Genomic DNA, 72,089 nt, shown 5'->3' with positions numbered 1-72,089 from the left:
CCCTTTTCTAGTTCCTTCAAGAACAACCCTTCCTGTTTTATCATTTATGATGTTGCATGAATCAGAGGTAAAACTTACAGAGTTTCCTTTATCACAAAATTGTGATATGCTCAGCAAATTGTGCATCAAACCCTCGACCAAAAGTACATTTTCTATTGAATGAGAACTGGACCTTCCTACTTTTCCTTTAGCAATTACTTCACCCTTTTTGTTGTCTCCAAAGGTCACAGTTCCTCCTGGATAGGCCTCTAGTGAGAGAAACTTTGATTTATCTCCTGTCATATGCTTTGAACAACCACTGTCGAGGTACCACGTGTTGTTCCCCCTCACTAGGACCTGCAAAAGAACTTATTGGTTAGATTCAGGAACCCGGGTTTCCTTGGGTTCCTTGGACGTTGAAGCATTATCAGATTTCTTTACCCAAATTTGCCTAACATTCTTGCTAACAGACTGTTCCTTCTTGCTGCAAGTGGCAACAAGATGACCTGTCTTACCACAGAAGGTACATACTTTATAACTAGGCAGGTCTACGTATTTTTTCTTGCCCTTATGCTTAGACCGTATGAATCCTAGACCTTCAGTTCTTTTGGTTTGAGCATTCTCAATCCACTTAGGAATTCCAAACTGACTAATGTTTCTTTCTTTTCGAAGCTCAAGTTCCTTCTCCAGTTTTGCCTTTTCTATTCTTAACTTATCAAAATTATATTTTAATTTTTCAAAATCCTCATTAAATTTTGGCAAGGATTCAGAGGAGGAACTTGGAGACACTTCAGCATTAGCAAGTTTGTATTGAGTCAATTCTATATTAACCATGATATTTTCCAACTTGAGTTTCTCATTCATTTCTTTTAAGAGAAGATTCTTGTCAAAGAGTTCAAAAAATCTACTCTGAACATCAGTTCGTTGATTTTCAATCCACGTACTGTGTTCCTTGCAGACTTTGAGAGCTCTTTGACATTCACCTAGACGTATACTAGTGTGAGTCCAGTCGTCTTCTAATTCAAACACTAAATCAATGAGAGCATCTTTAGTATACGTCTTAATTATATTAGGATCAAGGAATACCTCTTTAGCAAGCTCATCATTGTAAGCCTTGTCATCACGTTTGGCCATCAAACACAGATGAGATGTTTCTTCTTCAGGTTGTTCCTCTTCATCCTCACTTTCAGAATCTCCCCATGCAGCTATCATAGCCTTTCTAATGTCTGTTTTGTTGAAAGGAGTTTTGTTGTAGTTGCTCTTAGCTTGTTCCTTTGCCTTCCCTTTACTTTTCTCTGTTTCCCAAAGTGGACACTCTCGAATGAAGTGTTCCAGTGATCCACATTTGTGACAACCAGAGTCAGCCTTTGAAGTGGAGGGTTTCTTGGTGAAGTTCCTTGACCTGTTGTTTCTGTTGAACATTCTTTTGAACCTTCTCACTAGCATAGCAGCCTCTTCCTCATCTACCTCAGATTCTTCTTGATCTCCAGCTTTGAGAGCCAAGCCTTTTCCTCGGTTTCCTTCACTGTTGCTTGTTCCCAGGTGCAACTCATGAGTCATGAGGGAACCAGCAAGTTGCTCAATGTTGAACTTTGTGAAGTCCTTTGTTTCTTGTAAGGCTGTTACCTTGGCTCTCCATCTCTCATCTTGAGGGAGGCTTCTTAGAACTTTTCTGACCTGCTCATCAATAGGGATTTGCTTTCCAAGAGAAACAAGCTCATTTATAATGTTAGTAAATCTAGTTAACATTTCCTGAATTGATTCTTTTGGTTGCATTTCAAACCGTTCATATTTTGACATAAGCAGATCAATTTTAGAGCGTTTTACTTCGTTAGTTCCTTCATGAGTTACTTGAAGTAAATCCCAAATTTCTTTAGCATTTTTATAACCCATAACACGATTGTGTTCATGGGGTCCAAGACCACAATGAAGTAATTTAACAGCAAGTGCATTAATTTCCATTTTTTCAAAATCTTCCTTATCAAACTCAGACATAGGTTTAGGTACTACCTCATTTACACTGTTGGTTTTGGTAATTTCAAAATCACCAACTTCGATAACTCTCCAAACTTGGTAGTTGTCAGCTTTGATAAAGATTTCCATCCTGTTCTTCCAATAGGTGTATAATTTCCCATTGAACATAGGAGGACGCTGCGTAGAGTAGCCTTCTTCCAGTTTCTCGTGATTGTTCATCTTGATTCCAGGAACTTAACTCGTCAGGGTTTCCTGATTTCTTCGAGGAACCTGGCTCTGATACCAATTGTTGACTCGAATGAACAATACAAGAGGGGGGGTGAATTGTATTGAGGAGGAACTGGGGTAATTTTTGCAGAATTCTAGAAGAAACTTAAACAAAAACTTTAAAGTGCAAGAGAGATTTTACGTGGAAAACTTCTTGGCCCTAATCAAGAAGAAAAACCACGACCACAAGGGATTTTGAACTCAATTCTTAATAATAATAGGGCAAACAACCTATTACAAATTAAGATTCTAAACTCAAGTTCCTCTACGAACTTAAGTTCCCCCTCAACTGATCCCTCAATCAGTTGAGCTCTCAAATCTCTCTTTCTCCTTGCTTCACTCAAAGCAATCTACACACTCTAGAGTTTACCCAAACTCTTCCCCAATACAACTCGAATTAAAACTCTAAGATGCTAAGTACAAAGACACTCAAGGACTTAAGTGGATTTTTGACTCTTTTAGAAAAGCTAAGAATTGTAATGCTCAAGTGTACTCTTCAAAACAGAAAACTAATCCTATTTATACTAGAGGAGATCAGTTGAAAAACTCCCACGTCTGCCTTGACTCCCACTTCACCACAACTCCCATGAAACTAGGGAATGCAGTTCGTGGAGGCTTGGGCAACAAGCTGAAGTATACTCGAGGAAGTAGTTTACTGTTTCCTTAATTTTCTCAACCTCCTTGACCAAGTAAAAGATCCGTTTAAAAAGAGTTTTCAAAGGAGATATTACCGAGTCAGATTTTTCAAAATATTTGGATAGAATTTAAACAAGAAAATCTTTTAAGAAAATAAAATAGTTTTTAAAAGATAATTTTCCGAAAATAAAATAGAATCTTTTTAAACAAGGTAAATAAAATCTTTATAAACTGAAATTAAATCCACTTAAAATCCTATCAAAAATCAAAGTACTTAACAAATATACAAGAAGCCTAAAATAAGTAATAAAGATACAATAGACTTCTAGGAACTTAGAACTCAGTGAAGCTTCGACTCTGTAGCTTCAGTTCCTCACTCAAGGAACTTCAGTTCCTCACTCAAGGAACTAGGTTTCTGATTGTCTTCTATGCCCGTCCATAGCTCAATCTTAAGACTTGTTCCATGCTCCATTCTGACTCTAGAACTTCGTTGCCAATAAGAACCTGTCAAACACATCAAAGCTAATAGACAAAGGTTAAAGCCCTTATGGGTTTGCTTAGGTTCCTTGAGTCATCATCAAAACTTAAGATCAACATCTACGACCCTCCAAAAGCCGGACAAAGCAACTTTCGTCCCAAAGGACTGGTGTCGACACGAGTCCCTCAGCGCACGAATGAAGTTAGCATAGGCCAAGCTGGCCCAGTCATAAGTACCGATCCGGTGTAGATCGTGGACAACAGGAAGGTAGTAAAGCAGCGCCCTACTACCCTTGTCAGGGGAGAACGTCCCTGACAACAAAATAAGCGCAAAGATGCGCACCCGCTGCTCTCGGGTGGTCGCACCATCATCGAAAGCCGCTGCCAGAGTCGAGCGGCGAATCCCTCTAGCACTGAACTGAGACGACTCGACCTCAGCTCGGGCCTGAATGGTAATCGGCCCCAACAGCTCCTCGACCTTGAGAGAAAAGAGGTTGATCCCACTGTCGAACGGTAGTGGCACGGAGCTGAACTCCAGTCCTGTGATGAGACTAAAGTCGGTAGGAGTGACCATCATCTCACCCCATAAAGTGAAAAGTGTTGGTGGTGTCCCAGAAGAACTCCACCAGAGCACGCACTACGTGGTGACCCCCGCTGGAGGCAACCATCGCCTCGGAGGTCTCAAACAACGCAGCAAGACTGCAAGACTCCCATAGGAGTCTCGTCTCAACGTCCTTGGCGATGTACATCTTGTACAGGTCGCCTTAACCGTCACAGCCCGAGCCATGACAACGCGTCCTCCCAACGGTGATGCCTTGACTCACCCTCTCAGAAATGTGGTGGACGGGGGAAAAGAACAAGGTCCGCTTATCCCACTCGGGGAGTCGACCAAGCGAAGTGGACGGCGCGGCGTCGTCCTCCACGGGCTCATGCTCCCGTCGAGTGTCTCAGGACCGTGAACTAGAGCCTCGCTGTCTAGCCATGCTACATTATGCATAATTATCATAAATTAAGATTCTATAGTGTTAGTAGAGACGAACACTACAAGAGGGGGGGTGAATTGTAGGTGAGTTCCTAGTGACTACTTTTTCAAATATAAAACAGAATAAAATAGGAACTTGCAATACACACAGGATTTTACAAGGAAACCTTCTAGTGCCCAACTAGAAGTAAAACCTCGACCCTACCTTAGGGATTTCGAACACAAACAGTTTCACTATAATAGGGCAAACACCAAGTTACAACCTATTATAATCAAACCTCTACTCACAAGTTCCTGAACGAACTTGCTACAGAATAGGATTCTATTCTACCCAGTCTAAGTCCCACACTCAGACTTTCTCTCGTACTCCCTAAGCACAGATCTTCTCAACTTCTCAACAGAAGCTCTCTCACTGTATGCAATGATAACAAAAACACTCTCACCCAAATAACCCGAACCAATTACAAGTAAAGACACCTAGTATATGATCGGCAAGCTATGCATGAAACCCGAAACTAGTATGACAAGATGATAAGCTTGGCAAACTTACACAATTAAAGCTCTGTAAATTCTTCACGCATAAAACTCACAAAAAACCTAAACTCCTTTTTTTTCCTCTACTATTTATACAAGCATTACTTGTATAGCAAGTAGGTTTTCTTAAAGATAAATAAGTTAAACTTAACTTATCTTTATACACGGTTTTTATGTAAATCATTTAGAAGAAAATCTTTTCCGAAAAATAAGATAGAAAGATTTAGTTAAAAAGCATAATATCTTTTTAACAAACTGATTTTAAGAAATAAACATTTAAAGAAAATCTTTTTCGAATTCTATCTTTTATCTCTTCCGATTTTAATTTATTTGCCAAGCTAACTTGTCACGCTTCTAATAGACTTCATGCATATCCTGCTTAACATATTTAACAATGAATCTAGAAGATAAAATCTTTAACTAAATCATTGATGCGCCGCACTCCTGTACTGGTAGGTTTACTTGGGCTCCACGCTTACTAAGTTCCTCCAAAGATCTTAGCCAACCATCTTCAAGTTCCTGTAAAGGAACGTTCCTGTTAAGGAACTCAGTTCCTGTGAGGGAACACTTCTTCTGTTTCGAATAACCTTCTTGAATAAAGAACTTCTTCAAGTCTTCTTAGTTTCAGTTACTTCTTTCATCTCCAAGATCAATTTCACCTAAACTAAACAAACACTTGAAAAACCTTTATTAAATGAGTTTGCTGTAGTTTAAGTTCCTCATCATCAAAACCTTTAAACATCAACAATTTCCCCCTTTTTGATGATGACAAACTTAAGCAAACTCTAGAGAAAGTTAAAACAAAATAGAAGGACGTATTTTTGTATTTTTGATTTATAAACAAAAAGTAAACACACAACTGAATTAAAAACATAAATTAAAATAAAAAATAGACATAAATAACTAAGACAGAAAGTAAACTAATCTATCAGCATCATATCAGAAGAACGTTCTGATACTTATCAGTTGGAACCCAGAACAACTTCAGCCTCCATGTTTGCTTCTTCTTTTCTCCCTTTTGGCATTATCAAAAAGTCCTGCTTTTTCAAGTTTATTAAGAAACTACCCACAGCCCCACAAGCAATTCATCGAGTGTGGGAAACTAAAGGCAGCGCTGCTAACTTCCCTTAGGAAAGTTCCACTATTCTGTTTAAGCATTCATAACATACTAAAGCACACATGTATAGACAGTTCCAAAAGCATTCATTGAAATCAAAAGATTTATCATCCGGCTAGATAAAAATTATTACAAACCAAAGAATAAGTTCAAGCATTTTTTTTAAAAAAAAAAACATAAACTAAAATTGTTCATGACTGCTAAAGGACGTTAAGGTAGGCTAGTTTTAGGAAGATTTAGAGGGAAATGGCTAAGTCTGCAAGAGGTCCTGAATCTGTTTGCTGTCTTCTTTTTGTTGTGCAATAAGAGCTGCCATCCTTTGCTCAAGACTCTGTAGCTTCTGTTGGAACTACTCCTTCTGTTCCTTCAGAGCCTTGTCCTGTGCCTGCACAAGTTTCTTCTGATCTTTTAGTGCCTTGCCCTGCTCCTGCACCATTATCTCCAGCTTCTGAAGCTGAACCTTTCCAGCTGATTCCTTGGCTTGAATTTCAACCCTCTCCATTCTATCCGTCAGTTCAGCCACTTGCCCCTCAAGTACTTTCTCATCAGTTTCCAGCTCCAAAGGTTTCTCCATGCTAGTCTGAAGCAAAGCATTTTCAGATAGCCTCCTGCTTTTTCTTACAGGTTTGTCACTCATTTCCTTCTGTTTTCTCTTCCCTGTAGACCTTTCTGCCTTCTCTTCTTCCTTCTCTAACTTCTGAATCTTTCCTTGAACCACCTCTAAGCTAAGACCAGCTAGAGTATCAGCGTTAATCACATTCTCTGGCTTCTCATCTAAGCCCCCATACTTTCCTTTCAACTGCACTCCAAGACTTTCAAACACAGTGGACAAAATAGCACCATATCCTACTTTTGTTCCACTTGGAACACAGTGTGCCAAGTGCTGATACATAAGAGAGGGAAAATTAACTTTAATTCTCCTTGACAGACAGAAAATCACAGCCATGTCCATTAAACATGCTTCACCATTTTTTGCAGTCCTTGGCAAGATGGTTTTCTTAACAAGGTTAAACAATAGCTTATTTAAAGGACTCAGATCATTATGACTCATAGTGTTCTTCCCCCTTTTTCCTCCAAGGGCTTCAACTATGTCACCACTTAAGTAATTCCCAACCTTAACACTTGTCTTACCCTTACTGTAAGTCTCATACCTTTCCATAGAGGTTTTCAGAATTTTACTAAGTGTTTCCACATCTAATTCAATATTTATACCACCCACCTTACTGGTAATTATACCCAATTTTGCTTGAAAATTTTGACAGAACTCAGTCATAGAAATCAGATACATGAAATTATCAAAAACTTTAACCAACAGATACTCCCATCCTTGGAACTTAATCAAATCAACAAATTCTAGAAACCTAGCACTTCTACACCAATCTAAATCAATACGATGACCAACAACATACCTTCCTGCTTCTGATTCAAGCTCAGCTTGATCAATTTCTTCTTCGTCCTCTGATTTCTCCTTTTCAGAACCCTCCTCCTCCAATTTGCGAGCAAACTCCTCAACTTCCTCAATGTGATCCTCCAGAGTCTTTTCCTGACCTTTCTTTTCCTTTCATTCTTTCAATTTGTCAAGTACCGTCTTGGTGATGTTCTCCAGCTGTTCAGGGTTAGGGTTTTGCATAGTGGATGAAGGCGGGTTTATGATTTGAGTTTCAGTGCAAGAAACAATCGGAAGTGATGAAACTTATTCTTGTTCAGAGGGATGGTTGTTGTGTGAATTTTCAGATGAACTGAGGGATGTGATTATGGCCATGGTTTTCTTCTTTAAGAGGTTTTAGAAGAGTGTAGAAAATTTTCACAGTGGAGTAAATTTGATTTGACAGTGTGATGATGTAAGGTGGTTGTGAGTGCCTTTTATATTTAATGAAGCGGTGTAAGGAATTTTAAGGGGTTTACTGAGCAGTCATTAATTGAACAAATTCAATTAATTTTCCAAAAATAAAATACGCAGGATGAATTTACCAAAAAATCCTTTTCTTTCTAAGTTCATTTAAAAACGAAGTTTCTGTTTATAAATACGCAATTGGAACACGTTTTCTACACATATACAAGGTACATTACTATTAGCAAAATTAATTGAGCGTTTAATGAACTTACCTTCAGTGATTAACAACGGTGACACTTTAGCTATGTTTATCACACCAAGGTTGTGGCAGAAGCTCTTTTTGCTTTATTTAAATTATTTTTGACTTTGCCATATCTTGGAACTTCAGAGGCTAGTACTTCAGCTTGATCATCCCAAGTTCCAGTCTCAATTTCTCAAATCTTTCTCTGTTCAAGGGCTTGGTTAGAATATCTGCAATTTGATTTTCAGTTTGACAAAATTCTAACTTTATATTCCCTTGCTCCACATTATCTTTTAGAAAGTGATGCCTAATGTGGATGTGTTTTACCTTTGAGTGTTGAACTGGATCCTTAGAAATACATATAGCACTAGTATTATCACAGTAAATAGGTACACATTCAAAAATAATTCTAAAATCTCTGACCTGTTGTTTTATCCATAGAACTTGTGAGCAACATGCTGCTGCTGCCACATATTCAGTTTCTACAGTAGATAAAGCAACTGTGTTTTGCTTCTTGGAACCCCAAGAAACTAAACAGGGACCTAAAAATTGTACCATACCTGAAGTGCTTTTTCTATTAACCAGATCACCTGCATAGTCAGCATCAGTAAAACTATTCAAATCAAAAGAATCACTTCTGGGATAAAAGAGACTCAAATCATCAGTTCCTTTCAAGTATCTTAGAATTCTTTTTACTGCTGTCAGGTGAGACTCCTTTGGATTTGCTTGGAACCTGGCACACGGACCTACACTAAAAGATATGTCAGGTCTACTAGCTGTTAAGTAGAGTAGTGAGCCTATCATACCTCGATACATAGATTGATCTATGCAAGTTCCAGATGGATCTTCATCTAATCTAGTAGCAATTCCCATAGGAGTATTATTGGTTTTGGCATTTTCCAACTTGTATTTCTTGATCAGTTCCTTAATATATTTTTGCTGATGAATCATGATTCCCTCTTCAGTTTGCTTGATTTGCAAGCCAAGGAAGAAATTTAATTCTCCAGTTATGCTCATTTCAAATTCGATCTCCACTCATAAGGTCAACAAAATACTTGCATAAAGATTCGTTAGTTGCACCAAATAAAATATCATCAACATAAATTTGTACAACTAAGATATCAGTTCCATTTGAATTTAAAAACAAAGTTTTATCAATTTTGCCACGTTTAAAACCATTAGCCAAAAGGAACTTAGATAATCTTTCATACCATGCTCTAGGAGCTTGCTTTAGCCCATAAAGAGCTTTGTCAAGCTTATAGACATCGTTTGGGAACTCTGGATTTTCAAACCCAGGAGGCTGTTCCACATAGACTTCCTCATTTAAATATCCATTTAAGAAAGTACATTTAACATCCATCTGGTACATCCTAAATCCCATATAAGCAGCAAAGGAAATAAGTAAATGAATAGCCTCTAACCTGGCTAGTGGAGCAAATGTCTCTTCATAGTCTATTCCTTCCTGCTGGTTGAAACCTTGTACAACTAGTCTTGCTTTGTTCCTGACAATAATACCATGTTCATCTAGTTTGTTTCAGAATACCCATTTTAGTCCAATGGACTTCTTATCTTTTGGTCTAGGTTCCAGATGCCAAACTTTATTTCTTTCAAATTCATTTAATTCAGCCTGCATAGCATTAATCCAGCCAGCGTCAGTTAAAGCTTCAACATAATTCTTAGGTTCCATGGAGGAAAGGAATGCACTGAATGCACAGAAGTTCCTAAGCTGAGATCTGGTTTGAGTTCCTTTTGTGATATCACTCATGATTACATCAACTGGATGTGATTTCTGATATTTTCAGGGCCTTGGAGTGAAATCCTTTATTGGATACAATTTTTCTTCATCATTGTTGACTGGTTCTTCTGTAGGAACTTGTTCATGGAACTCAGTTTGAACTTCTTCAGGTGTTTCCACATTCTGGTCTTCATTATGAACATCAGTCTGTTCTTGAAGTGGAGTTCCTGGTGCATTCTCAATCTCAGGTTCAGCGTTTGCTTCAGGATTCGTTACTTCAGCAATTTCAACTTGCTGCTTCTGCTGTGATGCTGCTTCCTCATCTAGATTCTGCTTACGCACAAGTCCAATTTCGAAATCATCATCACAATCCTGTACATCAACCAAATGTTCAGTTTCATCAAATATAATATGTACAGACTCCTCAACACACATAGTTCTTTTATTATAAACTCTGTAAGCTTTACTATTAGAGGCATATCCTAGGAATACTGCCTCATCACTACGTTCATCAAATTTACCCAAGTTCCTTTTACCATTATTGTGAACAAAGCATTTACATCTAAAAGATCTAAAGTAGGAAATATTAGGCTTTCTCCCTTTCATAAGTTCATAGGGAGTTTTATTGGTGATGGCCCTAACAGATACTCTGTTAAGTATATAACATGTTGTGTTAACTGCTTCAGCCCAGAAGTTCCTAGGCAGCCTGCTTGATATCAGCATTGTCTTGGCCATGTCTTCAAGGCTTCTATTCTTGCGTTCCACCACTCCATTTTATTGTGGAGTTCTTGGGGCAGATAAGTTGTGATCCATACCATACTCAGTACAGTATTCATCAAATTTTGAATTCTCGAATTCTGTTCCATGATCTGATCTAAGATGTATCAATTGATTGCTTGTTCTTCTCTGTTCTTTCTTAACAAAAGCAACAAACTCATCAAACGTTTCATCCTTACTTACAAGAAAGAAAACCCAAGTGAACCTTGAAAAATCATCAACAATAACCATTACATATTTCTTACCACTTCTACTTTGGATTCTCATTGGACCATAGAGATCCATATGAATGAGTTCCAAAGGTCTTTTGGTACTTACCATCTTTTTGGACTTGAAGGAAATTCGAGTCTGTTTTCCTCTAGCACAAGCTTCACACACTTTGTCATACAGGAACTTAATGCAAGGAAGTCCTTCCACTATGTTCTTAAATCTTATTTTATCAAGTAAAGAAAAGCTTGCATGGCCAAACCTTCTGTGCCATAAAAGAGGATCATCCTCAATAACACTAAGACATGTTAAACTTCTGGAACCTCATTTAGATCCACAATATATGTGTTCCCTTTACGAGTTCCTTCCAAAATAATGTTCCCAGTGTCATTGTGGATGATTCTACACTTATTAGAAGTAAAGCTAACAGAATTACCTTTGTCACAAAACTGTGAAATACTTAACAAATTGTGTTTGAGGCCCTCGACTAAAAATACATTATCAATGGCATGGGAACGTGACCTTCCTATCTTTCCAATAGCAATTATATCACCTTTCATATTATCACCAAAGGTCACTGTTCCACCATAGTAGGCATCCAGTGAGATAAATCTAGATTTATCTCCAGTCATGTGCTTAAAACAACCACTGTCGAGGTACCAAGTGTTGTTCCCCCTCACTGGAACCTGCAAGAAAAATTAAACGTTAGAGTCAGGAACCCAGGTTTCCTTGGGTTCCTGTGTAACAGGAGTTGATTCATTTTTCTTGATCCAGATTTGTTCTACATGTTTGACATTCTTCTGTGTGCTTTGTTTTTTCTTAGGACACTTGACCTGCTTATGTCCTGTATTGCCACAGAAATAACAAACCATGCTACTAGGCAAATTTACATACTTCTTTTCTTTCTGGAACTTGTTTTTAAAACCTAAACCTTCAGTATTCTTGGTTTGAGCCTTAGTAATCCAATCAGGAACTCTATACTCTATTGGTTGCTTACCTTTCCTAGCTCTCTCAAGTTCCCCCTCAAGACGTGCCTTATCCGTTTTTAAATCTTCCAAATCATGTTTTAATTTTTCAAAATTCGGATAATCAGTAGGTGGAGGAACTTCAGAGTTAGGAGTATCGACACTAAGTTTTTACAAAGACAATTCCACATTCAGGAGTATGTTATCTTGTTTCAGATTCTCTATAGTCTCTTTTAAATTTTTATTGTCATCAAACAGACTAAAGAACCTGTATTGAATGTCAAACTTCATGTTATCAACCCATTCACTGTTCTCTTTGTAAGTAACTAAAGCTTTATCACTTTGCTGTTTGGATCTATGTAATTCCTTTAAATCTTCTTGAATTTCCAAAACAGTATTTATTAGATTTTCTTTAGACAGATGTTTTAATTGGTTGTAAGAGAACCATACCTCAGACTCAAGCTCCTTTAGTTTGGCAGCTTCATCAGTTTTTGCCATTAAATATAAATGAGCAGTTTCTTCTAATGGTTGGTCCCCCTCTTCTTCTGAATCTGTATCTCCCCAAGCAGCTAGCATGGCTTTCTTCACATTGTCCTTGGTGAAGTCAGGCTTATAGACTTTTGACTCTTTGGATTGTTCTTTGCCTTTTGTCTTTCCTTTCTCTCCATCCTATACAGGGCAATCCTTAATGAAGTGATCTTTTGACCCACACCTGAAGCACGTTGTGTTTCTGGAACTTGTGAGCTTCTTGTTCCTGTCGAACTTCTTATTATTCATCATCTTTTTAAATTTCCTCACTAGCATAGCCATCTCTTCCTCATCAACTTCCGATTCTTCTGAATCTTGAGCCTTAAGTGCAAGGCTTTTACTTCTGGAACTTTCAGTATTGGAACTCAGATGAAGTTCATGTGTCATCAATGATCCAGCTAGTTGTTCCATATTAAACTTGGTAAAATCCGTAGCTTCTTGCATAGCAGTAACCTTGGATCTCCAACGTTCATCTTGTGGTAGACTTCTTAGGATCTTTCTTTCCTGTTCATCAATAGGAATATGCCTGCCAAGGGAGTTCAGTTCATTAATAATATCATTGAATCTGGTAAACATCTCTTCTATGGTTTCTTTAGATTGCATTTCAAACCTTTCATATCTAGACATCAATAAATCTATTTTAGAACGTTTTACCTCGTTAGTACCTTCATGAGTTACCTGTAGCAAATCCCAAATGTGTTTGGCAGACTTGCATCCCATGATACGGTTATGTTCATGGGGTCCTAGTCCACAGTGTAAATACTTTATTGCTAAAGCATTCAGTTCAAGTTTCTGATAATCTTCTTTGTCATAATCAGAAATAGATTTAGAAACTACCTCATGTTTGTCATTGGTTGCAGTTATTTCAAAATCACCAGTTTCAATAACACGCCAAACCTGGTAATTTTCCGCCTTGATGAAGATCTCCATCCTGTTCTTCCAGTAGGCATAGAACTTACCATTGAACATAGGTGGACGTTGGGTTGAGTACCCTTCTTCAAGTTTCTCCTTGTAATTCATCTCTCCAGGAACTTACTCAGCAAAGTTATTTGCTTGCAAGTGAGAAACTTACTCTGATACCAATTGTTAGTTGAGACGAACATTACAAGAGGGGGGGTGAATTGTAGGTGAGTTTCTAGTGACTACTTTTTCAAATATAAAACAGAATAAAATAGGAACTTGCAATGCACACAAGATTTTACGAGGAAACCTTCTAGTGCCCAACTAGAATTAAAACCTCGACCCTACCTTAGGGATTTCGAACACAAACAGTTTCACTATAATAGGGCAAACACCAAGTTACAACCTATTATAATCAAACCTCTACTCACAAGTTCCTGAACGAACTTGCTACAGAATAGGATTCTATTCTACCCAGTCTAAGTCCCACACTCAGACTTTCTCTCGTACTCCCTAAGTACAGATCTTCTCAACTTCTCAACAGAAGCTCTCTCTCTGTATGCAATGATAACAAAAACACTCTCACCCAAATAACCCGAACCAATTACAAGTAAAGACACCTAGTATATGATCGGCAAGCTATGCATGAAACCCGAAACTAATATGACAAGATGATAAGCTTGGCAAACTTACACAATTAAAGCTCTGTAAATTCTTCACGCATAAAACTCACAAAAAACCTAAACTCCTTTTTTTTTCCTCTACTATTTATACAAGCATTACTTGTATAGCAAGTAGGTTTTCTTAAAGATAAATAAGTTAAACTTAACTTATCTTTATACACAGTTTTTATGTAAATCATATAGAAGAAAATCTTTTCCGAAAAATAAGAAAGAAAGATTTAGTTAAAAAGCATAATATCTTTTTAACAAACTGATTTTAAGAAATAAACATTTAAAGAAAATCTTTTTCGAATTCTATCTTTTATCTTTTCCGATTTTAATTTATTTGCCAAGTTAACTTGTCACGCTTCTAATAGACTTCATGCATATCCTGCTTAACATATTTAACAATGAATCTAGAAGATAAAATCTTTAACTAAATCATTGCTGCGCCGCACTCCTGTACTGGTAGGTTTACTTGGGCTCCACGCTTACTAAGTTCCTCCAAAGATGTTAGCCAGCCATCTTCAAGTTCCTGTAAAGGAACGTTCCTGTTAGGGAACTTAGTTCCTGTGAGGGAACACTTCTTCTATTTCGAATAACCTTCTTGAATAAAGAACTTCTTCAAGTCTTCTTAGTTTCAGTTACTTCTTTCATCTCCAAGATCAATTTCACCTAAACTAAACAAACACTTGAAAAACCTTTATTAAATGAGTTTGTTGTAGTTTAAGTTCCTCATCATCAAAACCTTTAAACATCAACATATAGTATCTAAGGTTTGCCTAGCCGCATGATACTATGTTCGCAAAAAAAAAAAAAAAAAAAAAAAAAAAACAAAAAAAAAACAGAGTACGTAGTACTAAAACAGAGCACAAATTCAAATTGAGCATATACGGCATTTTTCAAGTAACCAAACAATTTCTTACAATACTATAGTAAATATTGTGACAAATTGGACAAGAATTGCTAGCAAAAACATCAAGAACAAGTCACATTGCATTCCCGACCTTAAGAGGTCCAACAATGGCAATTTGCTAATTTCTTCATCAAATTGAGTCAAACAAGTCTCAAATTACTCCAAAGGCAATATTTAAACATAATCAAGCAATTTCATGGCATAAAATTTGATAAATAAAGAGAATTAAGCATTCTAAATTTCGAAATTTCATGAAATTCGAATATAAACATGTGCAAAATTCATAAAAACCGGTGTGAGTTTGAAGAAAACTTACATAGATCGGGAAAATGGATGAAAAGAGATTTGATTTGCAACAAATTTGAGTGAATATGGTTGAGAAACAAGCAAGAACGAAGAAAATGAAATTCTGCGGTTTTTCGAGCAAAGCACGACGAGCAAAACAGCGGAAATGAAGAAGAAAGGGGTATTTAAGGAAAATCTCGTTCTGGCGCCAAGCGCTAGGCTTTGGTGTCAACAATCAGGCTTGGCGCCTGGCGCCAATCCCAGCGCCTAGCGCTAAGGCCAATTGTGTGGCGCTGATGCTTTTTCAGTAGCGCTAGAACACTCAGCCACTCAGTGGGGTTGTTCTACCTTTTTGCAATATATTTTGGGTTCCTTGGTACGCCAGTTAGCCCCTCTAAGCAATTTGACACGATTTTTAGTAATCAGCTTGATCGCACAAAGTGATCGACCTGATGAAAGATCGTCTCACTTAGCTTAAAGCGCCTAAGCATTGGCTCATTAACAAAAGGCACCGACATAGTGGTTCATTCGCAAAAGGCACCGACGTACAAGTTTAAAAGCATCAAAAGCGCCGACGTACAGGCATAGCGGGAGCAAAGTTCAAGCGAGCTTTTAAGAATCGACAGGCGGAGATCTTCGGTAATTTCCTTAGGAAAATTATCGCAACAAATAAGGATGGCTTCAAGCGAGGATATCTTCGACGGCATTCCCTAGATTGTGGAGAGTTGTCACAAACAACTGAAGGTAATTTCAAGCGAAGTTGTCTTCGACCATGTTCCCTTAAACGTGTAAGATGATCATAAAGCGGAAGAAGATTGTTTCAAGCGAAGCAATCTTCGATAGTATTCCCTTGGACGTGGAATATTATCAATGCGGAAGAGGATTGTTTCAAGCGAAACAATCTTCGATGGTATTTCCTAGGACGTGGAATATTATCAAAGCTGAGGAGGAACGTTTCAAGCGAAGCAATCTTCCAAATTGGAAGCAGTTACAAGCGTAGCAGTTTTCAAGCGGGATGGCATTCTCTTGGCGGGAGGTCATCAAAATAACAGCAATGCGGCAGCAAATCGGTTACTTTCAAAGACGTGTACTCGACGGTCCAAGATACGCGTTTCTTAACTCTTTTATCTGTTTAACTAACGCTAGTTAGCAGGTATTGGCATTACAAGAATGATTTAGGATCGCAGAATGTTCTGAATCATTCTCCGTCCCTATCGATACTTTGACTTTTGTTTTCGAAACTCGCGTTTCTCCAAACTCAGTCAAAGTGGGGGCTTCTGTAGAAACCCATTTGTGTCTCCTCAAAACTAAACCCGGTGATGAGTACCTTTCACGTCGAATCATAATCGAATGAAGTGAAAGTGTGGAAAGTTTAGTGTTGCGGATAGTTTTAATTTCTTTTCTTTTCTCTCTGTTTTTGAAACTTATTTTGATAAAACAGCCAATCCGGTTTGGTTGGTCCATGATATGGGTCCAATAATAGTGTAGTTGGATGGGGCTTGACAAGAGCTTTCCAACGATATATTATAAGCCCAATTCTGATGAATATTGAGGAAGTTATGGCCAATTTACTAAACTGAGCCCGTTTTGAGCCTTATATGCGGCCCAATGATCTAGGGGAGGGCCTAATATAGATTTATCATTCCTAATGCAAATAGGAATGGTTTTAGTCTTCTAGATTCTTCTAGAAGGTTCTTTTCATTCCTAATTCAATTAGCATTGATAAATTGACTTTTGTTGACTTTTCAGAGTTTTAATTAAAATCAAAGAGCATTTTTGAGGAAAATATGATTTTATCCTCCTGTACGGCAATTTTTATCTGATTTTAAGAAAACGCGTGATTTTTCTAAATCAGGGCCAAACACCGGTTGTAGCGCCTGGCGCCAGGCCAGCATTGGCGTCTGGCGCTAGTTTTGGCGCCTAGCGCCAATGGCCAGCGTTGGCGCTAGTTCAGTTTTACGTGCGCCAGACTCTGTTTTGATATTTTATCTTTTTGGCCGATTTTCTTTATAAATAACGTCGTAAAAACTCCGTTTCAATTCACCAACTCTCATCAAGATTCTCTTGATTACTCTCTCTCTCTTTTTCTAAACTAGCTTTTCTTAAATACAAAATTCCGCATTCATTAGATCTAGAAACACCTAGCCATATTCGAAGTTGCCTTCGCCCTAGACGTGCGAAAGGTTTAATTTCTGAGGGTTTGGTCCCTAATCTCTCTTTCCATTATTTAATTTAATTGTTTTGTTTATTATTTTCCTTGAAGTTATTAACGTGTGTATTTTGTTATTAGAAAGAGGTACGAGGCATCCAAGTAAGTACTTTAATGGTTTTTATTGATGTTATTATATAGAGTTCATGCTTAGATTGTTATTATGATTCCTAGTATCCTGTCTAGGGTAACTTTAATATCAAGTATGATTAAAAGTATGATGCTTCCTATGTTCTTCCTAATATGTATGATTGTTAGTATCATGTTAGGGTTAAAGATTTGATCTTTATTGCTTAGTGACATGCTAGGGTTTGTTATTAATCTTGTTAGTATCATGCCTAGGATCTTGCTATGCTTTAACATGATTATTATTATTATTAATATGATTGTAATTATGATGATTATTGTTTTGATTATTATTATTATTATACTTCATGATTTATGATTATAATTGTTATAATTATTGTTATGATGATTATTTTTAATTGTGATTGTTATGGTTATTATCATTATTTATTATTATTTATTATGTTGCTTGCATTATATATTGTTGTTGCTTGATCACACCTTTTATGCATGTTTAAAGGGAATTGGTACTTGTAATCACGCTTAATAAGATATTTAATAATCTTGTTTAGGGTTAATATGATTATAATTCAAGTGATCGCCAATAATAGATTTATTCGTGCATTAAATTCAACAAACATAGATAAACAGGTTTAGGGTTAATCCTATTGATTGTATGTTAGTCAGAAAGCGCACATGAATACGATTAGAATAAAGTAGAGGCCTATTATTAGGGCAGGTTCAATCTCTTTTAGGTTGGATTTGTACCCTCATCCCCAAACTACCAGTCATGGTTCAAGACCTTATGGAGTTGACGATCTCTTGGATCGTTAAGGGGTGTAACCTTCACCTCGTGAACGGTTTACAAGTTTCTAAAACTTGTTGGCGACTCTTTTGCTCTATCTTATTCCCTTTTGGACGCCACCGTACTTTAGTGTATGAACACAGTGGGGTTCAATCTAGGGGATTAACGCTTTAAATATTCCCTATAGCTATGCAGCACGCTTCGGCCCAGCCATGCTTCTGCTAGCTGCTGCGGTTGGCGCAGCTAGCCTTGCGATGCTAGCATTGGTGCGCTAGCACGCACCAGCCATCCTAGGTTCGGCTTGGTGCGCATGCTAGCCACCATGCTAGGTCATATGCCTCTAGTACTCGGTTTGCTCGTGGCATTCCGATGCTAGGGGTATTTTGGTCTTTTTTTATTTATTATTATTTTCATGTCTCGTCTTTTACTATTTTTCGACTCGACTTTCGACGTTCGGTTTCGACGCTCTAAGCTCGAATTCCTAATGTCTAAATATTAATTACTCGGTTGACATATTAATTCCTTCCGGATTAATACGTCGCTTCGGTTCGTTAGTTGCTTGGGTGTGACCCGAAAGGTTCAGTCAAGATTAAGTTGTAATATTAATTATGTATTAATATTACTGATCGGAAGCGGCCTCCACCCAGGCATTCCGATCACTTGACCTTAATGAATATATTAGCTTTCTAATAATTCTGAACCCACTAACGGAATAGTACACTTGTTCGATGGAGACCATTCCTTTCAGTGAAAAGTTTTAATTTGTGAGGGTTTGGTCACAAATCTCTGTTTCAATTATTTTATTTAATTGTTTGTTTATTATTTTTCCTTGAAGTTACTTACACGTGTATTTTGTTATTAGAAAGAGGTACGAGGCATCCAAGTAAGTACTTTAATTGATTTATTGATGTTATGATTCCTAGAAATCATATCTAGGTTGTTATTATGATTCTTAGTATCATGTTTAGGGTAACAACTATAATTTCTAATATCAAATATATCAATTATAATTTCAATGATGCTTCCTATTTTCTTTCTTAATGGAATGTTAGTATCATGTTAGGGTTAAAGCTTTGATTTTTATTGCTTAGTGACATGCTAGGGTTTGTTACTAATCTTGTTAGTATCACGCCTAGGATCTTGCTATTATTATGCTTTAACATGAATATTTTAATTATTATGATTGTTATTGTAATTGTGATTATTATTATGTTGCTTGATATTTTTATTGTTATTGCTTGATCATACCTTTTATGCATGTTTAAAGGGAATTTGTAATTGTAATCACGCTTAATAAGATAATTAATAATCTTGTTTAGGGTTAATTTGATTATAATTCAAGTGATCGCCAATAATAGATTTATTTGTGCATTAATATTCAACCAACATAGATAAACAGGTTTAGGGTGAACCTATTGATTGCATGTTAGTCAGAAAGCGCACACGAATACGATCAGAATAAAGTAGAGGCCTATTATTAGGGTTGGTTCAATCTCTTTTAGGTTGGATTTGTACCTTCATCCCCGAGCTACCAGTCATGGTTCCAGACTTATCGGAGTTGACGGTCTCTTGGATCGTTAAAGGGTGTAACCTTCACCTCGTGAACGGTTTACAAGTTCCTAAAACTTGTTGGCGACTCTTTTGCTCTAGCTTCTTTCCCTTTGGACGCCACCGTACTTTAGTGTATGATCACACTGGGGTTCAAGTTTGGGGTAATGCCTGAAATATTCCCTACACGGTGAATTCACAAAGTCGGATGTACCCTTAATTGCAATGAGCGTTTGATTGGGTAGATAGAGCGTGAATTCCCAGAGGGTTATGGCCATATGTAGAACACATAAGGGGTTAGAAAAGTGAGAAAAACTCAATCAGGAAGTAAAACCGAGCAAATAGTACTAGATCAGTCGAAATAAGAATGTAGATTTCTGGCTCGGTATTGGAAGAACGTAGCGCGAGACAACAGGGACCATCGCAAGAGGATAGCCCTGTCGCGCCGCGACAAAGCCATCGCACTGCGATGGGCACTTCTTTTTCAGCGCTAGTTCCTACATGCCTCATCAGCTCTCTTTGTTCTTATAATTTTCCAGTTTTCACAGCGTTTTTTCGATTCTAGTTGTGAAAGATATTTCCCAAATTTCCTACGTGTAAAAATCATGTGCTTTTGACGCATTACGGATGGTCTATCCAATACAGACCTTTATTATGCTTATGCCAATAGTGTCAATCAAAATTACGCACATGAATATTTAAAACGTTTCGAGTCTCATCCACTCATTCTAAATTATTGCCAAAATAAATTTTAGGAATTAAAATAGAAATCCTCCCCAGCAGAGTCGCTAAAAAACCGTAGGGAATAATTTCTAGAATCCCACACTTGAGCCACATTGTGATCATACACTTAAGCATGGTGGGGTCCAAACGGAAGGAATCTAGAGCAAAAGAGTCTCCAACAAGCTTTAGGAACTTGTAAACCGTTCATAGGGTGAAGGTTACAGCCTTTCACGATCCATGCGATCACTAACTCCATAGTGATCCGGAACCATGACTGGATATTCGAGGATGAAGGTACAAATCCAACCTAAAAGAGATTGAACATGCCCTAAAAATAGACCTCTACTTTATTCTTCTCATATTCATGTGCTCTTTCTGATTAATCCTAAACATGTTTAATATATGGTTGTTGAATATTAATGTATAAACAAATCTATTATTGGAAATCACATGAACTAAAATCATATTAGCCTACATAAAATTATCGGTTTTTTCACCAAATACCCTTGAACTTTTCAAAAATTCACCAAATACCCTCAAGTTTTTCAAAATTCACCAAATGCCACTGACGATTGTTAATATTCACACCGTGACCTCAAAATACTCCTGACGTAAAAGTTCCGTTAGCAATAAAATTTAATTCACCAAATGCCCTAACTTTGTTAAATAATTACACAAAATACCCTTATTTTTGGAAGTACAAGTGTAAAACATCTAGTTTGAAATTTAAGGAAACAAGTCGTTAGTTTTGGTTTTCACCCTTTATTTGCATAAATACTCCTTAATAAGCCCGTAAGTAATCACCTCTTTATCATTTGGCCCTCTTTTTCTCTATTTTCGAGGTCTCCGCCACTTCTTTTTATGAATAGAGGATGTTTCACTCTTACACAAAAGTACTCATACATTGAGGAGGATTATTTAGATTGATAACTCATGGTGTTAAAAATTTGTGGTTAAAAAAATAAGAGAGATGCTATGTATCGACTATGTATGCAAAAAAAAAGGATGAAAATAAAAACTAACGGCTAGTTTCTTTAAATTTCAAACTAGACATTGTACTTCCAAAAAATAAGGGTATTTTGTGTAATTATCTAACAAAGATAGGGCATTTGGTGAATGAAATTTTATTGCTAACGGAACTTTAACGCCAGAGGTCACGGTGTGAATATTAATAAACGTCAGTGGCATTTGGTGAATTTTGAAAAACTTGAGGGTATTTGGTGAATTTTTGAAAAGTTCAAGGGCATTTGGTGAAAAAACCGTAAAATTATTAGTTATCTTATTAAGCGTGATTACAAGTATAAATTCCCTTTAATCCTGCAAGAGAGGGTGTGATTGATCAATAACAATAATATAATAAGCAACATAATAATATTGACAACAAATCATCATCGTCATAATCTCATCAAAGCATAATATTAGTAGGATCCTAGGCATGATACTGACATTATTAATAACAAATCCTAGCACGTCACTAAACAATAAAGATCAAAGCTTTAGCCCTAACATGATACTAACACGATAGAATAAATAGGAAGCAACCTAAACATAATACTAGAAACATACATGATATTAGAAATATTAGTTATTACCCTAAACATGATACTGTGAATCTTAAAGACATCCTAACATGATACTAGGAATTAAAATAATCTAATCATGATTTCTAAAGAAATAGAGCAATAAAACAACTTACTTTGTTGCCTTGTATCTCTTTATATTAAAACAATACAAGAGTCAGTAACTTCAATAAAAAAAATGTTAAACCAAACAATTAATTTAAATAATTGAAATAGAGATTTTGGGACCAAACCCTCAGAAATTATCAACCTTTCATGTCTAGGGTGAAGGCAACTTCAAGCTTGGCTAGGTGTGTCTAGAACTCGTGAATGCGGTATTGTGTTTGTAAAAGGGCTAGGCTAGAAAGAGGGAGAAAGAACAAGCTATTGCTCAAGAGAGAGAAGAGAATTAGAAAGATGATTGCAATGATTGAAAATGGGAAAATACGACCCTATTTATAAGGAAAATAGTCCCAAAACGATCAGAAAAAGATAGAATTCAATTCGGAGTAAAACTGCTACCATTGCCGCGCTTTAGTGTCCATCGCGGCGCAATGGTTCCATCCAGCGCGATAGAGTTGCGTTTAATTTTTGAACTAAAAATGTAACCATTTTCGAACTAACCACCGTTTAATTTTTATTTTTAATTACTACCCTTTAAATTAAATAATTGCTCATATTACCACCCATTTAAAAATCCGGTGGATTTTCCGTCTGTGGGCCCCACCTAACTAACTTCCATCCTTTTTTTCTTTTTTTCTCTCGATTTAATCATCTCACTGATATATTTCACTCAACCTAACATCATTTCCTTCATTGAATTAAACACACTAATTTAATTTCATTAAAAAAAACCCCTAAATTTTACAACTTCTGACAAAAAACAGCATATCGCCACCATTACACTGTCACCCTTCTCATTCATTTTCTTTCTCCTCCCCTCACTACTAAAAGCTAAAGATAGCAACTCTGGCGAAGAGAAGGTGGTTGAGACGGCAAAGAAGATCATTCTCCGATGGGATTCTACTATTTTCGAGGAAGCTCGTGAATTCAAAGCCCCAATTTCAGCCCCAATTCGATTTGAATTAAAATCCCCAATTTCAGCCTCAATTCGATTTGATTTCATTAACCCTAATTCCCAAATCTACCTATTTACCCCAATTATAGTGAATTTTTTTAAAATTTGGTGAAGGGAATGTGAATTGAAGTTAGGTGAGTGTTTTTAAAGAGAAAATCGAGGAAAAAAACAATCAAAAGGGTCAAAATAAGCGTTAGGTGAGGCCTATAGATGGAAAATCCATCGGATTTTTGAAATGGATGGTAATGTAAGCTTTTATTAAATTTAAGGGGTGGTAACTTGAAAAATATTGCTTACGTAACATCATATATGTCACAACAATACCTATTTGTCACCTATGTGGCGCAACTCTTGGCAAAAATTTGGAATGCCAAGTGTCGCTGTCTCGTGATCTGATTGCGAGACTGACTTTATTTATGTGTGTGTGTGTCTCACAACATTTTTTGTTTTTTGTTGTAGTTTTTCTTTTATGTTATTATTATTATTATTATTATTATTATTATTATTATATTGCTTCACAATGCCTTCTTCTAGTATGAGTTCTTCAAGCAACATGAATGGAAGGAGTTTGTGGTCAAATGTGTCTGAAACTGTGAGCCCTTAAGATCTGTAGATATAAGATTCTCAAGCTCAGGAGAAATTTTAGTCATTGCATTTAAAGTCAAAAATTACGCCAATAATCTAGGATTAACGTTTGATTATCAGAATATTTATGGTAATTAATTACATTAAATAGTGGGTGTACCAGTGATAACAAAAGTTAAGTAAGTGTATCATTGATAATTGTCCAAATTAGGGGTTTACCAATGATAATTTCCTTATTTTAAATACTAAATTCAACAACGGGTTTAAACGTTTGTAGAATTTTCAAAATTTTATGAAAAAAACAATAAAATCTTTGTGAAAAAATAAAACTAAAACTAAATTTTATTATCACCAATGGTTATAACTTATCGTTTAAAATTTCAACGACAATCTGACTAACGGTGATACGTCTTTGGTTGTCGGTGCAAACGACATTTAAAAACAGTTGGTGATTTTAGAAACACCGACAATTTTTCTGGGTCGTTGTTGTATTGTAATCGCTAAATGGGGCTTTTTCTTGTGGTAATTTACCCCTATGGGCCTAAAAGTATGAACGGTGATACGTCTTTAAAGTTATCGATTTTTACTAAACAAAAATTAATTAATTGAATTGAACTTATTTTTACTGACTTTGAATTATTAATACTGAATATTTTTTAAGCTATAAGGTGAAGTGAACAGGCTTTAAATGGGTTAGAGTATAAATAAACATTTTTAGCAGCATAATCATCTCAACAATATTCATAAAAAGTGTAGTCTTACTTTTAAGGGATATAAATGTATAAATAATAGGGGCATAGTATGTAGGATTAAAGGAATTGGAGTATCTTTTTTCACCATAAGAAAATGAGTTGTGCCCAATTAATTTTCCAAATAAACAAACTTTGTTTATTTCGGGGCATAATCGTCTTTTTAAGTACAAGTGGAGAGGTACATGCGTCTTTTCATGTACTAGTTGAGGGGTACATGTGTAATTTTCTAAATGCAAGTTGTAAACAGTAATTGGACACCTCACCAAAAATATTGAATAAATGACAACGCTTTTTTAATATATATATACAGAAATGCCACCAGATTAACAAAAATTCGTTTATCCGGCAAATAATCTTGTATTTGCCATAAGAAAATAGGATTGAAGTAGCATTAGGGATGTCTATTCATATTTCAACTCCATAAGCCAACCCAACTTGAATCTAACATTAAGTTAATGTATAAAAACCAAACTTCACTACTCCACATGACCAAACTTCAACCCGATTTGACACATTTAACATTTATTATCATATTTGGTTGATACACTATCTAAGATAGTTATTTAATGAAAAATGTTATACATAACCCTTAATACTACATATAACCATTAAATTTACACTTAAAATCGTAAAAAGTTGAGAAATCATCAAAATATAAACACTAATAACACTGATTTATGCGTGTTTTATTTCCTAATTTTATACAATTTCCAAAAATATATTTAATGCTTATATATAACTCTTAGACCTACATATAACATTATCCTTAATTAATTTCACAACGTATGAAATCTAAGCCAAATCCGCCCCATTATTCCGGTCAAATTGACAGTTCTAAGTGGCACAAAATCGAAATAGAGGAATTAAAAATTGTTACGAAAATGGTTATTGACCTTATGTTCCTCTAATTAGAACCTTCCTCGGTCGTTGAAGATCCGTGTTTCATTTCATCACCGTCTTTTATATTTCAAATTTTTGTCCAATCCTAGCTTGTTGACTTCATCATTCATTTTAATTTTCTTTTTCTACATATTATTTTTTTTTAAAAAAAAAAAAATAAATTACCACCAAAAAATGTATTCATTTCATAAATAACCATCCGTTTCATTTTTTAAAAAAATTTATTTTACACCCTTAAATTAAAAAACTACTCAGATTACCACCCATTTCAAAATTTCGGTAGATTTCTCTTATGTGGGCCCCACCCAACGACTCTTAGCGGTAACATGAAAAAGATGATCAGTAGTAGTGGCAATTCAGACATCAAGATCTTGTATTTTTTAGTTGTTTTCTTTTTGTTTTAGAATGTCTTGTACTCAATAAACTAGTTTAAGGGGGAGATGGAGTGAAAATAGGATCAATTGTAATGCTTAGATATAGCCGTTACTGGCTGTTTGGTGGGTCCACGTAACAGAAATCCACCAGAATTTTGAAATGGGTGGTAATCTATGTAGTTTTTTTGATACAAGGGATAGTAAAATAAAAATAAAAATTAAACGAGTGGTTATTTTGAAAATGGATACATTTTTGGGTGATAATTTAAAATTTTCAAAAAATAAAATAAAAAAAAAAATTATTTTGGATCAATCAAACCCTATTTATTTTTGAGCTATTTTTTTGAATTTTTACTTTGAACAACTTGTCCCTACTTTCTTCATCCTTTCTTATTAATTATTTATCTATATTTATACTGTATTCTTCCCCTGCTCTAGAAATAGACAAATTACAATTTAAGGAAGTTTCTAAAATATCGTAACAAATTTTCTATTGATACATGTTTTCTCTTTTTCTTTCCCATTTTAGGGCCTGTTCATATTTACTGAACTGAGCTGAACTGAACTAAACTGAACTGATTGGAGCTGAACTGAACTGAACTGATTGGAACTGAACTGAACTGAACTAAGCTGAAATGAATATTTTATGAGAGAGGGAAATTAAGAGCTGAACTGAACTGAACTGATTGGAGCTGAACTGGACTGAACTGAACTGAACTGATTGGAGCTGAACTAAACTGAACTGAACTGAACTGAACTGAAAATAAGTAAATATGAACAGGCCCTTAATCCTGTCTATCTCTCTCTTCTTCTACAAAATTTGTATCCACTCTCCTCTCCATGTTGCAAAATTAGGGAAATTAAGGAAGTGTTAAAATAATCACCACATATATGACACTTGACATAATTTTATGAAAATTTATCCCTGGACATGTTTTGTTTTAAAGAATTTCTATTAAAATCTCAATTTCCTTTAACTTAAAAAAAAAGTCCTTGTGGCTCTCTAACCACCACCCAAAAAAAAAACAATAATTTACAGGAAAAATACACTTTAATAATCCCAATTATTGGCGATTTATTTCTATTAATCTTAACTAAATTTTATTTTTTTAATAATCCTAACTATGACCTTACTTTGCCTCCATTAGACCCAAAAACTGGTTACCTACTAACTATTAACATAACAATGACAACAAATTAATAATTCAGTTCAATTTAATCAATCAAATGACTGAAATTGTATTCAATTAAAATTTAAAATAAGTAACAAACTCAATAGTTCATAATTTAAATTTTAATATAATAATACATTGCTTTGCTTCAGTGCTTTAGTCGGTGGTCACTCAGTCGGTCAATCGGTGGTCGTCGTAAATCCGAGGGCGGTGGCAGCAGGCAGTGTGGCGGCAAACTTGCAGCCAAGGGACTACAGTCACATATCTACAGCAAAACGTACAAAGTCCTTGAAGGTTTTAAGGAGTGAAGCGGTGGCCTGATGCGGACGGTGCAGTGGCACGGTGGTTGCTCTAGCGTCAGCGGTCGGCTGGCTGAGTCAGTGAGTCATATGTAAGAGAGGGAGTTAGGGTTTGTGATTAGTGACGTTTGAATGGATTGAATTGGTTAGTAGTTTGGTTGTTCGCTTCACGCGGTTTTTTTTTTAATTAAACTTAATTTGGAAAAATTTTAAATTACCACCCAAAAATGTAACCATTTTCGAACTAACCACCCGTTTAATTTTTTATTTTAAATTACCATCCCTTAAATTAAATTAATGCTCAGATTACCACCCATTTTAAAAATCCGGTGGATTTTCCGTCTGTGGGCCCCACCTAACGCTTATTTTGACACTTTTGATTGATTTTTTTCCCGATTTTTCTATTTAAAAAGGTTCTCCTAACTTCAATTCACATTTTTCTCTTTGAAATTTGGTAGAATTTGGTGAAAGAAATGTGAATTAAAGTGTAGAAAGCGTTTTTAAAGAGAAAAATTGGGGAAAAAATCAATCAAAAGGGTCAAAATAAGTGCTAGGTGGGGCCTACTGACGGAAAATGCAGCGAATTTTTAAAATGGGTGGTAATCTGAGCATTTATTTAATTTAAGGGGTGGTAATTTAAAATAAAAAATTAATCGGGTGGTTAGTTCAAAAATGGTTACATTTTTGGGTGGTAATTTAAAAATTAACCTAATTATTTTTAAAAATTTTGTTAAAAAAACACCTTTTATAAGCAATTTTTTTTACAATAAACCATCTTATAACTTTTTTTTTGCAATGACACACCTTAAACAATTTTTTTTTATAATGACACACCTTAATCATTTTTTTTTTTTTTTTTTTTTTTTTTTTTTTTTTTTTGCAATGAGACACCTTTGGCCGGAAATGAGAGTTTGACTCTATTTTTCGGCGTTGACCAGATCACGTGCGAGGCATGTGACCTCTTAAAACCTAGGTTACACAAGAATGGGTATGGACACTGATACGAGTATGAAACGTATACGGAAAAACGTTTATCTCAAAATAAGGGACACGGGTATGGGATGTTAAAATTCATAAAATATACTTTAAAAAATCATTTTTTTTTTTTTTTTTTTTTTTGGGTTGGTGAATTTGACCACATATTTGTCATTTCTGCCTCTCATAAGGTTATATAGTATCATATTAACAATATGAAGACACCCATATTATTTAACAATTACCTTATTTATCTTACTCTACTTAAAATTTCTCAATTACGAAAAGTTGAACAACCTATATCATAGTATGATTCGTTCCGAGACGTGTCGTCGTGTGTTCCACGGGTGTCGGTGTCTGACACGGACACGGAAGTTGGATGAAGTGTTCATGCATCCTAGCTTAAAACCACTCTCCAACTACGCCAACCATCAGAACAACACCGAAACCGACTTAACCACCTATCAAAACTGCCTTACCCAACCCACCACCACCGAAACCACTCTATTTGGTGGCGTTTTGGTGGGTGTTGTAGTTGGATAGTGGCTTTAAGAGGTCATATGTCTCGCACGTGGTTAAGTCAATGCCTAGAAAAAAAGGTCAAACCCTCTTTTTCGGCCAAAGATGTGGCATTGCAAAAAAAAAAAACTTTGATTAAGGTGTGTCATTGCACAAAAAAAAAAAAAAAATATTATAAGATGGTTTCTTTCAAAACACTACGTATATAAGGTGGTTTTTTTTTTTAGCAAAATTTCCATTTTTTTCATTACCGAGTCACATGCACCACCTTGCACCTATGTAACTATGTAAGTTCGCCCCTAGTTTGTCTTTAGATGTTTCAATGAATCTATATACTATATTAAAAGACAAGCGTCTCAATGTGAGACTGACAAATGTCTTATTATGATTCGTTGTCTTTTATTAATTATTATTATTATTATTATTATTATTATTATTATTATTATTATTATTATTATTATTATTATTATTATTATTATTATTATTATTATTATTATTATTATTATTATTATTATTATTATACATTTATGTTTCCATATGTATAAAAAAATCTATACATTTTATTCTAAATAAATACATAAACTATTATAGTAAAGTCTATTATAGTAAAGTAATAGACATATACACATGCACGGTATATTAAGAAAAGTATCATAAAATATGTTAGTATATGTAAATAATAATAGCTACATAAGAATAAAAAATCTTAGTATAAAAAATATCAAAATAACATTTTATGTATGGTAATTCATATTCTCTCTAGAATATTATGTTTATAATGAAAGAAGATAATTCGGTAAATATTAACAAGCCTATCAAAGGCATTATATACACTGTAAGCTACGTATGGTAAGCTATAAAGTAGGCCTAATTTCCTACAATTAAGGGAAGACAAGTATACAGTAAGCAAAACTATGCCAAAAAATGGTGCATACATAAAATAGTTTCTGGTTTTAACATAGATAATATCTAATGAAATTTGTATGAAAAAATATTCTCATTCTATAACCATTAAATTTTCATATTTTCTTACTCTTGTAATGCTCATATTCAAAATTTAAATAATTTAATATGTAATTTTATGAGTTTTATAACATTTATAGTTACTGTATAAGAATACATGTCCGCAAAAAAATGCATTACATACATGATTGGTTTGTTGATAAAATATGCCTTTAATTCTTATTATTTAATAAATATTTTTTTAATCATATAAAATTTATCATTAACCATTTCTATATATTTGTGTTGTATATTCAATCATCAATTGTTGATTAGTTATATGGATATTATGTAAAAGTTTTTTACACAATGCTTAGCTTAGATAACTGTAAAATATGGCGGTGAATAAGATATAAGGTTATTATGGTGTTTGTAGATAGTGAATGCGACGGGTAAAACATGTTTAGATTGTATAGATACCGAACAGATAGTATGACAAGTAAATTTTAGTTTTTCATCCATTGTTCTTCTATAGTAATATGCGGAACGTATGACAAGTAAATTTAGTTTTTCCTCTACTTCTCTTACGTAGTTATGTGGGGCAAAATAATTAATTTATTTTTCAATTATAATAAATAACATTATAAAAAAAATAATAGGGAATAAAAGAAAAGAATTGCAAATGACATAAAATACTATTCAAATCACATCTTTCTTTACTTTATTTACGTATCAACCATTATTGCAACTAGACAAAATTTTAATAATTAATTAATTGTTAGAGAAAATAAGCCCTTTATTACTAATTGAATTATCTTAGGATTTTTTTTCCTACGGGATCAATCATGCTTTTGTCAAAAAAATAATGATTTGATTTATAAACCGTGCAATGCACGGGCACTATGCTAGTCTAATACTCAAAAAGCTATTTCAAAAAGCTTTTATAATAAGATTTTTCTGAAAGAGATTTTTAACTCTAAAAAGCTCTTTTAATAAGCTATTTACAGAGCACTAAAATTATCTAATGAAAATATTCAATAAGCTAAAATATTTACAAATAGCCGGCCAAAAACGGAGGGAATTTAACATGGTGAGATGACTTTGTCAAAGACATTTGTTCTTATTTTTCCTCAAAAAAAAAAAAAAAAAAAAAAAGACATTTTTTCTTATTTTATTTTTTCAACTTTGAAATTTGTGTCAAATTGACAAATGGTGATCAAACCTTATAATTGTCCCACTGACTTGCTGGCTGGCAAGAAAGTTCGTTCCCTAGCGCTAGCGTTTTTTGAAAATTCTACGTTATTTGATGAAAAATATTCAAGACCAATAACAGAATTCATGATCCAATATTTTATTTTCTTTTTTATTTCTTTTTTCATCTCAGCATCATGTTGCTCATCTTGTTTATCCTACTACCTTTGCTTGGTACCTCTTCTGCCGTTTTTCCAACAACCATAAACATTAATGTATCCGATTGCTATAACTCGTCATTGTATGATCTTAATAGCACGTTCGAAACCAATTTCAATCAACTCTTGTCCAGTTTGGTATCTCGAGTTTCGAGTGCCAAAAATGGTTTGCTTAAGCTCAAGCAAGGTCAAGACAATCAAGATCCCGTTTACGGCCTCGCCTTATGTCGGGGTGATTTGTACCCCAACGAGTGTCATGAATGCATTCAAATGGCAAGCAACCAAATAACAGCAATGTGTCCAAGAGCAACACAAGCAATATTGTGGAAGGAACCTTGCATGATTCAGTACTCTAACCACTCCTTTTTCTCTCTTTTACAAGAACAACCTTGGCAAGCATTATACAACGTAAACAACATCACTAACCAAGTGGATGATTGGATTACAGTGGTTCGTAGCTTAGTGAATGAGGTAACATTGAACGCAGCAACTAACAAGTCCGGTAACATGTATGCCACAAATATGGCGTGGCTTACATCCGAGAATACATCATTGTACAGTTTGGCTCAATGTACTCCCGACCTATCAATGAGCAATTGCCTCCAGTGCTTCAGTACAGCTATATCTCAACTAAATTTATATCTTCAAGACGGAGCAATAATGCTAATGCCTAGTTGTACTCTTCGGTATGAGATGTACCGGTTTTTTCATACTAAAAATTCATTTATAAGCATGGCTCCTCCACCAACAAGTACTTTGAGAAAAAATCGAGGTATGTAATTGTTTAATTTTACACACGCTAACTAGGTAGACTGTAGATCACTGCATAGGCTTATTATGCACTTGTGTAGTTAGAGTTATGATCTACTCTTTCTGCTTCAAAATAATTAGTACACTAGTCAATGCATTATGAGCTGACTATTCATACTTTTAATAATTTACTTATTCTACAGAAATCACTTAGTTAAGTTTTAGTTCACTGAAATTGATAAGAAAAAGGAAAATTTGTCAAAAATAACACCACCTTTGGGCGGTCTTCCCATAATAGCACCACCTTTTGATTATTCCTGAATAACACCACCTTTTGATTATTCCTGAATAACACCACCTTTCACATGTATTTGCCAAAAATGAAACAAAGCCGGTTTGTAACCTATAAAACAGGTTACTTGTGCACGTGTCACAATGACATTGGTCAATTTTTTTTATTTTTTTTATTTTTTTAAAAAAACCTAAGTAATTAAAAAACAAAGTTTAAATTAAAAAAAAAAAAAGAACCCACCACCAAGCCGGCTAGCCCCCCTGCCAGCCTCTCCCTGCCCAGCCCCCACCTCGTACCCACCCTCGCCGCCGCCCCTCCCCCTCCCCATCCTCGCCGCCGATCAACCTCCCCGGCCTTCCCCCCTCCCCTAAACGACACCCCTCCACCCATTCCCCCGCCCTAAACAACCCACCACCCATTCCCCCGCCCTAAACACCCTTCCACCCATTCCCCCTTCCTTTAACCATGTCTGGTGCCCCTTTCCCTTCCCCATTTTCGATGCCCCTACCCATCCCTTCTCCATTTTCGATATGCCCTCCCTTTCCCTTCCCAATTTCCAGCCCCTACTACCTATCTCCTTCCCCCGAAATCATAACCAATAAAAATTGTTGGTTGTGTAAAGGGAAAAGGCACGAAATTGGGGATGATGAAGGGAGGGGGATTGAATATGCTACGGGGAGGAGAGGTGGGGGCTGAAATCGAGAACGGGGAAGGGAGGAGCCCGAAATCAAGGTTGTGGTTCTCGATGAAAGGGGGGTTTAAAATTTTTTTGGTTTCAGGTGATTGGTCTTGGTGGGGGTGGTGGATGGTTGTGAAAGGGGGGTGGGAAAAGGGGCCTGGAAAGTGGGAAAGGGGGGTTTAATTTTTTTTCAAGTTTTTTCAAAATTAAAAATAAAAATAATAAATTAACCAATCAAATTAGAACACGTATGTCCCAAAATTACCTGAAAAACAAGTTACCGGTTTCTTGTTTCATTTTTGGCAAATACATGTGAAAGGTGGTGTTATTCTGGAATAATCAAAAGGTGGTGCTATTATGGGAAGACCGCCCAAAGGTGGTGTTATTTTTGGCAAATTTTCCTAAGAAAAAAACGTAGTCGGGCCTAAAGTATCATAATGTTTGTAGGAGTAAAATAGCGGTTTCTATATACTTCCTCCGTCCTTGAAAGTTCTACTCACTTTACATTTGCACAGTCTCCAATGAACATCTTTGACCATTAATAACTCCGGTTATGTATAAGTAAAATTTTAATAAAGTTTATCTTTGAAAAATCTTAAAGGGAATTTAATAAGATCAAACTTGTTTATTTTGATTGAAATCGTAAAATGTGGTCAAAGTTATCTTATTTTGATCACGTAAATAGTAAGTGAGACAAACTTTTAGGAAAGGAGGTAGTATATTATTGGAATTATAAAGGAATTTGGAAGGTCTAACTTTAAAAGGAAAAAACGGCAAGCAAAAAGGGAATGGAGAGAGTATATGTATTTTTTTTTTATTTTTTTTTTTTTTTTGAAAGAAGTCCTAAAAGACACTTTCTTTAATAAAAGCCATATAGCATTTACAATTGACAATTGAAGAAAATTAAAACGAATTTCACAAAATCAAACAAAAATTAATCGGGGAAGGACTAAGAATCCAAATACATAAATATAACAATGCGGCACATTCTCGATTCGTTGTCTCATACAACTTTTTGAGTGGATCTGTCGTCGCTTCGCAATTTTGAGAGAAAGTAAATTCTTTTGTTGATTCCCTAATCCTAATTCGAGCCATAGTCAATAGTAGCCCCGCACAACCAGAGACCAAATTAAACACAAACAAAACCTACGAAAAACCTTGTCTTTCGAAGGAGATCGAAAAAACCTTGTCTTTCGAAGGAGATAAACTCCCCTTTCTTTCGAGGGAGACATTATTGTTACCTAAGAAACAAAAAGTTTTAAAGAAAATAAAGATTGGAGCTTTCCACTGGTGAAATCCGATGGAAGCCCCTTCAAAAATGACAAAAGAGGGTAAAGTTTAGGAGAGAAAAGAGAGAGACGAGGCTAAGATTTTTTTTTCTTTGTTTTCTATACTAGATTAATCTCATGCGTTGCACGATTTAAATAGATTTTTTTTTGTTTAAAATTGTTGTCAATATTCTTTATTCAAAAAAGTGTAATCATAATCTTATTTATTAATTTTGAAAGAAATATTATAATGATTTAGTTTTAGAACTTAGGAGAAAAAAAAAATAGAGAAAAAATGATGATGTCAAAAATAGTTTTAGCGGGAAAAAATTTCATAAGAAATTGACAAGTGTCCTTTAATGATGTCATCATGTTTTATTTTAGTAATAGTTAATTGATGTAATTAAACATTACTAAAAATTTTAAAAGTTAATGTTAATAATTAATTTCAATATATTACTCTATCCTTCCCTAAAAATAGTTGCCATTTTCGTTTTAAGTGGTCCTAAATATAGTTTTCTTCATCTTTTTTACAATTTAACGTTCCTTTGAAAAACTTTCTCAAAAAAAAAATTAAAAAAAAGTGTCAAAACTAGCCTCAAATTTTTCCTATTATTTGTGTATCATTACTCTATTTTTTTACTTTAATATTTTTTTTTCTCACTGAAAAAGTAAAAAATTACATTTTCTCTCTTATTTTTGCAATGATTATCAATTTGATTTTCCATGTACTTTTACTACTTCCTCCTCCTTTTTCTTAATTACGGTGTTATTTTACGAACAAGAACTATATTTAAGGATAGATGGAGAAGTAAAAAGCTATAGTCATAGTTAGTGTTTTGGGTGTTTTTATCCCTTGGGAGAGCTACAACTCAAAGACTGGTTGGTGAGCGCCTACACCTGCAAAAAAACAGAGACTCCGGGTGGTTGGAGCTCTGCCTCCGACGATCAAGTTAAAACGTGTAGGAGTGAGTAAAAAGTGCAAAAATAAAGGTGACATCTTTCACGGATTCCGAGATCAGGAGATTTCTCTGATGTAAGAGAATGTCAGTAATTGTGTAATAAATTCAATCTGTCCCACAAATGGGGGAAATCCCCCTATTTATAGGGTCATTCTGGATAAGGGTGCCCTTAGCTAGGTCATTTGACCTAGATTTGGTGGGCTACCCGTCCTTTTCACGGCTTTTTTTTGGGAATTGGGCCTTTAAAAGCCGTTATTCCTCTTGATGACAGTGGATTCCACGTGTCACTTTGTAAGTGGCCCGATTTGGGCCAATATAGGATGGACACGTGTCCTATTCCTATTGAACCACATGGAGGGGTAATTTTACCCAAAACATTTGCTCCTCACATATGTGACGTGGCAAGACACGTGGCATCTGTGACACGTGTCACTCATGCAGCGGTAGAACAGGAATTACTGTTACCTTTTAGGGAATTTACCAGGGTGTCCCTTAAGTTACCCCTCTATAAATAGAAACTTTGCCCCTCTCATTTTCGCTCATTTATGAAAAAGGTCTTAAGAGAATCTTTGACTTTTCTTTGAGAACAACTCTTCCATCTGCCGCTTGCTATTTACCGCCTGACCCAATCGGCCTTTTCAACTTCAACGCTGCCTCTTTCAGGTAACCGTCTGCTCATTTTTCAATTTCCTTTCTGTTCACCTGTGTTTGTTTCTTTTCTTTTTTGAAAATGGTATCACAATCACACACGGCACAACCTAGGGTAGCTATCAGTCGGTAACCTGGGACGGCTGAATCTAGAACTAGGGGTGCCACTTGTCCTGAACTGCTCTTGCCAACGAATTCGTCTGTGTTTGTGCAGGACACTATGGCTAGAACAAAAAGGACAGCCCGGTCGCCTAATGATGAGGAGGACGAGGGCCCTATCAGGGTGCCAATAAGAGAGGTTTCTTATTACCCATTTGGCGCACCAATAACACCGAATGACTCAATTCTAAGTGATTCAAAAGATGCTTCCAGCGAAGAGGCATCCGGCTCTGTAGAGGATTTGTCCCAGTCGGATGCTGGCTCAGGCGGCCTCAGGAGTGAGGGTGAGCCGCCTGTGAATGCTGAAGAAGGCTCTAAGAAAGAGGCCGCCCCTATTGAGTGAGGCCAGGAAGAAACCTCTTCCTCTCTTCAAGAAAAATTTACTCCTTACTTCACCCATATATCCGCGTCTACCCAGAGACTCATGCTGAAAAACATGGATGATTTTTTGCGACACCTATGTCATGGGTGCCGGCTATAAGATTAACGTTCCGGCTCTTGATGATTCAGTCATCTAGCCGCTTGACCAGAGCTATGGGGATATGTGCTTTGGGTGCTATGCGGCCGCAATACAGGCGGGCCTTAGGTTTCCGTTGGATCCGACAATTGAAAGGATCCTTGACGGGTACCGCCTGGGGATATGGAACATTCTAAGATACGTAGCCGCCTGCAGGATGCAGGATGTCGAGCCTAGCTTTGAGGCCTTCGCCCATATGCATTACCTTAGTAAAGCTCTTGCATCAGCCGACCCCGGATGGTTCACCTTGTCATGTAACAAGGGTTACATGATGACTTTAGGAAAACAAAACAAATGGAAGGATTGGAGAAAAAAAATTTATATTATCTCCTCCCTTGATACCATCCGAAACCGTAAGTATAACTCCTGGAACCAAAATCCCTATCTTCTTGGTCAAAAAGCTATTCTCCCGCCTGTGTCTGATGAAGGCTGGGACCAGATTTTGGCGCCTGGTCTTTTTAAAGTTGATGTGAAAACAATTAAGGGGGGTACCGAGAAAGAGATTACCCCTAAAAGCTATATTCCTGAATTTAGTTGGCTAACTGATCCTTTCTTTTTGGCCGCCTGTGGCCTTAGCACTGAGAAAGGAAGAGGTGGGCATCCGCTTGAGTCTTTGCATGGCCAACGTTTCATTATTCATTTTTTTTTAATATTTCATTCGGCCTTTTGCAGAAGAAGCCATGTCTCAGCTTGATCCGAGCAAAAAACCAGGAGGCGGCGCCTCTGCTTACCGCCAAATAATGAAGCACAAATACCAAGTATTCAAGAGAGAACATATTGAGCATGTAAGCGTTTCTACATCCTTCCACTTGTTGTTGATCTCTTTTTTCTTCAAACTTCTTATTTTGAAGTCAATTCTTTCAGGAAGGATTGGTGAAGCCGCCTGTGCTGCCAACACTTGGGGTGAGGCCCCCAAAGCAGCTGGCTCCGGATGAGGACTCGACTCCTACTAAAAGGAGGAAGACGGTTGCTCACAAGTCGTCGGCTAGCCGGTCTGAGTCCCACCCCTCTACAGGCGGCAAGTCGTCGGTTGTAATGGCTGCCTTGAAACATGCGGAGGAGTCCAAGACAAAGGGCGAAACTCCAACTAGGGCCACCAACTCTCCAGGAGGCCATTCAAGAAGGCGGAGGGACAAGAATGCTCAGGATCTGGTCATCATCCCAGGTACCTCCGCCTTTGATCCCTTACCTTACCCTTGTAAGGTTAAGATTTACAGTCATTCGCCAACTCGGTCTGAAACCAGTCGGTCTTTTGGCCGGATCTATGCCAGCTTCTCACCAAATATTGATTGTGCAGATGCGTTCCTAGCGCCGGATGTCAAACAGATTGCCAAGGACATGCTTGCCGCCGTCTATGTGGATCAGTGCGACTCTATTAAAGGAGTCGGCTTCGTTCCTTAACTTTGATGCTATCATTGCAAATTTGTCAAAGGTATTATTTTTTAAAGTTATGTTTAACTCTTTCCTCAGCCAACTGTATGATAACTTTTTCTCTTTCGTCGAATGCAAGCCATGCTGCGAGTCAATGGTCTTAAAAAACCATTCGCCGACAAGCATAAAGAGGTAAGAGCTGCCAACTTAAGGGCCGCTTCCAATCTTGACAAAGCCATGTTTGATGTAAATAAGAATGAGTTGTTGACTCAAGATATCCTACTCTCACAGGCGACTTCCAATTTGCAAGTGAAGAAAGATTTGGAGGCGGCCCAGAAGAAGGTGACTGAGCTTAAGGCCGAGCTGAAAGAGGCTAAAGAGAAGGTTGTAGAGCTTTAAGATGCTGGAAAGGAGACGGATATTCTCAAGCGCCAAAATTAAAAACTTCAAAACAAGCTTGCCAACCAAGAAAAGTAGCTCGCCTCTAAATGGTCTTCCAGGGTGGAAGAAGAGAAAAGGCTTCTCATTGAGGAGAACGAGGCCGACTGCGTCACTCGGATGAAGATGGCGTGGAAGGCTCTGTTTCCCAAAGACGACTACTCCATTTGGGAGTATCGTTATAAGCAAGCCACAGAAGAGCTGGATGCTAAGGCGGATTTGGGAGCTGATGGCGGCGAGGGGGACCAGCATGAGGACGAGGCTAAGGAGGTTGATAGAGATCATCCGACCAATGAAGAAGTGGCGGATGAAATTGAAACCGAGTCCTCTCTTAAAGCTGTTTAATTTAAGTGTTGTTTCTACGGCCGGATGGCCATTTCAAATACATTTTCGGCCTGCGTGCCGAGTACCACTTGTTTATTTACCGACTAAGGAGTCGGGTTAACCAACAATTTCTCTTTCTTTTCACCGGCTGTATAGCCGGTTTAACAATTAAAAAATTTTAACTTTGCTGGCCTAGGAATCACCTTTTTATGATGAATCATCCAGCCAATAGGTCGGTTTTTAACGTTTGTGTTTGGTTTCTAACACTTGTGTTTTAGTATTTGAAGTTTGAATTTGAATTGAATTCAAATGGTGTACCGGTTGGATTTGCCCCTGGGCGGCTGTGCGCTTGGGTTTATAAGTTGGTTGATTGGCTTCAAAATCTGTGATGCCAAATGGGGGTATGATTGATTTTCAAGTTAATCAATCACTAAGGTGATTGCCCCAAGCCAAGCGTACAGTCGGCCATTCGAGCATCCGAATTTATTTGCAGGAGGTCACTAGACCTTCTTGCCACGGTCAAAAGGCCGTTCACACAACAAGTATTATAAGTTGACTGAACTTAAATGTTGAGTTAGCAGCGGTCCGCTTGGAATTCTTCCTTTACAGGCGTCTCGCCTTCTCCAGGCGACCCTTTCTTCTTACCCATGTTCAACGGATTCGGATGAGTGATCATGCTACCAACATTATAAGTTGCATGAGATAGTAAGTTTGCGGTTGTCCGCCGGCTAATTTTCTATCACATAAGCAGGCGGTTCTATAAGCCTTATGCGCTCACCCCATCCCGAGTGAGTTTCACCCTACTTGGGCTAATTTTCAAACTAGCCGACTATATAGGTGGCCATAATCTAATTATACTCGATGTTCGCATGTCCCTGCTGGGAGGACTTGTATAATTTCGCGAGGTAATCTAAGATAGAATTTCAGTCGGCAACCGATTGATGTATCTAACATCCGACCACTGCATACTCTACTTATTCTTTAGATTGCCATGGTCAGGTAGCTATGAGTTGACCAAGTAGGCCGTTCAATTATTTCCGCCTGTATGTAGCTGTAGAGCAAACAATAGAATGCCCTCTGGACGATAACACCCGGAGGGATGTCGCCGGACGCCATATTTCACATTGGAGCAGGCGAATTTATAAAATGGGTAACCATCTGGCCATTGGCCTCGTGTCTAATTTTTTGGAAGACGGTTGTAAAGCCACTAAACCTTTTATTGTTTAGCTTATTATCCGGCCATTGGCCTCACATTTGATAACTTCCAATAAATTTTTTCATGTTAGTCAGATAAAGGGATCCGTCTGTAATAAAAACTAGCGGTGCATAAAATAAGCCGTATGTATGCATAGGAATAGATAAAATAATTTGGAAATAAAAAGCAACTTTTCACTGATAGGCTTTCCATTTACAAATATTTACATCACTTAGAAGTAGTACTTTTTAAGATTGTCTACATTCCAAGTTTTGGGCAGCCGCCTACCGTCTGGGGTCTCCAGGCGGTAGGTGCCACTTCTTACTTCTTTATAGATCCGGTAGGGGCCTTCCCAGTTAGGAGTCAGCTTTCGCAACTCATTCGCCCTACCGGTTGCCTCCATTTTACGTAACACAAAGTCCCCAATTTTCAAAGGGCGCTTTTGCACTTTCTTGTTGTAGGAACGAGTCATTCTCAGACAGTAAATCTCATGATTTAGGGCGGCATTTCCCCTGCGTTCTGGGAGTGAGTCCAGTGCTAGGCGTATGGCCTCCCAGTTTGCCTCTTCATCATAAAGCATGACTCGAAGAGTCGGCTCAGAATGCTCTATGGGTAAGACGGCTTCGGCACCGTATACCATGAGGAATGGGATTTCGCCTGTTGGCCCCTTGGCAGTGGTCCGGATGGCCCATAGGACATGAATCAATTCTTCAGCCCATAAACCTCCGGCTCTTTCAATTTTCTTTTTAATGCCGTCTGAGATGAGTTTGTTGAAGGCTTTAACCAGGCCGTTTGCTTGAGATTGGCTGACAAATGCAAAATAATTTGAGATTCCTTGATCTCTTAACCAAGTCTTGAGTTGAGGCGTCTTAAATTGAGGTCCATTATCAAATACCATAAACATAGGTACCCCGAACCGGGTGATAATGTTCTTCCAGATGAAGGAGATTACATCTTTTATTTTGATGCCTTTCACCACCTCTGCTTCCACCCACTTGGTGAAATAATCCACATCCACCAAGATATAACGTTTTTTTCCTGGTGCAGGCATATACAGACCTAGAATGTCCATGCCCCAATTAGCAAACGGGACTGGGTTGTGGATTGCCGTCAGGTTAGTGGCCGGACGATGGATTAGCTTGCCAAATTTTTGACACTTGTCACATTTTTTTTACCATTTTCATTGCGTCTGATTCCAAGGTTGGCCAGAAATAATGCCGTCTGGCTCTCACAGCTAGGGATCTGCCTCCCGAGAGGGAGGCATAATATCCCGCATGCAGATCTTTGAGAACCTCCTTCCCTTTTTCCGGGGTAACACACTTCAATTAGGGCTTCAAAAATCCCGCCTTGAAGAGTTCTCCTTCTCTGATCTCGAAGTTTGCTGCACGCTTTTTTAGAACGTCCTCCTCCTGAGGTGAATCAGGGAGTGTGCCGTCTGTTAGATACGCCTGGATGGGATCCATCCAAGTGGAGCTTCGGTCCAGAATTCCAATGGGCTCGTCATCAGTTATGCTTCGTTTTTCCATAATGTCCCAGAAGACGGACTGAGGCGTATCACAGGAGGTGGAGGATGCCAATTTTGACAGAGCATCCGCCTGGTTGTTTATGTACCGGAGCACTTGGGTTAGATGGAATTCCCAAGTGTCCCCGCTTTAGCCTTGACTACCTCTAGGTACTTGATCATAGCCGGATGGGTGGCTTCAAACTCACCATGGTATTGGCAAACGACCAACTGAGAGTCTATGTAGGCATTAATTTTGGTTGCCCCTGCCGCCTTACACATGCGGATACCGACAAGCAGGGCTTCGTATTCCGCCTCATTGTTTGAGGCCTGGAACTTGAACCATAGTGCACACTCGTAATTTTCCCCTTTCAGGGATTCACAGATTATGCTTGCACCACAGCCGTTCATAGTAGAGCTCCCGTCTACATGCACCCTCCAAACCTGATCAAGGTTATCTGGAGCAACTGGCCTTGTCATTTTGACAATGAAGTCGGCGAACGCATGACCCTTCACTGCCTTTCTAGGTTCGTAGGAGATTTCAAGACTCTGCATTTCAATAGCCCATTTAAGCATTCTACCGGGTGAATCCAGGGTTGTCATTGGCCGCTTGAGGGGTTGATCTGTATAGACCACCATCGGATGAGCCAAGAAGTATGGTTTCAACATTTTGACAGCCATGTAAAGGGCAAGGCCAAATTTTTCAACCATGGGGTACCAGAGTTCAGCATTTCGTAGCACATGGCTTATGAATAGACCGAGAGCTGAATGTTATCTCTTTCAGCAAGGAGGACGGCACTAAGGGCATGGTTTGAGACGGCTAAATACATAAAGAGCATCTCCTTGGGCAAGGACTAACAGGCGTTGGCAAGGAGTGTAGATGCTCTTTCAATTTCTGAAAGGCCACCTCAGCCTCACTCCCCCATTCAAACCGAGTCTTTTTCCCGATTGCTTAGAAGAAGAATAAGCATTTATCACCTAACCGACTGAGAAAGCTTTCCAATGCTGCCAGACAACTAGTGAGCTTCTGAACTTCCTTGACAGTGCGGGGTGACTTCATGTCAATGACCGCCTGTATCTTTTCAAGGTTTGCCTCTATCCCACTTTGATCAATCAGGAATCCGAGAAACTTCCCAAACTCAACACCAAAAACACATTTTTTGGGATTTAACATCACTTGGTGCCGCCTGAGTGTGGTGAATGTTTCTCAGAGATCAACAAGATGATCTGTCTAGAGTTTAGATTTGACGACTATCATATCATCAATGTACGCCTCTACATTCCTTCCAATTTGATTAATAAAAACAATATTAATCATTCGCTAGAAAGTAGCAGGTGCATTTTTCAATCCAAACGGCATCATAGTATAGTAGAATAACCACTGATCAGTGACTAAGGCCGTCTTCTCTTGATCTTTTTTCCACAAGGGTATCTGATGGAAACCAGAATAGGCATCCATAAAGCTCATCAGGGCATGACCGGCTGTAGAGTCGACATGACTGTCGATCTTTGGAAGCGGATAACTGTCCTTCGGACATGCCTTGTTGAGATCTGTGTAGTCAACACACATACGCCAGGTTCCATTCGGCTTCTTTACAAGCATAACATTCGCCACCCACTCAGGGATGTTACATGGCCGAATGAACCCAGCAGCAGCTTTTTCACTTTGGCAGCTGCCGCCTGACTTCTTTCCTCCCTGTGGTTTCTTTTCTTTTGCCGACCTAGCTTCTTTTTTGGATCCACAGCGAGCCTATGGACAGCTAGATCTGGGCTGATGCCTGGCATCTCTTCCACTTCAAAGGCAAAAATTTCTTTGAATTCTTTTAGTACGTGTTACAATCTTGCACCTAACCTTTCAAGGGCAGTCGTCCCCATCTTAACAGTTCCCTATGGACGACTGTTATCCATAGAAATATCAATGTGCTCTCCAGCTGGTTGGCGACTTAGATCATCTGACCGTTCCCCGGTCAATGATTACTATTTCTTCTCCTTATTCATCTCCACCAGCTTTTCTGTTTTTCTTTTCTTTGCGACTGCTGGAGGAGGTGAATCAGGGTCCTTGACGTCGTCAAGGTCTATTGACTCCTTCAGCGGACCGGCTGTAGAAGCAGTCGGCTTGACGTCTGAGAGAAAGCGCTCCCTGGCCATCTTTTGGTCTCCATTAAGGGAGCAGGCAGTTCCATCATCCCTTTCGTACTTGAGAAGCATGAGGGCTGGGATGATGACGGTCTTGCACTCATTGAGAGTGGGTCGGCCAAGAATGATGTTGTAGGCAGTTAACTCTTTAACCACCAAAAAACGGATGACCATATGTCGCCCTTCCCCCTTTTCTCCCAGCCAGATGGGTATGTCAATTTGTCCGACTGGGTGCACGACTCCCTCTCCAAAACCAACTAGTGGATGGGAGACGTCGCGCAAACCATCCCACTTGTGATTAAGTCGAGATAGACACTTGTAGCTTATAAGATCAGAGGAGCTACCATTGTCAATGAGGATCCGGCCAACTAGCTGGTTGGCGACCTTGAATTTGATGACGACTGGGTCATCATGCGGTCGGCGAACTTTGCCCCGATCCTTTTCAGTGATGAGGACATCTGGGAATGTTCCACTAGAGGACGCTTGTCCATCATCAACCGAATGGATCATCCTTTTCAGATGATCCTTGGTGCCTCGAATGGTCGGGCCACCACTCACGAATTCACCTGCTATGGTGTAGACCGAATCTTTGTCGGTATCCGAGCTACTAGTAGGTTGGACAGTTTTTGGCGACTGCCCAGGATTTTTCTAAGACGTCGCTTTGGACTTTAGGACATAGGACTTCAGCAAGCCCTTATCCGCCAGACAGTCCAATGTCCTCTTGAGACTATAGCAGTCATTGGTGTCATGGCCCACCTCCTGATGAAAGTGACAAAATTTATTTTTGTTCCGTGACTGAACGGAACTCTTCATAGGATTCGGCTTCTCAATGGTTAGCCGATCCTTACCTCTGAAAAGATGGTGTAGCAGTCTTTATTGAATTCATACCGCGAAACATATGGTTTGAATTCTTTCTTTTTCTTTTTGGATGGCGAATTAGATTCCTCAACCGCCCAAACTTCTTTTCTCTTTTTGCTCTCTTCAGTTTTCTGAGACGGTTGAGCAGACCGACTCTCTTTTTGTTTGTCGAACTTCTTAGAGTCCGACTGATGGTTGGACGAGCAGAGGTCGGTTGCTTGAATAAAGCTTTCCGCCTCTATCAACGCCTCTTGAGGGGTGAAAACCCTCTTTCGGACAAGGTCGAACTTAAAGGTCGATCCGTCCTTCAGACCCTTAAAGAAGTCTGTATATACTACCTCATCAGACAGCCCCTGGATTTGAATGCATACCAGGTTGAACCGCCTAACATAGGAGCGAAGCCCCTCCTTGTCTCCTTGCCGGATGGTGCTCAGATCGAGACTGGTTTTCTTGGCAGGGATGTTCATGGAGAAGTTAAAGGCAAACAGGAAGGCCAGCTTCCTGAAGCTGTCAATGCAGCCGGTTGGCAAGTTGCCAAACCATTGTTGGACAATGCCCTTTAATGTAGCCGGGAAGCACCGACGCCACATAGCATCCTCCAACCCCTGCATATGCATGAGGTTCGAGTAGGCCATGAGGTGGTCCTCGGGGTTGGTGGTGCCATCATAAGCACCTACCAACACATTTTTAACCTTGGCCAGCTGTGCGGCTTCGGTTATTTCCTTGGTGAACGCAGAGGTTTGTTCACCAAGTTTAAGTAGTCGCAGATGCCAGTCCAAAGGTTGGACGTTAAATGCCGCCTGACCCCCAAACAGGGTCGGCTGTATGAAGTGAGGGGAGTACGGACCGTAGACCATATGGGGTACATACGGTGCGTTCCCAATCATCTGAGGGCCAGAGCGGACGGTATTACCGCTTGTATGGCTCTCATGCAGAGATTGAATATTCCCTGCATATTCATTCTTGAAGTTGTCTGGAAAGCTCGATGTAGAGGCTGACTCAGACAGCTGCTGACTCCTCCTGCGGGTAATGATTTCTCGAGCGTCAGAAGTTGATTTTTTTTCCCACCGGCTGTTCACTCCGGCGAGTATTGGTGGTATTCCTCTTAGGTAGAAGAATCTTGGACCAGTCAAGGGTCCCGGCCGCCTTCTCCTTTGGATGCGGAGTTGGCTGCCTGTCTCTGACTGGCTTCCTCTTTTCTTGAGGGGTCTTTCTTGCCGACTATCCCTTACATGGGCCAGCCTTACTTTTGGTGATCCTTGATTTCACCCTTGAAACTTGTCATGAACTTCATGAGTTCGTCCCGGGTGACTGGGGCGGATCCAACTGCCGTGTGGGTTTCCCCTTCCGGCTGACCAAGGGGCCGGTTTGTACCCGCCTGGCTTTCTCCCCGCTCCAGAGTGTCTCTGGGATGGATGCGTTTAGTGATCAGAGAGCCATCTTTGGCAATGTAGGTTTCGACTTGAGGATCATCATCCTTTTGGTCAGTAAAGACCTCCGGCTGATCTACCGGACGTTTGGGAGGTAGTATAGACTCTTGAACCATCCTTGAGGTACTCTCCCCACAAACGGCGCCAAATGTTTTGGGTGTTTTTGTCCCTCGGGAGAGCTACAACTCAAAGACTGGCTGGTGAGCGCCTGTACCTGCAAAATAACGGAGACTCCGGGTGGTTGGAGCTCCGCCTCCGACAATCAAGTTAGAACGTGTAGGAGTGAGTAAAAAGTGCGGAAATAAAGGTGAGATCTTTCTCGGATTCAGAGATCAAGAGATTTCTCTAATGTAAGAGAATGTCAGTAATTGTGTAATAAATTCAATCTGTCCCACAAATGGGGAAAATCTCCCTATTTATAGGGTCATTCTGGATAAGGGTGCCCTTATCTAGGTCATTTGACCTAGATTTGGTGGGCTGCCCGTCCTTTTGACAGCTTTTTTTTGGGGAATTGAGCCTTTAAAAGTCGTTATTCCTCTTGATGATAGTGGATTCCACGTGTCACTTCATAAGTGGCCCGATTTGGGCCAATATAGGATGGACACGTGTCATATTCCTATTAGACCACGTGGCGGGGTAATTTTACCCAAAACAGTTAGTACTTTGTATACAGTTCAATTTATTTTAGTTATTTCGGAACTAAATACTTTTATACTTTATTTTATCTATAAATCACATATAGTTTTAGATTGGTTTTGTTATATTAGATTGTGCAATGTTACTCCTTCCCATTTTTTTAAGTGTTACATTTTATTTTTGACGAAAAGGTTTTACAATTTTATGTTTGGCAAACTATTACAATACATTTTAATACTTTTTTTTAATCCTGCTCTTATAGCTCCATCAAAATTCTTTTATATTTTTATTATTAATATTTTTATTTTTCTCTCACATCAATTATTTTTATAATAATCTATTGGCCTACTATCTTTTTCTTACATTGTAGAAGTATAATTTTTTTAATACTTCATTCAACTATGTCGCCAACTTATCTCTTATTTAATCAATCACTTAATTTACCTAAATAATTTAATGATTGAAGTGTAACACCAAAAAAAAAATGGCAAAGAGCTTTAAAGATTTAAATTTGGCCATTTATTTAGTTGACTACATATAAATAATAAAAAATTACAATTTTAAATAATCTTTTTTTTTTTTCAAAACGAGACAATTTTGAATAGTCTTCAAGTAAAGAAATTTTATGCAAAAAAAAAAAAATAATAAATAAATAAATAAATAGTTATGTTACTTGGCTGATGTGTAACACCCCCCCCCCCCCAAAAGAAAAAAAAGAGCAATTGAGATTAAATCTTGGCCATTTAGTTGACTACATAAAATTAGTCAAAATTACAATTTTGAACTGTCTTAAAGTAAAGAAAATTAATTAATAATGTTAAATCGGTCGGTTTTAACATAATAATTTCATCCCTAACGATTCCTTCCTTCCATTAACCTGTTTGATTTTTCATTGATGAATTTTTTGATAACTCTTACCATTCTATCTCTCCTAAATTCCAATAAAATTAAAAACAAGTATCTATACTAATCCATTAAAAGGGGTTCCTAAAAACGTCTCTACGCCACGTAGACCTCCTCACTACGCTACGCCACGTCACTCAATCAACTCTTTATTATGCCACATCATTCATTCAACATCTCAATATGCCTATATGGATGAGAATGTTTGAACACTTGACCTCTTTGAAAAAACATTATTGTTTAACCATCTAGGCAAATAGTCAATTATACTTTAATGTTGCACACTCAATAATATTATACTATAAAAGTATTGAAAATACATACTATATACATACTATTAAATGATTAAAAATTAGCAGTTGTACAACTACAAAAGTAGTATCTCAAGGCAACGCCCGTGCTACTCACTAGTCGATCTATACTAATACACTAAAAGGCGTTTCTAAAAACGTCTCTACACCACGTAGACCCCCTCACTACGCCACGCCACATCAGACACTCAACTCCTTATTATGCCACCTCAATATGTCACATCATCCGCACTACCAACAATACTTAATGCATGTTGCCTCAACTATACTGAAAAGCAAAATATATGGATGAGAAGGTTCGAACCCGTGACCTCTTTGAAGAAATGTTATTGTTTAACCATTTAGGTAAATAGTCGATTATACTTTAATATTTCATACTAAATAATATTCTACTATAAAAATATGAAATATACATACTACATACACACTATTAAATGCTCTTAAAATTAGCACTTGCACTACTATAGAAATAGTATCCTGGGGCAACGCCCAAGCTACTCACTAGTAGATGATTATTTTATGGTGTGTGTAGGCGTCAAAAATATTATGGAGGCAATTGGTGAATAAGTTTTTGCTTGGTGTTGAAGAAGATGAAATAATGATGAGTACTAAATGTGTTAGATTTCGGGAAAACGCCTCAAGATTGGAGTGTGTACCATTGATTCAATATATAGAGTTTACAATCACTAAGCCTAATCACGTTAGGAAACCTAGTACAATAAGAATACAAAATATACATAAAATCTATCCTAATCTGCGACAAATTTTATCCTAATATAATATCTATCACACTCCCTCAGTGGTAGCGGGAGGAGGTCGTACGCTAAGACTGGACCTGAATTCCAGAAATAATTCTTGAGGTAGGCCTTTAGTGATAATGTCCGCAAACTGATATCTAGAAGGAACATGTAGAACCCGAATTGCCCTAACGCAACCTTTTCTCGAACAAAATGAATATCCATCTCCACATGTTTGTTGCGTTGGTACTGTACCGGGTTGCCAAAAAAGTAGATAACGCTGACATTATCACAATAAACAATAGTACGTAGTCTGCCGTAGAGGACAATGTAACTTAAGTAAAAGATTACGAAGCCAACACGCCTCAAAGACAACATTTGAGACGCCTCGATATTCTGCTTCTGCACTCGACTTAGATAATGTATGTTGACGCTTAGATGACCAAGAAACGAGGTTGTCCCCAAGGAAACAACAATAGCCCGAAGTGGAACGCCGGGGATCAAGACAACCTCCCCAGTCAGTGTAAGTGTAAGTAATCAAGCGTTGAGAAGCAGTAGGATATAAATGTAAATCGTGATCAATGGTACCCCAAACATAACGCGAAATGCGTTTCAATGCCTCATAATGAGGTTCCTGGGGATCATGCATATATAGACACACCTGTTGTACCGCATAGGAAATATCTCGCCTGGTGAAAGTTAGATACTAAAGAGCACCTGCTAAACTGCGATACAAAGTAGGATCCCAAAAAGGTGGTCCTGCATCTGCACTAAGTTTGGACTTAGTGTCAACTGGAGTGGCTGCAGGTTTACAAGAGGCCATACCTGCACGCTCTAAAATCTCCTGTGCATACTTTTCGTGTGAAAGTAGCAAATAAGAAGGTTTCGGGTCACTACAATTCCTAAAAAATATCTTAAAGAACCCAAATCTGTCATAGGGAACTCAGTTTGTAACTAAGATATGATCCCTGCACGCAACTTGTCAGAGGAAGTAGTTAATATAATATCATCAATATATAGAAGCAAAAATGTCATATCATCACCCTGTCAGAATGTAAAAAGAGAGGTGTCACTCTTAGTGATGACAAAACCCAATTTGATGAGAAAATTGGCAAATCGTTGATACCAAGCTCTAGGGGCTTGTTTCAAACCATAGAGTGCCTTTCGTAGTCTGTAAACATGAGAGGGTGCTCTCCGATCCACAAAACCTGGGGGTTGATGCATATAATTGATGTATCGACCACTTTTTAGCCATAGCTAAACTCAGAATAGTTCTAATAGTGGCCGATTTAATTAACTACCGGACCGAACGTTTCATCATAATCTACACTAACCTCCTACGACCTGCCATCACAAACAAGAAGAGCTTTGTGCCTTTCAAGGTCACCATTAGACTTGAATTTGTGTTTGAAAAGCAACATACAATTAACAACATTCACCCCCGTTGGCCTAGGCACCAACTCCCATGTTCCCGTTTTAATTAAAGCAATGTACTCACCAAACATCGCCGCATTCCAATTAGGGTCATTTAAGGCCTTTTTATAACTTTTTGGAAGTGGGGATTTGTAAAGAGAGGGACCTGAGTGAGCAAAGAAGTTCGACTATATTTCAAGTTAGGCTTAAATATGCCTCTCTAACTGCGAGTAACACGAGGGGATGGTCGTAGTGGGCGTGTGGGTTGAATGGAAGGAATTCCCCGAGCTAGGGGAGGGGTGTATACGGGCTAGTCAGTACGGCAAGGGGGGTTGGGCTTGCGGGGCGTTATGGGGATGGCTGAGGTGCGGCTCGCCTGGCTGCTGCTAGCAGGAGAGTGGGGCAGGGCAGTCCGCGGGTTGGTCGCGGCTGTGGCAAGGGAACCGCAAGCCACCCGCGGAGTGGGTTACGAGGTGATTGCGGGGAGTCCGGGGTTTAGGTCTTGTTTGGTATTGGGCTTGGTTGATGGGCCTAAGGTGTGGGCTGATGAGAGTGGTGCATCAAGAAGTGGGTGAGAAGAGGTGAGGCTTCATCATATCACAAAAAATCATAGTCCCTAATCCGAAATTGACCCAAATTGGAGTATGGGAATGTATGCTCATCAAAGGTGACATGCCTAGACAAAATAATTTTATTTGATGAAAAATCTAGACATCTATAGCCATGGTGATTCGACCGGTAACCTAAGAAGACACATGGAGCGGACCGAGGAGCTAATTTATTTTGAGCGGTGGAGGATAAATTAAGAAAACAAAGGCACCCAAACACCCATAAGTGATCCTATGAAGGTTGTTTTCTAAATAACGCTTGAGTTGGAGTTATGTTTTTGAGAGCTTTGGTTGGTAAAATATTTATGAGATAAGTAGTGGTCTCAAGAGCATAAAAAAATTAGGTGGAAAGGAGGCATGAAAGAGAAGTGTGTGTTTGACATTGTTAATGGTTCTAATCATACGTTCATCTTTTCCATTTTGTGAGGAAGTGTGAGGGCAAGAGAAACTAAAAACCATTCCAATATCCAGGCATTGCTTTTTGAAAGGATCATTGTCAAGTTCTCGACCATGGACACTTTGAAAGGCTTTAATGGCCCGTTCAAATTGAGTTTGGACATATTACGAAAATTTACAAAAGTGGAAAAAACTTGAGATTTATAAGCAATAGGAATAATCCAAACAAAGTGAGTGAAATTATCAATGAGAACTAAATAATATTTATGACCATTAACACTACGAATTGGGGAAGTCCACAAATCGACATGAATAATATCAAAATCACAATAGTATGACTAGTAGAATCATAAAAGGGTTGTCTAACATGTTTTCCTAATTGACAAGAATTGCAAAAATTGGAGGTGGACTCCTTATTACAATTAATTAAACTATTTCTCCTTAAAAAATTAAAAGAACTAGCTCCGGTGTGACCCAAGCGACTATGCCAAGTAGTTGGGGTTAGTGTCCATAAGAGTAGAGGCAAGGCATGATGATGGTGGAGTGGTGGTGACTGGATAAAAGATTCCCAAGCTATTGCATCTCATTACTATCTCCCCGTTTGAAGGTCCTTCACAGAAAAGCCATAAGGGTCAAATTCAATAGGAACACTATTATCAAATGTGAATTTTGGAATTGAAATTAAGTTTTTAATGATTTGAGAGGCTAAGAGAACATCACAAAGGATTAATTTGTTGTTATCTAGGAAGGGTATTATGACCATAACCCGTAATAGGAATGTGGTGTCCGTTGCCAACTAAAATATTATTATTAGTTCTAAAATTAAATAGGGGCATGAGAGTACCTGAGTTACGAGTCATATGAGATGTAGCACCCGAATCCATATACTACCCGTTGTGCGGATTAGCCAAAGTCATGGACAAAGAGGCCGAACCTAGCTCCGTGGGAGTGTAAACCTGGCCGTAGGGAGTCGGATTGGCCAAATATGCTTGCTGCGTTGGGCCTGACTAGTTTGAAGGCCCATTAGGTGTTGGCTGCCTAGGCTGTCCAATCGGGCCAGAAGTTGTTGGATATGGACACGGTAGGGTGGCCCAAGATCAGTTCCATTGCTGAGTTTTCCACGGATGGGCCTAAAATCCGGGCCAGAATTGTAGCGTGGGCCACTATTGTGCTTAAGGTTGGCTTTGTTGTTGTTGGGAGTTGTTGGGAACCTTGTTGGAGTTATTGCCTCTTCCTTTTCCACGACCCTTTCCCCCACCACCTTTGGCACCTGTTCGGCCCCTACGTCTGCGACCACCGAAGCCGCGACCACCGTGATTGGTCGGCTGCTGCTGTTGTTCGAAACTTGAGCTGGGTGCAGCATCTTGCTGGGCCATAAAAGACGACTGAGCCAATTGGCCCTGGTCATTAGCACGACGTGATTAATAAAAGAAAAGCCGAGACCTGGTCGAATTAAACGGCGGCAATGGCTCAGTTTGCCGAATCATCGTCGCCACCGTGTTAAAGTCATAGTTTTTTAGGCCGGAAACGAGGCGTATCACCATCTTCTGTTCCGAAACCGGTTGATCAATGTTAGGTAATTGATCGGCTATACTCTTAAGCTATTGACAATAGACTGTAACATTAGAAAAATTGCTAATATGAAGCAAATTAAATTGATTTTCAATATACACAACCCTAGTATTTTTGTTATCTTAAAAAATTTCTTTAATTCGATCCCAAAGATTCTGAGTAGATGATTTTGGTGCCAAAATTGTATTGAGAAGATCGGTTGAGATTGTGCCGTAAATCCACTGTTTAACAATTACATCAAGTCGCTTCCACAAGGCGTCAGAAACATCAGTCGGTCGGGAAATAGTTGGGTCTATGTGATCTAACACATTACGCATAAGCGTGATTCTCAAACAACTCCACCCAATTGGAGTATTGAACCTTCTCGTAATCAAGAACCAGAGGGATTGCATTCTTGATGTTATTGACGGCTAAAGCCGAATGAAATTCCGACGTTGGAGGCGGTGGAGGCGAGTTGGGTACATCGTCGTCCTTGGCCATGGTTAAACGTCAGCAGAGTGTAGAGGAAGTATTGAAGAAATATGGGTGTGCACAGGTGTGAAAGATGCAAAAAAGAAAAGGAAATTTTTTTTGTGAAAGCGAGATCTAAAACCTAAGATGTGATACCATGTTAGATTTCGGGAAAAATCCTCAAGATTGGAGTTTGTACCATTGATTTAATATATAGACTTAACAATCGCGAGGCCTAATCACGTTAGGAAACCTAGTACAATAAGGATACAAAATATACATAAAATCTATCCTTATACGCAACAAATATTATCCTAAATATAATTTCTATCAAAATGTATTTAATACTAGATTAATACTCATGTAATGTACGATTAAAAAAATTGATAAAATATTACGATATAAGCTAAAATTTTTTGCAACAAGACAAGCTCACATAAAACTGGGTTATTGGGAAAGTAAAAGTCATTAATGCTTTTTTTGTTGGTTTGTATTTTCTAAATCTTTGAATTTGGAAGATAAAAAAAGAAGTAAGAAAAGAGAAAAATGATGTCATATGAATTTTTGGCGGGAAATTTATCATGAAAAAATTACTGGGGTACAAAGATGATATAAACAGTGTTTTGCTTTAGGTATATCTATAGATTTAATAAAGATTTAATGGAGATTTAAGTTGAAGATTGAAAGAAGAATATATACTTAATTGTAATTACTTCAACGTATTGCAAATATAATGAAAGAGGCGTACAGCATAGGATACACAGTGCTCAGACTGCTCACCGTGTACACATTGAACATTAATTAAGGAGAAAATTGTGAAAAAAGACCTTTTAAGAGGTCGACTTTTTGAAAAAGGAACTTTTAAGTTAAAACTTGTAAAAAAAGGACCTTTTAAATTGCATTTTGTTTATATGGGGTACTTAGGTGAGCTTGCGACCTTACGTGGTGGTCAATCCCGGACCTCAGACGTTGACTATCACGTGTTAGTCACGTGACTTATTTTTTTTTAAAAAAAAAACAAAATTTCCCTCCTTTCCCGACCTAACCAATGAAATAGTTAGGTCGGGAAAAGAGGGAATTTGGAGATTTTTTTGTATTTTTTTTTAAAAAAAAGTCACGTGACTAACACGTGATAGTCAACGCCGGAGCTCCAGTATTGACCACCACGGAAGGTCACCCAAGTACCCCATACAAACAAAATGCAACTTAAAATGTCCTTTTTTCACAAGTTTTCACTTAAAAAGTCCTTTTTTCACAATTTATTCTTAATTAAGCCTAAGTTCAAAAAAACTTGAAGACTAACTCCATTGAACATGTACTCCAATGAACACAAAAGAATAGGTTCATATGTGAGAATTCAAACTTATATGAGAACTGATTTCAAATTTAGAACATGTGAGTAAAAGTTTAGAACATACGAGTAAAAATTTAGAACATGCGTATGAAATTAAAATTTAGAACATCTGAGTAATAATTTAGAACATCTAAGTGAGTAATATGTTTAGAACATTTGATTTAAGAATTAGAACAAGTGATTAAAAATTTATAAAATCTGCTTTATGAAATTTTAAACATATGAGTACAATTTAGAACATTTGATTTAAGATTATGAACATGTGAATAAAAATTTAGAACAAACAAATATAGAATATAGAAAGTGTGAGTAAAAAATTTAGAACATACGAGTAAAAATATAGAACATACGTTTTAAAATCTGGAACATTTAATTAAAAATCTTAGAACACACATTTTAAAATTTAGAACATATAAGTTAAAATTTTGGAACGAGTTATTTAAAATTTATGATATTAAACTTAACTAATTTATGGTTTAGAACATGTGAATACTAAATTAGAACATTTGATTTAATTTAGAACACCTAAGGAAAAGTTTAGAACATCAGATTTAAAAAAAAAATTAGAACATACAAGTAAAAATTTAGAACATAAAGAGTGTTCTCACATAAGAAAAATTCTCACATAAGAAAAATTCTCACGAGAGCCTCCCCCTATATATATATATATATATATATATATATATATATTATTGGCGTTTAAGTTTATTTGAGTTAACCTTATATATGTTCTTTGAAATTATGCTTAATGTTCATCAACTGGACAACGAGAGTATGCAAACACCTCCACCATGGGACCATCCATTATTGTGTACGTAAAGTAGTGACAAGCAGTGTTTTAAATTATTTTTCTTTTGATTTAATACGAGAAAGTAGTTTTCAATATACTTCTTCCATTATTGCAATATTGAGGGGTGAGGCCGTGAGGGTACGAATATTCTTTTAGTGGGATAAAGGAAAGAGATAAAAGTTAAAAATAGAATTACAAAATTGCACATATGATTATAAGCAGATATTTTGTATAATTAATTTCTAAAAACAGTAAGGGTATATTGAATATCTATTCCACAAACTAATAAAAACAAGGTTTATATCTAATTTATGACATTCACGTTATATTAAATCTAAACTAAACATCCTAAATTGTCAATTTGCCAATTAAAACCATTTAATTTTTTTATTATTTTTTTTACTATTTTACTATTGTATATTTTATTCAAATTTTTTGAAGGATTTTATTTTTTTTCATACTTTTTAGTACTTGATGGTTTCGCTTTAATTTATTATATTCTACACAAACTATTTGGTGCAGCAGTCCACACTCAATAGTTCGTCCCGTTCTCTTCATCTTATTTTTGCTGAACTTAAATTATTTTTATTGAACTGAAATTATTTTTGCTGAATTGAAATTATCTTTACTGAACTGAAATTATTTTTGCTGAACTTAAATTATTTTTACTGAACTGAAATTAATTTTACTGAACTGAAATTATTTTTGCTAAACTGAAATTAATTTTCCTGATTCCATGTTATATTTCTTCTTTGAAATTACTGATTTTTACTGAACTTAAATTATTTTTACCAAACTGAACTTATTTTTACTGAACTGAAATTATTTTTGTTGAACTGAACTTATTTTTACTGAACTGAAATTATTTTTATTTAATATTATTTTTTAAGGTGAAGGGAACAGGGCCTTCATGCGACAGAGGCGCTCCATCCTTCCACCGCCTGCAAAATCAAACACATTGAACCACAATCTAGATCTACATCCCCACAATCCCCAAATAATACTAAGAAAAAACGAAATCCCCAATATCAAAACAAATCACAAATTAAAACAACTGTAATAACCCTAAATAAAAAAAAATAAAAAAAATAAAAAAAAAAAGCAATAAAAACTTAAAACTAGAGGTGCTAATGGCACAGCGTCGGCTTAAGGTAGAGGTGGTGGTGGTGGTGCAGCTTCGGATAAAGGTAGGTATGGTGATGGCTACGCGGCGTTGGCTTAGCTTAAGCGAGGAAAGACAAGGGTGTTTGTGGGTTGGTGGGTTTTGTGGTTGCATGGTGGGCAGGGGCGAAGCCAGGAATAAAAATCTAAGGAGGCCAAGACTCGATAAAGTTAACAAAAAAATATTAAAAAAAAAGTGCTTAAGAGGGGAGTCGAACTTGAACCTTTCTCACCATGCAAATCTCAAACTACCAACTATGCTATCATAGACAACATGTTGAAGTAGCTAAATATTTACTATTTATTAGTTTCTTATAGGGGCCAAACTACAAAATATACATATCACATATTGGGCCATGGGGGGTCGGGCCTCCACCAGCCCCCCCCCCCCCCATGGCTCTGCTCATGATGGTGGGATTGACAGGTGATGCCGTGGTTGGTGGGTTTGGTGGTTGGTGGATTTGCTTGTGATGCAGTGGTTGGTGGTGCAGTGGGTTCGATGGATGGTGGGATCGGTAGGGTAGGGTGGTGTGGGGTGGTATACGGTGGTGTGAGGATTTGTGGTTGATTTGTTGTTATCAATGAGAACATATCAGTCACAAATCTTGTATACTCCCTCTATGTTTTAATAAGTGTTACAATTTGACTAAATATACATGTCAATACCTGACTTTGACCATTAATTTATCTAATCATATGTTAATAAAATTATAAGAAAATTGATATTATGAAAGTATACATTATAACGAATCCTACAATGTATTATGCAATATCATTTGTATTTTTATTTTTTTTTTTGTACATTAGTAAATTAATCAAATCAAAAGCATTATGTGAATAGTGATGAAAAAAGTCAAACTTATATAACACTTATTAAAACATCGAGGAATTATTGTTAATGAGAAGAAAGTGAGGAAGTGAGGGAAAGATGAGAGAGAATGAAATGATATTTGTTGTTGTTGATAAGAACATATCAGCCAAAAATCTAAAGGGGGAAAAAGGAGAGAGAAGGAAATGAAAAATATGTTGTATGTAGCTAATCATATTAATTAACTAACAAATGAAACATATTAGCCATTAAATGATCATATTAGCCAATTGATGTCTTATATCAGTCAACATTAGGGACATATTAGACATTAATAAAAATGTATCAATCAACACATGGAACATCTATTTCAGCTAAAATGAAACATATAAGTCAATAAAAGGAACATATCATTCAACAAAAGGTACATATCAGTCAATAGAAAGAGCATATTAGCTAACAAATGAAGCATATTAGCCAACAAAAGGATGAAATCAGCAAACAAAAGTAACATATAAGCCAATAAAATAAACACATCAACCAACAAAATGAAACATATAAGCCAACAGTAAAAATATACATATATATCAGCCAACAAAATAAAGATATCAGCCAACTAATAAAGAAATTACAAATTTTTGTATGCGGCTAGCCACATGGTGCGGCAAGGGTTACTTGTAGGGTGTTACTGGTTTTATCTGGGGTTACTTGTAGGTGTTATTTGTATTATGGTTACTTATATGGGTGTTACTGGTTTTGGACGGGGGTTACTTGTAGGGTGTTACTGGTTTTGTCATGGGTGACTTGTAGGTGTTACTTGTATTTTGGGGTTACTTGTGTAAGTGTTACTGGATTTAGCCAGGGGTTACTTGTAGGGTGTTACTGGTTTGGTCATGGGTTACTTGTAGGTGTTACTTTTATTCTGGGATTACTTGTAGGCTGTTACTGGTTTTGTCAGGAGTTATTTGTATAGTGTAACTGGTTTGGTATGGGGTTTTGTTTTAGAGTTGCTTGTAGGAGTTACTAAGAATACAAGTAACACCTACAAGTAACCCCACGATACAAGTAACCTCATAATACAAGTAACACCCTATAAGTAACCCATACAAGTAACCGAAGAATACAAGTAACTCATACAAATAACCCATGCTGTACCATGTGGCTTGCCGCACTGAAAAACCTTTGGAAAGAAATATATCAACCAACTGATGTTTGATAGCAACCAACAAAAGGACATATAAAAAAAAATTAAAAAAATAACAGCCAACAAAAGGGATATATTAGCCAACATAAAAATCATACCAACCAACTTATTTAATAACCATGCATCAAAGAATTGTATCCTAGTTTGTAACGTAAACAAAGAAATCATTTTCTTAAAATAGGTATGATACATGTGAAACTTATTTAAAAGATAAGTAGTGCAATATTAATCTAACTTTTTTTTTTTTTTAATTTTAAAAGTCAAAATTGTGAACATCGATCTTTAATGATATTTAAAGGGTTGGGATTGGAAACAATTACAATGTATACCTTTTTAGTCACTGAAATATTTTCCATAAATCACAACTATTTCAAAGTTTATATTGTCAAGTAGACCCTTAGCTTACAAAATAATTGAATCATGAATTTCATTTTACTATATGTGCTTTTCGATCACTTTACCAATGGCAGGAAAGAGAGCTTCAGCAAATAAAAGAGCGGTTGCAGTCACTTTGCCAATGGCTGTAATAGGAATTATAATTACTGGCATTTGTTTCTTTAGAAAAAAAAAAGCAAAGAAGTACTCTTCTCCGGATTTTAACAATGGTAATCATCTCTAAGATCATCTTTGGTATGTATATTGATTTATTTATTTATTTATTTATTTTATATAATTTTTTTTACGAGAGTTTGAAGGACACAAATTCTTACAATTTAAAATAAGGGTTTGTTCGACTTAACTTATTTTCACTTATTTCGGGTCTAATATTTTCATCTAAGGAAAAATAAGTTTTGATAAGGATTGTCCAAGTTTAAAATTAAAACTAAAATAAGTTTAAATAAGGTACAATAAATTTAGATAAGTTCATAAGGTCATATTAGTTTGGGTTTATTTCATGTGTTATAAGTTTCCTATAAGTTTAGATAAATTCAGATAAGTTCTATTAAGTTTAAATAAATTCAGTTTAGAAAAAATAAATTCTGATAAGGGTTATCCAAATACAAATTATATTGATAAGTTTTAAAAAAATTCAAATAAGTTTAACTTTAGATAAGATCAAATAAGATAAGATAAGTTCGGATAAGTAAAAACCAGGTGTATAACAAATATAAAGATTTTTAGTGATGGAAATGAAATAAATTAATCTTAATAGTCAACAACCACCTTCGACCGTATAGTAACATAATATTTATTCCTCGTAAAAGTTTAATTTCATATAAGGTATTTTGTGAAAAGTTTAAGGAACGAGCTTGTGTACCATGCTTGGTACAGACAAAAAATGCGGAATGAACATTTAGCTGATTTTTAAAGAACATATAATAGTTTTGTAAAGAGCGTATAGTTGTTTTGTAAGGATCAAATGACTTAAAGTTTTTTGTACTCCCTGATCCTTTTTTTTTTTTTTTTTTTTTTTTTGGCATCACTTGCAAATGCGCGGAGTTTTAGGATAATGAATTAATAATGTGAGTAGATAAATAATTTGTTATGGAAAAAGTAATGTGGGTACCATGAAAGTGAAAATATGCGAGAGAGTAGTGGACTAGTGGGATCATGAGAGAGAAATGATAAATTAATTTGAGTGAGGTTTAAAGTAAGAGAGATAAATAATAAATATAATGTAAAATTACTATATAAAGAAGTGATGAAAATAAATAAAAAAACATCCATAAAAAGAAAGTGATGCAAATAAAAAAAAATCGGAGGGAGTATATCCAGAACATCTGTAATATTACTAAAGAACATGATAATACTATATATGTACTCCCTCCGTGTTTAATTAAGTGTTATACTTACTAAATCCGACGTGTTTTAATAAGTGTTAAACTTCCTTTTTTTTTGGCAAAAAGCTACCTTTAAATATTATATCTCTCTCCTCTCATGGTCCCTACCCAAAGTCGCTACTACCTTTTTTTATTATATAATTTTTCTCACATTCATTATTTTTCAATAAACTATTAACCACACTATCATTCTTTTACAATTTTTAATACTCTAACTACTCACTTACCTCTTATTTTATTTAAGTCAATTAAATTGCCTAAATCTATGTGCCGGTCAAACTGTAAAACTTAAAAAAGCACGGACTCTGTGTTTTAATAAGTGTTACAGTTTGACCGTCACATAGGCAATTTAATTGATGTAAAAGAAAGATAGTAAGGTTAATAGTTTATTGAAAAGTAATGGCTTTGAGAGGAGAGATAATAAAAACAAAAACTTTTGCATGCATGTCCCCGATTTACAATAATTTTATTGTATATCGAACATTTTACGTAAAGTGAGCCTTTTTTTTTTTTTACAAAAGTGACCCCTTTTTTTTATATATAAAAGTGACCCTTTTTTTTTCACAAAAGTGACCCTTCTTTTTCACAAAAATGACCCTTTTTTTTTAACAAAAATGACCCTTTTTCACAAAAGTAACCTTTTTTATTCACAAAAAGTGACCCTTTTTTCACAAAAAAATTTAGCTACATATGCAAAATAGAGTATCAAAATCAACAAAAATAAACACAAAATTAACAATAGTCATGAAAATAGTACAATCACTTAGGGTCTGTTCACATTTACTGAACTGAGCTGAACTGATTGGAGCTGAACTGAACTGATTGGAGCTGAACTAAACTGAACTGAATTGAATTGAGCTGAAATGAATATTTTATGAGAGAGGGAAATTAGGAGCTTAACTGAACTGAACTGATTGAAGCTGAACTGAACTGATTGGAGCTGAACTGAACTGAACTGAACTGAACTGAACTGAACTGAAATTAAGTAAATATGAACAGACCCTTAAACAAATCAAAATAATAAAGATCAACATCACAAAACAACAAAATCAATAAAAAATAAAATAAAATAAAAAAGAAAATGTACATGCATTTAGATCAACTTCATCGGAAATTGGATTAGTGAAGATGGACATCAGGTAGCTAGCAACAAAATTACAAACTATTACTGGAAAAAGGTTTGAAAAAAGATTGACATCATTGCTGGTGGGTGTAGGGTGGTTGGTGGCCGCATTTAGATCAATTTCATCAATAAGAGATGAAAGCAATTTAATTAAAATTTCTATCAATCAAGAATAAAACTACAGCATAATAGGATAAAGACGGAAGAAAGCAAATTAAGAGTGAGAAAGCTTAGCTTAAATCGCCGGAAAACGGAAAGGAAGAGAGGAGAGAGAAAAGTCATGTTATAATTGTGGGTGAAAATTTTTTTGCTCGTATGAAGGAGGGAAACTTTCTTCTTTCATAGTGTCATACAATAAATAGTGTACACCCGATTTTTTTAAACAATCATATAATAAAAAAAATAGTATTGGAAACCATGAGAAGAGAGAGATAAAATATTTAAATGTAAATTTTTGCCAAAAAAGGAAGTGTAACACTTATTAAAATATGGCCGGATTTGATAAGTGTAACACTTAAAATAAACACGTAGGGAGTAATGAACATTATTTATATATATCCACTATAATTTAAAGATAAAATTAAAAGTACAATTCACAAGGGTCCGAATCCTCTATCCCACTCATATGTCCCATTCCATGTCTCATTCGTTTTGATTGGTCCACGTCACTTTAAATATCAATATTAATATTAAAAGTTTAATGGCAAATTAAATTAAATAAATTTTACATAATTTATATTTTAGTCCTTATCTTTTTTTTTGTTTCTTCTTTACACAATTAAGTTTAATTCAATTGCATCATTTTTTTCCTGTATACTACCTCTATAACTCTAGAAGAACCCTAATTTTTTTTTAAAAAGTTACCTCAATTTATTCTTTCTCTAATTGCATCCATAAATACTAAAGCACTACAATTCACTTTAATGGATACTCCACGAGAAGTATTGACAAGCGATTTCGACAATTTACCATACGAGGTATGATTCTTATTGAATTACGTATCTAAAATACTATATGCATATGTTTTGTTTGTTTTTGGTCATTAGGGTAGCTATTAGAGCGCATATTGATAATTACTATTAGTATAAGCCATAGCATTGTCAAAATTATACTGCGTATATAGTTGTTTAGGTTATGGATGATTGTATTTTTATTGATTTTTATATGCGATTTTTGGTGGTACAAAATTGTCATTTTGATAAAGAAATTGGGTCATTACAAACTAGTCGTAGATTATCTTTTGAGGAGCATGAGCAATTGAATGATAATGATGATGTGGTCAATAACTCTAAAAATAACTTTGAAGATAATAAAGTTGAAAAAGATAATTTTCTGCCAAATATGAATGAAATTCACTCAAAGCTGCCCAATGAAGCCATTCCAATGATAGGGATGGAGTTTGCATCAGAGAATATAGCTTATGATTTCTACAACAGATATTCTAGAGCTATTGGATTCGGAATCCGGTTAAGTAAATCAGTTTTATTTTTTTGTGTGTGTTTTCTGCATTTTCAATTTCCTAAAGGTTTTGAATTTACAATGAAGTTGTATCTTTACTCAATTATGAATTTTTATAATAATGATTGATATGCTCGGATTGTTTTATCATGTCTATCAATTAAGGATTCTTCTAGAGTTATAGAGGTAGTATACAGGAAAAAAAATGATGCGATTGAATTAAACGTAATTGTGTAAAGGAGAAAAAAAAAAGATAAGGACTAAAATATAAATTATGTAAAATTTATTTAATTTAATTTGCCATTAAATTTTTTTAATATTAATATTGATATTTAAAGTGACGTGGACCAATCAAAACGAATGGGACATGGAATGGGACATATGAGTGGGATAGAGGATTCGGACCCAATTCACAATAAGTAAAGAACCTTATGTCACAAATAAAAATACATTATACTTACAATCAAATAATATGAGACATATGTTCTTTTCACTATTTTTTGATGCAATATCTTCTTTTTACTCTAAGCATATGTTCATTACATTTATATAGTATGCACTTTTCACTATATGTATATGTTCATTACTTTTCTTTTTTATGTTCATTCTGTTTTTTTTTTTTTTAATATACAAAATGGTTGTACAATGCAAGGTAAACAACTAAGGGGAATTATGCTCCTTATGTACACCTAAATAAATTTTATAATTGTACCACTTAAATTACCATTTCTTTTTATTATTAATTGGCTTATACAATATGATTTATGGTGTTACAGTGCTAGGTGATTTGACAACCGTGGAATCCTTGACATTCGATCTTAAGACACTTGAAGTTGCCACGAACAACTTTTCGGATAATCAAATACTTGGTCAAGGAGGCTTTGGTAGTGTCTATAAGGTAAACAACCATAATTTTGTCATTTTGTGGGTTATATTCTACTCAAGAACTCTTTATCATTTGATTATTTCTAGATAACTTTTATTAAATCGTCAGTTGATCATCATTTATCTTAGGGAACCCTGGAAAATGGACAAGAGATAGCAGTAAAAAGGCTATCAAAGGTATCTAGCCAAGGAGCAGAAGAATTCAAGAATGAGGTTGTATTAATTGCCAATCTTCAACATAGAAATTTGGTTAAGATATTGGGATTTTGTTTAGGAAGAGAAGAGAAGTTACTCGTCTATGAATATGTTCCCAACAAAAGCCTCAACTACTACTTGTTTGGTAAGAAGATACCACATTATATATATATATATATATATATATATATATATATATATATATATATATATATATATGTCATTTCCTCAAAAAGATTCGACTAACAATTACTCTTATTATTCGGTTTATTTATTTATTTTTTTTTATTATTTTTTTTTTTTTGAAATTGCTACCCACCTATTGTAGATGAGTTATTATTCGTTTTATTTGTTTGTCTTAATTAGTCGAATGAATTAATAACTAAAATATTACGGAGTAATATTTCACGTATTACTTTTTTTAAAAGCATAATTCCGTACTTCCCATCTCCAAATTCCTTAATCCTCAATATAATTAGCGAAAAAGCTAAGAAAAATCAACAGCCCAAAAATATAGAATTAATTACCAAAGTAGCAGTGTGTTAATAGAAGTACGTATCACATGCACAGGACTTAAAAATCCTAGCTCAGTCATGATTACAGATTATAGAAATAAGCTAGGTTAATTAATAACATAAATCATATTTAACTTAGCTTGATTTTCGCGTTTTACCATCTTGTTTTGTAGCCAATTTTACACACTAGTTGATTTTTAAATCATCATAATAACTATTGTATGATTGATACTTTACTTAGCTTTTTTAATTTAACTTATTTTACTTATCTGATCTGATTTGATATCGTCTTATCTGGTCTGATTGATCTAATGTGGTATGATCTGTTCTGATTTTTCCAAATTTTGACATTATGTGTACGATAATCTATAAAGAAGAAATGAAGCAAGTGAGGTCTTGTTAGATTCATATTAATGTGTAATTTATTAATATGTGATTTTTATAATGTTTTAAATTGCGTAATTAAAGATATTTAGCAATAAAAAACGTACATAAAACGATGATCTGATCTGAACTTATTTTTTCTAATGTAACCTGATCCAGACTAATTTTTTTGAAATAAGTAAAAATAAATTAAACTAATTCTAATTATCAATAATAATAAAGTTTATGAAACACTCTATATAGATGCTCGAAAGCGAGGAGAATTAAATTGGTCTACACGCTACGAAATAATAAGAGGCATCGCTAGAGGACTACTTTACCTTCATGAAGACTCGCGCCCAAGAATAATCCACCGTGACCTAAAATCTGGAAATATTTTGCTCGATGCAAATATGAACCCAAAAATTGCAGATTTTGGTTTAGCAAGAATTTTCAAGGTTGAACAAACAGTGGATGACACTAGCAGAGTTGTTGGAACGTAGTAAGTCTTTTTGTTCTATGTCTTTTTTGTTAGTATCTCCCTCTTATTAATTTGATTGTAACCACAATTAAGATTAATCAATAATATACACAAAAATACATGCAAAATAACTTCTTTTATTTATTTATTTTTTTGGTAGTGGTTATATGGCTCCAGAATATGCAATGCATGGACAATTTTCTGTAAAATCAGATGTATACAGTTTTGGTGTGTTGGTTTTGGAGATAATTAGTGGCAAGAAAATTAGTACAAAATTCAACCAATATGGTGACGGAGACCTCTTGACCTATGTGAGTAAGAGCATGAATTAATTATATTTTCTAAATACAAAGTAATTTATACTTAAGCTTATGAATTTGGAAAAAAGAAATAGACATTATTTAATCTGCCCTAGTCTGACCACAATTAAAATGTGTATTAGGCTTGGAGAAGTTTGAAAGAAGAAAACCCCTTGGATTTCATGGACTCGATATTGAAGGATACTTACTCGAGTGTAGAAGTGTTGAGATGCATTCATCTAGGCTTATGGTGTGCACAAGAGAACACTAATGGGAGACCGACCATGTCAACGGTTGTTCATTTGCTCAACAACGATACAACCACCAACACAATGCCAACACCACCACACCCTCGAATTTTTTACAATAGTAGTAGTACTGAATCATCTCTTTTGTCAAGATTAAGTGTACAATCAACGACATCAACGAGCAACACTAGTGAGTCAAAACCATTGTCTGATCAAAATCAAATCACGATTAGTGAGATGCAACCCAGGTGATTTACTCTGGCTATTGAAGACACATGTTTGATAGTAAGATAAGAGATGTAGTTAACTTTGATAGCCATTCACATGTTTGATTTGTTGTATAATTTTCTCCTTTTTTCTAGTATTTAAACTTTATACTCGAATAAGTTTAGAATGCATAATTGCATAAAGAGTATAATAACACATTTTTGGCAGAAATTTTTGGATATGCTGGTAATTTTTGGCTAGTTAAGCCACATTTATCTCATTGGCTTCAGCAAAGAACCCAGTAAGGTCCTTACAAAAATCAATGCTCATAAAATTAAAAGCTGAATTTTCAGCCTAAATCAGAGTAGGTCTCGGGCCTGTTTCTCTAACCCTATACATGAACCACCTTCAAACTATCATCTCCAATCAACCATTTTTTTTTAATAAAGGAAAATTTGTTAAAATTAATACAACTATTAAATGATTTTCTAAAAGTAAAACGAGTATTTATCATCTTATTGAAAATTTCAATGTAGTCTTATGACTTTTAACAACCACAATTTTAATAAATGGACGGCTGAGATTATTTGCTTTAAGATTTATTTTTAATTAATTATTTTAATCAAAAATAATTTTTTAATTATTGTAAATACTGTTTTATTTTCAGAATTTAGAAAACATTAAAAAATAATTTCTAAAAGATGAAAATATATTTAAAATAATTAAAAATTATTTTTAATTAAATCTACTAATTTTAAAAAAAAACTAAATAAAAAATAATATCAACCATCCATTTTAAAAATTGTGGTAGTCAAATGTCATAACTACATTAACCTTTCCAAATTATTTGTCTAAAATTGAATTGATTATAACCTCTTGGCAACTAGTTTTGATAAGTTAAACACAAACCCCGTTTACTTCGCCTTATTTGTGCTGAACTAAAATTATTTTTTACTGAACTGAAATTATTTTTGCTAAACTTAAATTATTTTTATTGATTTTTAGTTATATATCTTCTTTGAGGTTAATGATTTTTATTGAACTAAAATTATTTCAACTGAACTGAAATTATTTTTATTGCACTAAACTTATTTTTGTTAAACATAAATTATTTTTAATGAACTAAACTTATTTTTACTGCATATTATTTTTTTAAGGTGAAGTGAACAAGGCCTTATTGTAACATGGATTAAAGTTACCCCTATAATATTTAAATTTATCATTGTATAATACAAAAGTTTCCAATTTTCAAACATACATTTCTCCTTAAAAAACACTATTAGATTAATCATATTAATCTTATAAATTAAAATTACACATTATAATACAATCAAACTGATTACAAATTAAAAATTTCCCTTAAAGAAATTAAAGTTAACATAAAAAATTGTAATAGTTACCCTCAAATTAACCATCTTACAATAAAATTAACTTTTTTTTTTTTTTGATGCAAATGAGGGGCAAAGCCCCGGGAAAGAAATAAAAAAAATAAACAGAAATTAAACGTGGCAACGCCACCCCTATACTATCTTCATGCAAAATACGGCCTAGCTCGATAGGTGGGAATTGAATCAACTCAATGTTGTTGTTCTGAACAACCCCATGATTTGCAAGCCAATCCGCCGCCCTATTAGCCTCTCGATACACATGAAAATTTTGCAATTGCCACGACCCTTCTTCAATCATCTGCTTGCATCTTTGGATGATATGATATCCTTGCCCACGGTTGATGATTTGATTGTTTAGAGCAGCTATAACACTCTGGCTATCAATCAGGATTTGCAGTCTCTCTATTCTCATTCTTTGAGCCAATTCTAATCCATATTCAATGGCTTTGAGTTCTGCCATAAATGCATTACAGTCCCCTATTTTAAGTGAATATGCATGTAGCATTCTACCAGAGGCATCTCTAATTAGTCCACCACCACCTGCTGGACCAGGTGATCCCTTGACAGCTCCATCAGTATTCAGAGCAAGCCAGTTTATTGCGGGAGGTAACCATTTAATGTGAGCTTCCTGCCTGATCCTCAATCGATTGTGAGTGTCATCACGATCATCGCCTAGCGCCCTCCAAGCTTCCTCGAATTTTAACAAAAGGAATTGCCCTGCATCTACTGTATTCTCATTCGCTCTATCAAAAACCACATTATTTCGCCATCTCCAAATCCACCAAATTGTTGGTGAAGTAAATAGGCCAGATTTCCGGTGACAAGTCATTTCTCGTTTGGAATTTCACATTCCTGGCTATCCATTGTTGTAAGGTGCCTGTGAAAAAATTTGAAGCTGCGGCAGGTCCCCCAACTTGTCTCCATACATCTCTTGCTGCTCTACAATCTCGGAGAGCATGTAAAGATGTCTCCTCAAAATTATTGCAGCTCATACACCATGGATTGTTAGTAAGGCTCCTCTTTACTCTATTGGCATTTGACATGATCCTGTCATGCATCACAAGCCATAAGAATACTCTTGCTCTTTGCTGCACCCTCAATTTCCAAATCAAGTTCCAAGTACTATCATTTCTTACCTCATCCTCCTTACGTATAACCTTCAAGGAAGACTTTATTGTGAACTTGCCTTGAGCAGATCCACCCCAGTAAAATAAATCCCCTGTGGTTGGGTCTTCTCTAAGGGCATGAGCTTCAATGATACGCAGCACATCACCAGGCAACAAGTCTGCAAAAAGATCCCATTTCCAACTTGTTTCCTTATCCCACAATTCTTTGACTATAGCACCATCAAGATGATCTGGAATTTCTTTGGTCGCCAACGCTCTTAGGGGTTGATTTAGCTCCCAATTGTGATCCCAAAATAAAGTTGTAGCTCCATTGCTTACAGCTACTCTTGATCCCTCACTAATAAATTTAGCATTTTTCGAGATGCCCCTCCAAACATTAGACATATTGGACTTGGGCTCGAACATATCAATATCACATCTTCCCTTACGATATTTTGATCTTAAGACACGGAACCATAGTGCATTTGGCTCCATAAGAACACGCCATCCTAGTTTAGTTAGGAATGCCGCATTAGTCTGCCTAGATGACCTTATAGCTAAACCCCCCCTTTTCCTTCGGAAGCTGCAAACAGTCCCATGATAATAAATGAATGCGTATCTTTTCTTCATCACCACCCCATATAAAGCGCCTTGTACGCTTGTCAATATCATCACAGATAGAACGAGGAATTTTTGCTGTTTGCATAGCATACAAACTCATTGTGGTGAGTGTTGTTTTCGCCAAAGTGAGTCTACCCGCCAATGAAATATATTTAGATTTCCATCCTGCAAGGCGTCGATCTACCTTTTCACAAAGATAAGCAAAGGTATCTCGAGTTACTCTGCTTGTAAGGGTAGGCATACCAAGATAGGTTCCCAAATCTGTTGTTTCATCGATGCCTAGAGTATGGCAGATGGTAGCCGTGTCTTCAGGCTTCATATTATTTGAAAAATATACTCGAGATTTCTGGTGGCTTACCTTTTGCCTCGAGTTGGTACAAAACCGAGCCAAACATTCCTGGATTATCATTGCTTGGTCTGCAGTAGCCTCAGCAAACAATATAATATCGTCAGCAAAACATAAATTAGAGAGCTTGGGGCCATTCCTACTTGCATAAATGGGCTTCCATAGATTTTGAATTATGGACTCTTCAATACGTTGATTTAATTTCTCCATACACAACACAAAAATATATGGAGATAACGGATCTCCTTGTCTGATACCACGGCCCGACTTAAAAGACTGAGATGGTTCCCCATTCCATAGCACTTGCATTGAGGAAGTCGTGATGCACTCCATGATTAACTTCGTAATGAGAGGTGGAAACCGAATGTCATATAGAGTGTCTCGAATGAACTCCCACTTCAAGCGATCATATGCCTTTTCGAAGTCTATTTTTATTTCCATAAGACCTTTACCTCCTTACAATAAAATTAACTTAAGTCTACCTTATACAAATTTTATTGTAAGTTTAAATAATGTATGGTGCAATTTCATGCATTGGTAAGACATTTTTTATTTCAATTTTACGATAACAAAAGTAATTTTATATTAGAAAAATCCCTTCTTTCCCCTCCATCCTGTATAACAATTCTACTCGAAGTGCTCCTACGTTCTGAATCTACTTGACAATAATAGGAAGTCAGATTTGACGTATAATGATAGCGACATAAACTAATTCATCTAAGTAAGTTGAATATATATATATATATATATATATATATATATATATATATATATATATATATATATATATATATATATATATATATATATATATATATATATATATATATATATATATATATATATATATATATATAATGGAAACTAAAAATCCAACCTTTGCGAGGTCGGACAAAAAAATCCAACCTTTAATTAATCTCACAAAAATCCAACCTTTATACACAACCTTCTCCCACAGATCCATTACCTGTTGATGACCGATTTTTGTAAGCTATGTGCCACGTGTCAGTCATTAATTGGTTAATTATTTTTTTAATCATTAAAAAATAAAAAATATTAAAAGAAAAAAAACCCACCACCAGCCACCTCCCCCAGCCCCCGCACCACCCCAACCACCTCCCCCACTCCCCGGCAACTTCCCCCCACCCCCAACTAGCCCCACCATCGGGGTCGTCGGCTTCTGGCGATCTCCCCCCACCCCCCCACCCCTTGCCGCAACCTCCCCAACCACCAAAACCCCTTGCGAATCTAAACCCTAACATATATAACCACCACACCAAACACCCTATTTGACCCTCCCAAACCAACCGACCCCTCCCCGAACCTCCCCACCGCCCGCCGACCACAAACCAACAACCCCTGACCCTCCCCAACCTGTTTCCACCTATCCCCACCCTAAACCCGACCCAAATTAGCCCCCTTCCACCCAAATCCGACAACCCCCGCCCCTTCCCGGCCACTCCTCATCCCTTGGGGTGGTCGGATTTTAGGTTGGCTGGGGTGGTTGGGGTTATGGGGTGGTCGGGATTTTAGGGTGGTTGGCGTAAGGGTCGGGGTTTTGTGGGTCGAGTTTCGTGGGTGGCTGGGGTGGTTGGGGTTCTAGGGTGGTCGGGGTTTAGGGTGGTTGGTGTTAGGGTCGGGTTTTGTGGGCCAGGGTTGGCTGGGGTGGTCGGGATTTTAGGGTGGTCGGGATTTAGGTTGGCTGGAGTGGTCGGGTTTTTGGTGGGTTGTGTTGGGGTGGCAGAATTGGTGGGTGGTGCCTTGGTGGGTTGTTGGAGAGAGGATAGAGAAAGAGGAGGAGTGAGAAGGGAAATTAAGAGAATTTTTTTAAAAAAATACTTTTTTTACATGTTTAATAGGTTAAAGGTCAAATGAATTTGTAGAAGAAGGTTAGGTGCAAAGGTTGGATTTTTGTGAGATTAATTAAAGGTTGGATTATATATATATATATATATATATATATATATATATATATATATATATATATATATATATATATATATATATATATATATATATATATATATATACATATACATAATGCACACATAAATTCAATTATTGTGATCACTTGAATTCAGCAATAATATTAATGTGAACCTAAACTGGTTGTCTAAATTATCTTATTGGGCGTGATTTTCAATTACAAATCCTAATCAAAACATGCAACATGGATAATAAAAATTTAATAGAATAAATGAAATAGGCATGCAGAAAAATATGAAGCAACTAGAAATAAATAATTACAGAAACGAATAAAAGCATCCTAAACATGATACTACATAAAATATTAATATGATCGATATTAGGCATGATAATAATATGTTTAATAATATAGCATTGAAAAGCTTGGGAAGTATACTTTCCAACTCAGTTGGAATCACATTAATATATTTTGTAGAATTTAAAAATAAAATTGAAATAGTGCAACGGTGTCAATTTTCTACCGGTTTTAATCGGTATTCTAATTATATATTATTCATTTAAAAACAAAATTGGGATTATAATATATCATTGGAAAGTTTATTTCAAGAACTATCTAAAAATTTAGGATTTGGATACTAATTATGAGGCACAAAAATCATATTTGCTATACTTTTGGCTGTAATTATGCAATGAGAAAATTGGGTGAAGGTTTATGGATTTTAGATTAAGAAAAGGGTTTTGTATATTAAAGTGACTAGAATGGCTTAGAAAATAATAGTGTGATAGAACAAAGGATTATCAAATAATTCTTATATCCATTACGCAATCGAGGCCAAATTAGACAGTAAAGATTGTTTTTGTCATTGGGCATTGGTTGGGGAGACATTTTTAAGTGTCTATAGTATTTGATTAAGCTAAGCAGTATTATTATGATGTAATACAAGCAACATTGATACAATTAAATATTAGAAAATGAGTATTATACTAGTAGCGAGATAACAAAAACAAATATATTCAAATTAGCAATAAATTCAAATTAAACAAATGAATGCTTTAATAAAGAAGCTAGAATAATAAAGCAAGAGAAATACATAGGGTTTCCTACTATCATTGGAAGATCTAAAAAGGTAAATTTGTTAGGATGAAGAAAAGAATTTGAAAGAAAATTTAAGGGTGAAAGGAAAAATAATTATAAAGACCAGGGAAAGAAGCACCGATTAAAATCGTTGCATAAGCAATTCCGACATATAAAATGAGTATTTTTCAAGATCCACAAAGAATCCTAGAAGAAATTAATTCATTATAAGAATGGTTTTGGTGGAGTTCCTTGCATTCTGCTACAAAA

The 72,089-nt window shown here is 36.2% G+C and overlaps 1 protein-coding gene across 1 annotated transcript; it reads left to right on the top strand.

Moving 5' to 3' along the window:
- Positions 1 to 30,669: 30,669 nt before the first annotated feature.
- LOC145635035 (cysteine-rich receptor-like protein kinase 15) lies at positions 30,670 to 65,596 on the top strand. The gene is made up of 7 exons (XM_081686338.1): positions 30,670 to 31,682; positions 58,273 to 58,407; positions 62,941 to 63,062; positions 63,179 to 63,389; positions 64,387 to 64,624; positions 64,764 to 64,914; positions 65,046 to 65,596. The coding sequence occupies exons 1-7, from the start codon at positions 30,911 to 30,913 to the stop codon at positions 65,400 to 65,402; spliced, it is 1,986 nt and encodes a 661-aa protein (XP_081542464.1). The 5' UTR covers positions 30,670 to 30,910; the 3' UTR covers positions 65,403 to 65,596.
- Positions 65,597 to 72,089: the final 6,493 nt, after the last annotated feature.

Source organism: Chenopodium album, chromosome 6 (genome assembly GCF_948465745.1).
Source record: "Chenopodium album chromosome 6, dcCheAlbu1.1, whole genome shotgun sequence".
In the NCBI taxonomy this organism is placed as follows: Eukaryota; Viridiplantae; Streptophyta; class Magnoliopsida; order Caryophyllales; family Amaranthaceae; genus Chenopodium; species Chenopodium album.
This window is presented reverse-complemented; position numbering and strand designations above follow the sequence as displayed.

Excerpts from the sequence above, each read along its gene's own strand:
- LOC145635035 (XM_081686338.1), top strand. The coding sequence starts at position 30,911 with ATGTTGCTCATCTTGTTTATCCTACTACCTTTGCTTGGTACCTCTTCT. Across the intron at positions 31,683-58,272 it reads CATGGCTCCTCCACCAACAA|GAAAGAGAGCTTCAGCAAAT; the intron begins GTACTTTGAGAA and ends TACCAATGGCAG. Across the intron at positions 63,063-63,178 it reads GCTTTGGTAGTGTCTATAAG|GGAACCCTGGAAAATGGACA; the intron begins GTAAACAACCAT and ends CATTTATCTTAG.